Source organism: Prionailurus viverrinus, chromosome B2 (genome assembly GCF_022837055.1).
Source record: "Prionailurus viverrinus isolate Anna chromosome B2, UM_Priviv_1.0, whole genome shotgun sequence".
NCBI classification, from domain to species: domain Eukaryota; kingdom Metazoa; phylum Chordata; class Mammalia; order Carnivora; family Felidae; genus Prionailurus; species Prionailurus viverrinus.
Genome location: NC_062565.1, coordinates 38,747,377 through 38,818,243, shown reverse-complemented (window position 1 = coordinate 38,818,243; position 70,867 = coordinate 38,747,377). Strand labels below are relative to the sequence as shown.

General features: G+C 51.1%; 1 protein-coding gene and 1 non-coding gene across 2 annotated transcripts; one reads left to right on the top strand and one right to left on the bottom strand.

The window, feature by feature from the left end:
* Nucleotides 1–20,722: 20,722 nt before the first annotated feature.
* LRFN2 (leucine rich repeat and fibronectin type III domain containing 2) lies at nucleotides 20,723–60,947 on the top strand. The gene is made up of 2 exons (XM_047859468.1): nucleotides 20,723–22,122; nucleotides 59,969–60,947. The coding sequence occupies exons 1-2, from the start codon at nucleotides 20,723–20,725 to the stop codon at nucleotides 60,945–60,947; spliced, it is 2,379 nt and encodes a 792-aa protein (XP_047715424.1).
* LOC125166910 (U6 spliceosomal RNA) lies at nucleotides 46,162–46,265 on the bottom strand. Its single transcript, XR_007152611.1, has one exon. It is a non-coding gene; the product is annotated as a U6 spliceosomal RNA (small nuclear RNA).
* Nucleotides 60,948–70,867: the final 9,920 nt, after the last annotated feature.

Here is a 70,867-nt window from a genome sequence, read left to right as displayed (position 1 = left end):
GCCCTGAAAAATGGAGAAGACAGAGACACCTGCCGAGACAAAGTGGAAGACATTAGGAAGCAGGAAAAAGTGGGATGTGCATGAAGAGAAGTTCATTACAAAGGGCACAGGTTTGTGTCTGTACCCGAAATATCCCTATTTACAGAAAAAAGACCATGTTTACAATTTAACCACAATTGACAAGGGAGTGACATCACACACAGCCTCCTGGAGTCTCTTGCTCTATTTCATCTCGCCCTGGGCAGGGAGACCCAGGGAACCTGTCACCCCCTATAATGGCAGCTCCTCGGGTCCAAGACTTTACTCCTATGACAGCCCCATCACAGACTTTGTCCACTTGGTTAAGAATGCAGTGGCCAAGGAGCAGAGACAATTTCCTTGGATTGCTGGGGAAAATGAGGATAGTTAGATGGTGGGGCCCACAGATCGCTAGACCCTTCAGAGTCCCCCGACCTGCCTACCTAGGAGAGGGGCCTGGCTTTCCTTCTACCCGGGCTCACAAACGAGAAAGATTGATTTTGTTGTTGTGGGTCCTGTGGGTTCTTGGAGAGCAGGTGGGAAATGAAGTAAAACATTTGCTGCAGCTTCTTTTTATCCAGTGTATTAGTTAGGATATAGGTAAAATTGCTATAACAGAGTCCCCAAAGAGAGTGGCTTAAAGAACAGGGAAGTGTATTATACTTTCACACAATGTGCTAGCTGGTTCAGGCTGGCGGGGCAGCTGTGATTGACAAAGTCATTCAGACCCGGGTTCCTTCTGTCTTGTGGCTCATTCTCCCCATGGGTGTGGTACTCACCTGCATAGTGATAGCTGTGTAGAGGGCACGTTTGCTTTCTAATACATGAGAATCAGAATGAGGAGCATGATCCCTTTTTAAAGCCCTTTAAAGACAGGGATGTAGAAGTTGCACTTGTCATTTCTGCACCCTTTTCTTTGGAGAATGCAAGGTCGCATTGTCACACCTAACCCTATGAAGGGCTGGGAAATACAGTCTCTGGCCGGTACCTTGTGCCGAGTAAAAGCCTTGCGGGAAAGATGGGGTCTGTCAGCATAAAGAAGCAGGGTGCTTAGTGTTTCTGTTCAATCTGGCTGTTGGGCAAATAGAAGAAGTTGGGAGTTATTTCACATGGCTCTGGACCATCACCTACCAGTGGAGCCAGGACTTGCAACCCAATATGTAGCTTGCTGTGGACCTCTCTGAGCTGAGCTCTAAAGAGAACATGGGTTGCTGAGCCCTTTGGGCTTCTGCCACTCCTAAACAGTACCTCGTTTCATGAGAATGTCCACTGTCCAACCCCCACCCCCTTGCCCTCTCATGCCCAAGAGTCATCCCTGCTTGCATGGAAAAACAGCATCAGGTGACAATGAAGCCTCCATTCTGGGAAAGTGCCAGCCCATTTTCTGATCTAACCTGACACGTGTTCATGTTTGTAAAACAGTTGTCTGTAGTTTCATCCATTCCTCACATGTACCCTAGGATGAAAGCTGGACGGATTTTCCCCCACATGTGATTAAAGAGAAGACAGGCTCAGAGCAGTTAAGGGATTTATTAGTTAGTCCAAGATAGTTACGCTTTAATAACAAGCAGCCCCAGTCTCCGTACCTCAGCACAACAAAGGTTTACCTCTCATCCTCACAAAATCCATGGGGGGCCTGAGTGACTCTTCAGAACGACCATCCTCCATGTGGACCATAAAGATCCAGGCCTCTAATGGTTCTGTCTTCCTATAGCCTCACCATCTAAAACACACAGTCTCCTTGGGACTCATGGCCAGGGAAGAGAGACACCGGATAATCGTGTCTGACAGTGACACACTTTGTCTGCTTATATTCCAGAGTTCACCTGATAGGGAGTGGTGTTATCGTCTTGACTACTGATACCATTGGCTATTATGGCTTTGACAGCTGTGGCTAATTATATATCCTTGCTAGCTTGAGGTGTCAGCAGGATCATGGGAGCAAATAAATGGCATGGTTGACCCAGGATGTGGTCTCCCTTGGACCTGTGATGTTGACCAGCTATGACTCTGCCCTTGAGAATAGCTGCTACCATAAATGGTAAATAGGCTGTCCTGTACTGTCTGACATGTACTGACATTACATAGGAGTTCTGGTCTGTGCCCTGCCTTCTGTTTCCAGAAGACTTCCACTGAAGACTTCCCAGAAGACTGGACCCTTTGGAAGTCTTCTCAGAGTTTTTATCAATGTGTTCAGCCTTTTTCCTGTGCTTCTGTTTCTCCTTATGTAGGAGGGAAAATAATGATGATCTCTATGGTGATTTGAGGTGTCCATAATATTGTTTTCACTGGGAGAGGTACCCTTGGAAATGACAAAATGAAAGAGTGATTGTCCTTGGAAGGCTGTCTACTGGCAGCCTGTGGAGTTACTAATTTTTAGTATGGAAAGAATCAGTGATATGTCTCATCATCTGTCTGCAGCCAGAGCAGCCCAGGCCCAAGGGCGCATCCCAAAAACGCCTTCCTCTTGCACTTTGGGTTCTCCTACCAGGGGCCTCTTGCCTCCCCTGGTCACTTAAGAGCTGCACATGTGACTGGGGAGTGGAAAGGAGCCTGTATGTTTTGAACAAGGTGACGTTCATGAAAGCATGCTGCTTGGCACTCTGGCTCCTTCTCATAATTGTCAGGAAACCAGGATCAACATTGCACCACTGAATTCTGGTAATGAAATGTCTGGTCTCCCCAACACAGGCCTCGTGGCCGGTCCAGAGAGATGCTCATTAAGTGAAAAGGCTGATAATTCAATCACTGCAGGGCCAGACGTAAGCAGAGGATGCTTCTTTCTTGGGGAAGAACATGACTTGCTCTTCCCCTGAGTTTTCTACCACCTACTGACTCCCCCAACCCCAAGCTGAGGCTGGTTTAGCCTCTTAGGTAAGTCACATAATGTAGGTCTCAGGAATTAGAACTTGTGCAGGAAGAGCATATCTGGAAATCTCCAACCTCCCTTCATGAAGCAGATACAGTCAGACAAGTAATGGTCTGAGATTCAGTGAGGCCTTATTTCTCACCAGCTTCTAGAATGGGGGTTCAACTTTGGGGGAAGTCGCCTTCACCTTAGAGAATCTGATGAAAGCTGTGGATGCTCTTCCCAGAAAAATGCATGGTCACACAAAATTCAGCACACACTTTGAATAAGTTCACAGGTCCCAGAAACCCTTCCTGTGCTAGATTATGTCACATGTATCTGGTTCCCTCGGGGGCACTTCCCTCTTGTTTAGAGGGAGCAATGATAGTAAAGCTAAGAGTAATGTGGGTGGACATGCCTTGATGCTATCTTTGAGGTGCATAGGACCTTCAACTCACATCTATGCACGTCTAAGTGTTGTGCATCCTTCAGGCCTCATAGCAAAGCCTCTGAAATTCTTCCCTGGTTATCTTTCCTCGTCCATTTTCTGAGAACCGAAAGAACACAGCACCCCTAACGATGATGACCATTTTCTTCTTACATTAGATCTTTATACACCTTCTGTACTCTCTAAAGACCATTCTCAGGAGTTGGGGACCAGCCATATTTGTTTCATTGCTGGGTGTCCCTTAGCACCTACTGCAGTATTTTATACAGAGTGAGTGCTCAGTAAATACTCTCTGGATGAATGGATGGATGATGAATGAGTGTCCTCACTTGGGGATTGCCCAGTCTGCCTGCAGTGGGATGCAGCTGGACATTGACAAACACCACCCACTGGGCCTTCCTTGCAGGCTTCTGACACAGTTGCATATCCCAAGCACACATATTCGGGGACACAGACGAGTCTGTCCCCATGAGGAAATGCCCCTCCCTCTCTTGCAATATGCTCAGGGGCCTTTGACATTTAACTCCAGTGCAATTTGTTTCTTTTCACCCGAGTTGAAAATACCAACAAATGTCACCCGCCTTCGCTCCTCTCTCCTGACATGTGACTTTGATGGGCCAGGAGCTTGCAACACTAATGAGCATCTTGGGTGTCCAGGAACTAGCAGGGGGATGCAGGGCTCTTGGTAGGTAAGAGGCTGGTGTGGAGATGGTTCCCGCCTGAGAAGGGTGAGCACAGAGTTAAGGATGGGGGCATTGATGTGCACAGAGGTGGGTGGTGGGACAAGGAGGTAGAAGAGGACAGTCCTTCCTTCTCCCAGCACCATTGAAGGGAAAGATGACTTAAAAAGAAAACCTGCAGGGAGTCCAGGGCTATGTGGTGGCACCATGGTACCCAGGTTCCTTCTATTTTCTTATTTTGTATTCTCAACAAAATAATCCAACTGCTGGATCAAGATAGGTACTCAGGTCTGTCTGTACATCTACTTTCCAGTTGTTAGGAAAGAGAGAAGTGTAAAGAAGGGTATGCCTTTTCTTTAAGGAAACCTCTACAATACCGCCTACTGGTTTATTTACAGCCCATTGGCTAGAACTTGATCATGTGACCACACCTAGGTACAAGGGAGGCTGGGAAATGTAGTCTTTATTTTGCATGGCCTCTAAGGCAAATAAGACTTGGGGCTTCTTACTGGGGAAGGAGAGAATGGATATTAGAGGACACCCAGGAGTCTCTGTACTGTCACTCCTTGGAGGAAGAGCACAGCACTGGGCATCAAGGAAGACCTGGTTGATTTGATTGCCCTCCCAACTGTCCAACTGGACTTTCCCATTACCTCTCTGGAGGGGAGCACTTGCTTGCTGAGCTCACTAAACCCCAGCGGTTGTGGAGAGACAAGAACCTCACTGCCTGAGCCAAGCCCTGATCCTGTTTCTTCCATTGATAGCAGAAAATTGTGAGCCCCTACCCCAAATCAGTAAGCCCCCTGAATCCCGAGGCCATGTGATTATTGTGAATAAGAGAAGGCATTCACACACCAGTGTGAAGGACACTGCCCAGGGGCACCCAGCCCCCTGGTGTCTCACCTGCTTATGCTCTAACCCCGGGAGCACCCTGACCTTAGACATGTCAGGGTGGGGCCTCCTCACCCTGAAACTCTGGGGTGAGCTCCCCATTCCCTGTCCGTGGAATGCTCGACAATAAAGTGACTCTGAGTGATGTTTGACTAGAGCCTTCAGTATGTTTCATTGGTTGACTCTCCTGGAGAACATAGGTGGTCAGTTCTAAAGTCCCAAGACCGATGACGCCCACAAAGCTCTCTGAGGGCCCAGAGGGACCACTGAACACCTCTCCGAGCCTCATGTGCCTCATCTGTAAAATAAGGGTATTTACCATGCTCCCTACAAGGTGTGAGTGGAAGGGTGAGAGGTTAAAGCATAAAATGGTTAGCAGGTAGTTAACAGTGGACAAATGTTCACCATGAGATGGTGATGATTCCATCTACATTTGAAGAGCCAGAATTACTGAAGCCAACTGCAAGGTGTTTAGCCTGCGATATTCACAGAAGAATAGAGGTTTGGGGGCAAGCTTTTAAAATGTTCTTGAAACCTAGTTCCCCCACTTAGTGGAGGTAGAAGACAGGACCACACACTGATAGCTGTGCCTATGGTGAGGCAAAAGGCAGCCAAGTTTGGAGGAAGAAGAGAGACTGGGGTGAGGCTCACTCCTGAGTCGTGCCCCACATCATTACAACACAGCACCTTTAAAGCTAATGAGTGCCCATCTTTACACAGGAGAAGCTGAGCCACAGGGTGGGAATGTGCTTAGCCTGAAGTTAATGAGAAGTTCAGTGGGGGGGGGGGGGGTTGGATTTGCCCCTTGCAAAGAGGAAGTATAAATAGAGTGTTCCTGAAGAAGTACTCTCATGGTGAAGAAATAGAAGACTTTGTTACCAAGGACCCCCAGTCTGAGGGGAGACAGCTCTGTCTTCAAGGAGCATCAGGGGAGACACAGCCCTGTTGCAGGGACCCCAGTCTGAGGGGGAGACACAGCTCTGCCCTCAGGGAACCCAGTCTGAGGGGGAAACACAGCCTTGCCCTCAGGGAGCCCCAGTCTGAGGGGGAGACACAGCCCTGCCCTCAGCAAACCCCAGTCTGAGGGGGGAGACAGAGCCTTGTCCTCAGGGAGCCCAGTCTGAGGGAGGAGACACAGCCCTGCCCTCAGGGAGCCCAGTCTGACGGGAAGACACAGCCCTGCCCTCAGGGAACCCCAGTCTGAGGGGGAGACAGCCCTGCCCTCAGGGAGCCCCAGTCTGAGGGGGGAGACAGCCCTGCCCTCAGGGAGTCCCAGTCTGAGGGGCAGACACAGCCCTGCCTCAAGGACCCCAGTCTGAGTGGAGACACAGCTCTGCCCTCAGGGAGCCATAGTCTGAAGGAGGAGACACAGCCCTGCCCTCAGGGAGCCCCAGTCTGAGGGGGAGACATAGCCCTGTCCTCAGGGAGCCCCAGTCTGAGGGGGGAGACACAGCCCTGCCCTCAGCAAACCCCAGTCTGAGGGGGGAGACAGAGCCTTGTCCTCAGGGAGCCCCAGTCTGAGGAGGGAGACACAGCTCTGCTTTTCTGTGAGTTTGAGTTTGGGGAGGTAGGCAGGGCCGATTTTGCTTCTATCATCTGTCAGCTGCCCCTACACCTCTCCCTCTTCCCTCATGGCTGGGTCTATCTGGCCTTTAATAGATTGCAGTCTCCTAGAGAACAGAGAGGAACTATTTATTCAGACTCTGTATGGAGCCCAGCACAGCAGGTGCTCAATAAATATTTATAGGTGCTAATGATTTTGCCCACTAAATACACATAACCTAAGTGACAGAAGTGTAATGAGCGTAGCACACAGCAGCTGTGCCAGCGGCCATTGGTAGTAAGAAGCAGGGTAGAGAAGGAGTTTACTAACAAACTGGAAGCGATCAGAGAGAGGGAGTGGAAGGTCCTCCTTTTCTGTGGCCGGCACAGCGAGTGAGCAGAAAATACTCCCAGTACAAAAAAAATAAATAAAATTAAAAAAAAAAAAATCTCAGCCTCTTCTCTGGGCCTAGAGGCATCCTATGCCCAAACTACCCCCAAGCCTGACCCTGGAATGGGAGCAGCCAGTTTGGAGGAAGATTTCAAGCGTTGCTTCCTGACCCCAGCTTTACTTGCATTAACTTCTACCCACGTGACCTACAACAACAGAATTTCTTCCACTAGTGGCAGAGATCCCTGGGTGTGCAGAATTCTAGAATATGTTTTACGTTTTAGCTTTCTATTTCAGTGGCAATCCCAAATCCATTCTTTACCAAAGACGCTTTTGAGAACAGCCAGTTGTGACTTAAAGACAGTCACAGAATAAGAATCATAATGGGTGACCCGGTTTTGCGATTTCACTATGTGCTCAGCTCCGCTTAAGTGTGTTTTACACGGAGTGACCTAGCTAATCTTCACAACTCTGTGAAATTATCCAGTTTCACAGACAAGGAAACCAAGACCCTGAGAGGTCAAGCCAGTTGCCCATGATCACATGCTAGTAAGAGTCAGGATTCAAGTGCATGAGGTGGCTTGACTGGAGAGTCTGTATGCTTACTTAGTCACCTTGCTTCTAGGTCAAGCTTTTTAAGACAGCACTTCTCAAACCGGGACCTCCAAAAGGATCTTCCCTTAAAAAAAATTTCTGTAATTACTCAGCTGTGTTAGACTACCACAACACCTTGAATCTGTGTTCTTCTAGAATGTTCTCATTAAGACAACCATCCCTAGCTGCTGAAATCCTACCACCTATCATGTAAGGCCACAATCAGTGCTACCTTCTTCCAGAAGTGTCCCATTGCCCTAGTTAGGAGAAATGTCTTCTGAAGAATTCCCATTGCATTTTGCCATCCTTCTATCTTGAGATCGGTGTTGTCCATGGTGGGGTAGGGTTTATCTGGGTTGGGAGTCCAGCTCTACCTCTTGCCTTTGTCTTAATTCATTGAGCAAGCTTTGTCAGCTTCCTGAACCTCAGCTTCTCCATCTGTAAAATGGGCAAGTAGTATTACACTGTCAAATGGTTTAAAGGAGAAAACATGTAGAAGGAACCAGACTCACCAGACACTCTGTAAACACTGCCCCCCCAACCCTGCTGGGTTACAGTTATCTAAGTAGTTATTTTTAAGCTCCTGCTGAGAAGAAGGGGAATGTCCTGTCCAGTTCTGTCCACTCCCATGTCCTGCATGCCCACTTCCCAGCAGGTACTCAGCAGAAGCCTGATTAAATGACGGAGTCCCTGCTGCTGAGTCAATCAGGTCCCCTGTCTGGGGGAGTCGGGGTGGGGTAGAGCGTCATAGGAGGGAAGAATTGGCTGCAGTGTTCCAGATCTCCACTCCAGATAGTCTCCAGGGAAGAGGACAAAGGAGAGAAGAAGGAGAGGACAAAGAAGACTGGCAGAGACAGAGGGAAATGGGGAAGGATGGAAGGTCATGGAGAGAAAGGGGGACAGGAGGAAAAAGGAGATAAAGGGAAGGGAGAGATGAGTCTGTAAACTGAAAAAGAAAAAAGGAAAAAGAGAAACTTTGTGGGGCTTTCAGACTTGAAGACAGAGAGGAGACTTTCTTTTCCCACGCTTGAGGGGCTGGGGTGATCGTGTGGCCCGAGTCTTCATTGCCCCCACCCGAAATCTCATCCAATGGGCTAGAAATGGACTTGAATAGATGACCCCTTCAACACACACACACACACACACACACACACAGAACCAAATTGCCCAGATGAGGAAACTGAGGCACAAGGAGAGAAGGGGCTTGCTGAGGGTCCTGGGCAGGGCCAGGATGGGGACTCGGGGCTCGGAAACCCTGCACCACGCTCTTCCTGCTCCGCTAGTCCTTACGTGGGAGTCAGGACGCTCACATTCCAACACGAAGAAAGACAATATTAGGAATGCAGAGAGCAAATCCCAGGGTAATGGAGCCTGGTGTTTGCAATAAAAATTTAAATGTGCCGTCCTGGTGGCGACAGTGACTTTTATCTGATCAGCCTGTCAGCGCTTAAGAAGGCCGGCACTGTAAATGGCAAAACCAAATTGAATTCATATTTACTGCCCTTGAATCTGTGGGGTTTATTGCTTCCAATGGATTAATCTCTCTCTTCTCTCTCTCCTCTTCCTCCTTTTCCCGCCCCCCTCCTGCTTCCTCCTTGTTTTTCTTCCACTTCCAAATGGCCTTATTATCCGCCAACTCATTGGGAAAGTTGACAGGAGAGAAGGGCACTCTTTCTGAGTGTAGATAATTTTCTATCTGCGCCTCCAAGTGCACTCTCCACAGCCCTGCCCTGCGGCCGGGGAGGCTGACCTGTGTGGCAGGTTCACGCAGGCCCCCTTGTTCTCTGGCTTCCTGAGTTTGGCTGCTGGAAGGTACCAGCAGGTGGTGAGAGGGCAGCATGGGAGAGAGGCCCTTCCTTCCTGGGCCCGCTCTGTCCCAGGCTGCAGTTTGTCAGTGAATGTGTCCTCTACACAAGCCCCACAACTCCTGTTGCCCGACTCTTCTCCCATGGCTATAACACATTCCTAAAACTGTCCCCTGCCTTTACCCCTTCAGGCCTGGGGGACAAAAGGGTAAAATCCTCTCTGTTGCCAGTGTCTGGGTGCTACACCACCCTTCCAAGTCTCCCCTAACCCTGCCCACACCCCTGTACATCGTCCCTTCACTAAACTCCCTTCAGGCAGCCCTTAGACTCTGTCGGCCGTTTCCTCCAAGGACTCTGAGGGATAATGTGTCCCTGCTCCTTGTCCCCAGAACTGGGAGGACACAGGAGAGCATCGTAACGAAGGGACAGGCAGGAGGACCTTGTTCCATTCCCTTATCACAAAGTGGGAGGAAGCCTTTTTTCTCTTAATGGCTTTTTCTTAGGCCTTCTGTCTGCTAGGGAAATTGTGGGGGTTATAAGACAGCAAAAGTAGCCCCGACTAAGAAGTCCTCTTGCTTTTGTGTGTCACTTTATAAGTCGAGGTTGGTCATCAGCTGAGGATTCTGTTCCAAGTGCAAGGAAAGACCAGACAGACCTTGGAGGTGAACATGGGATTCTCTAGACCCATGTTCCTCCTTGCGGGAAGCAGGCCTGTCCCCGCCACCACAAACAGGCAAGATGAAACAGGCAAAAAAAAAAAAAAGAAAAACCCTCCCATCAAGAAGCCAATTTGATTGTCTAAATTCTTTCTGTTTTAATAATCAGAGGTGTTATTAGAAGCCCGAGATTAAATATGCCATGCTTGATGTCCTGGTGAATGCATAATAACAGGGCAGGGTAATAACCACAGGCCTTTGTAATGAGACCTTCTCAGAGTAGCCTGTGAACTTGAATGATACTCTGCCCGGGGCTGCCCGGCTGAACCCCAGCTGCCTACCCACCAGGCAGGGCTGCTTCTTGGAGGTCTGGCCTTCACCTGAGCCCCCAAGACTGGGGTGAGGAGAAGGGCAATAGAGGGAACAGAAGGATAATGCTAAGGCTAGCTTCAAGTCCCAGAGTCAGAACTGTGAGCAGATGCTTGGGATAGAGACACTAAACATAGCCCTGCCCTCAGGAAACCCAGTCTGAGGGGGAGACACAGCCTTGTCCTCAGGGAGCCCAGTCTGAGGGGGGGAGACACAGCCCTGCCCTCAGGGAGCCCCAGTCTGAGGGGGGAGACACAGCCCTGTTCTCAGGGAGCCCCAGTCTGATGGGGAGACATAGCCCTGTCCTCAGGGAGCCCCAGTCTGAGGAGGGAGACACAGCCCTGCCCTCAGGGAACCCCAGTCTGTGGGAGAGATACAGTCCAGACTCAGGGAGCTCCAGTCTGAGGGGGGGAAACACAGCCCTTCCCTCAGGAAACCCAGTCTGAGGAGGGAGATATTACCTTGCCCTCAGGGAGCCCCAGTCTGAGGGGGGAGACACAGCCCTGGCCTATGGAAGCACCAGTTCTGAGGGCAAAACATAGCCCTGCCCTCAGGGAGCCCAGTCTGAGGGGGGAGACACAGCCTTGCCCTCAGGGAGTCCAGTCTGAGGGGGGGAGACACAGCCCTGCCCTCAGGGAGTCCAGTCTGAGGGGGGAGACACAGCCCTGACTCAGCAAACCCCAGTCTGAGGAGGAGACACAGCCCTGCCCTCAGGGAGTCCCAGTCTGAGGACAGAGATATTGCCTTGCCCTCAGGGAGCCCCAGTCTGAGGAGGGGAGACACAGCCCTGCCCTCAGGGAGCACCAGTCTGTGGGAGAGATACAGTCCTGACTCAGGGAGCTCCAGTCTGAGGGGGGAGACACAGCCCTGCTCTCAGGGAGCCCTGACCTCAGGAGCCCCCGTCTGAGGAAGGAGACACAGCCTTTCCCTCAGGAAACCCAGTCTGAGGAGGGAGATATTACCTTGCCCTCAGGGATCCCCAGTCTGATGGGGGAGACACAGCCCTGACTTCAGGAGCTCCAGTCTGAGGGGAAGACACAGCCCTGCCCTCAGGGAGCCCAGTCTGAGAGGGGAGACACAGCCCTGCCCTCAGGGAGCCCCAGTCTGAGGGAGAGATACAGTCCTGACTCAGGGATCCCCAGTCTGAGGGGGGAGACACAGCCCTGACTTCAGGAGCTCCAGTCTGAGGGGGAGACACAGCCCTGCCCTCAGGGAGCCCAGTCTGAGGGAGAGGAGATACAGTCCTGACTCAGGGATCCCCAGTCTGAGGGGGGAGACACAGCCCTGACTTCAGGAGCTCCAGTCTGAGGGGGAGACACAGCCCTGCCCTCAGGGAGCCTCAGTCTGAGGAGGGCGATTTAACTTCTACCGCTAGTGACCTTCAAGTCTGATATCCTCATCAGATATCGACCCTAAATTATGTTCTCCAGCTGGAGTGAACTTTAATGCTATCCAGTCATTGCCTACCCTATAGCCTGGATGGCTTGAAGAAGAAAAGCCAATTTTAATTTTAGCCTGAGCCAAACATAATGAGGAGAGTAAATCATGGTGTGAACCTTCCCTAGCCAAATGGAAATGAGTTTTGGATTATCTGCCGTTTTGAATTATCCACCCCACTGCTCCTTTCATTAGCCCAGTCCCAGAGAGGACCACACACGGAGGTTGCTCCCGGAGTGTGGGGACCAGGGAAAGGTCAGGGCTCTTGGGGGCAGGGTGCTGTGAACCCAGGGGTGCTCTGTGATTTACAGCAGGGAAGGATTAAAGGGTTAAGATGGCAGGGACTGGGTCCTTGGACATGAATTTGTGGCGGGGAGGCTTTGAGCAAGGGAGAGAGGACCAGACAGGCCCTGGTGCCCGGAAAGGCATCCCTGTGGATCCATACCCTCCATATTCTCCCTCTGAGGTACAAAAGGGGTGGTCCACCCAGCTTCCCAGAGCAGGACCCTTGCGTGAGTCTTCAGGTGACAGAATCCAAAAAAGCGTTTGGAATGGGGGCACGGGGTATTTTAGAGAAAACATCTCGAAAGTCAGGACTGAATCAAAAGCAAAAATCTCTCTGTGTGAGACCAGAGCTCCCACACACTCACCTGAGGGCCGGAATAGAGGCTGACAAGCAAGAACAGGGAGGGAGGTCGAGGCCTAAACTGATGCCGGGAGCCGCCAGCCCTGTGGGCTGTCTGTGTCCCCTCGGCAGGGACGGATCACCGGCAGCCACAGAGAGGAGCACATTTGCAGTGGACGACACGGCAGCAAAACAGCATTTGTTTCCATCAAAGCCGGACAAACAAGCTTGCTCCCTCTCCCTGCCTCGCATGCCATCGGCTCACAGGCAGCCTGATTCACATCCAGGCCCCCGTTCCTAAAAGCAGGCCCTCCTTCACCCACACAGCCCTCCATTCAGGCAAACACACCCGTTCCCTCACTCACTCGCTCACCTCCATTCATGCAGCACCCCCTCACTCACACACGAGGCGCCTGCAGGCGCCTGATCAGTCAGACATGCCAGTTCCCGCACACACACACCCCTCCGTTCGCGTTCCAACCCCGGCATCCACACGCCACACGCGTCCACACATGGGCCTCCGTCATCCACGCTCCTTCACACAGTGGCTCGCACGGGTCTTGAGACCAGAGGGCTGGCCGTGAACACGCTGGGTAGAAGACAGGTGCCCTTCAACCGTTACCGCCAGTCCTTTGTGTGGGAGCTAAGATCTTCCTTCACCAAGTTGCTAGTTTTCCGTGTGTGTGTGTGTGTGTGTGTGTGTGTCTCATTGACGAGAATGTGTGTGATTTTCGTATCATTTTTTATTTCCATGTAGCTGACATTTCCACAGCGGCCCAAGCTCAGCTGGTACCTTATATATGAGAGTAATCACTAAGGAGTTTGCCTCGAGCTGGGTTCCCCAGAAGTGGACCCAAAACAAGGATTTGAATGTAAGTGCCTTATTTGGCTGGTGGCGTCAGGACACCCAGGAAAAGGAGTAGGAGGTGAGAGGGGGAAGGGAAGACAGCCAGTATCGGGTGAGAAGAGCAGGTGGCAGCAAAGGGCATCTGGGGCTCACCCGGGACCACTAGGGGACAGAAGAACGTGCCTCAGCATCATCCCACCCCAGGAGGGGAGGAGCCGAGGTATGTATCCTCCACCCCTCTCATGGGGAAGCATTGGTTGGAAGCTCCCCTCTGGGGGGCATTGCTTCTCCAGCATCAACAAATCAAAATGGACGGGGTGGCAAAGGTGCCCCGGGGTTCAGCTGGTCATGCTAGAGCACTCATTCATTCAGTCCACCACTCATTCATTCTCTCATCAAGCATGTCCCACATGCCTGCTCTGGGCCAGGTACTGAGCTTGCTCCTGAGGATTCAGAGCTGAACAAAATATGGTCCCTGCCAAGAAGGGGTTCCCAGGTGAACGGAGTATGAGACAGAGAAACACGTAATTACATTGCAACACAATAAAAGCTATCATGGATGCATTAACACGGAGGCATAATGCTGTCATTGAGAACAGAGAGGAAGCGGTTCTGAGCTTAATAACTTACTTATGCTAACAACTGCTTATCTTGCACAATAGAAGTTTAAACAGAGCCTAAATGGGCTCATTCTGCCCTTTTGATGTTTGAGACATTATTTCCCTCTTCCATTCCCGTTGCCTGTGCTATCACAGACCGCATTTTAAAAATAGTTTGTGCAGAACTTTGGGGGTTCCGGATGTGGCCTCTGCCTCCATAGGTTTGCTTGGGGACACCGCGGCAAAGGATTTTGCCCATCCTGCGTGAGTGTCTTTCTGTAGCCAAGAAACTAGGACCTTCGGAGGGGCTCCCCTGGGATTTGGCTTTCTCTCTCTCTCTCTCTCTCTCTCTCCTCTCTCTTTCTCTCTCCTCTCTCTTTCTCTCCCCTTCCCCCCTTCACACTAGAAGCTGTGACTCCAACATCAAAACGGGCGGTGCTGCCTGAGGTCAAAGATGCTGCCTCTCCTTTCAGACTGGGCACTCTGAGGTCTCAGCTCTCTCCAGCACATACTCCTTAAGCTTGCTCCCTCCTCTCTTTCTCAGGATTCTAGAAGGATCTCTCTACAGGGCAGCATCAGAGAGGGGGTTTGGGAAATCAGCTCTCTAATGCTAACTCATTTTTCTTCTCCCTAGAAGAAGCCCCGGTCTGTTTTCCTGAGGGCCTGGGAGGTAGAGTTGCTGGAGATGGGGCTGACAGGGCTTGAAAGCCTCACACTGGAGCCAAACACGGGGCTGGGGGCAGGGCCACCACCTGTCAACTCCTAGGCCAAAAAAAAAAAAAAAAAAAGCGGCCCCATCAGCTCTTGTCTGGAAGTCAGGTTTCCTTTCCCCATCCCCTTGCTCCAAAGCAAGTCCCTCCAGGGCTCGCCTGGAGTGGTATGATTTATGGGGAGCAGCAGGTGCCCCAGGAGGGGGAGTCTGGGAAGAAGGTGCAAGCAGCGGCCTCTCCTGACAGATCCGAACCCCTCCCACTTTTATTAATTCACACTTTCCTGGCTGGGAGCACCCTGGAGGGGCCATTTCTTTTTACCTGAAGCCGAGGCAGGCATCTTACTTGATTTACAGGCTCCAGGGGCGGGTGGCTCCTTGGCTGGTTGCTAAGGTATCTTTTAAATGGAAATCAGGGTGGAGAGATATCACATATATCGTGCCAGCCATCTGCTAAATGTTGCCTCTTCTGTCTGGAACAGCTCGAGGTGGTTCTGACAGGGAGGCAGGGCCCAGGGGCCGGAGGGAGTGGGGAGGAAAGTCTGTGGTCTCACCATCAAGGGAAGGAACAGGAACTTTCCGTTTCTGCCGCCATGTCCATTAGTTTTCTGATTTCAGCCCTCATCTTTCTTTTTCCCTTTTGTTTTAAATATAAAATCCCATCTGGAGATTCTGATTACAAACCATCAGCCTAGTTCCACACGCTATATTTATTGCCAGTATATTTAAGCGTGTGCATGCATGTGTGTATGTGTGTGTGCGCATGTGCGTCCTGTGTGTGTGTGTGTGTGTGTGTGTGTGTGTGTGTGAGACCCACTGACGTGAAGCCTGACAGGTGGGTCTTTCTGAGCCAGTTAGGGCTCTGCCTCTGGGAACACCATCCCTAAGCAGGAAACACAAGAGCCCCAATTTAGTCAAACAGCTGGGCCGTCACAGGTTACTAAGCGATCCCATAGTGGCAGCAGCAGGATTCTCTATGTACACCAGGCACATGGAAGCCTCTGGAGGGACCTGCTCCACTCCAAGGACAGCCTAGAGCCTGACAGTCCTCAGTTCAAACCATGGCTTTGCTCAGGGTAGCTGGGAGAGTTTGGGCCGGCCCAAACCTCTTTGAACCTCAAGTCCCAGTGGTTAAAACGGGGATAGCAATACTTGAGGCCACAAGGTACGGGAGGGTGGGTTGTCTCCTGCACAAGGTTATCCAGCAAAGGGGCCCTACAAATGCCCTGCAAAGACACCTGTTCCTACTTGCACAGGAATACCTTAGGGACCAGGGGCAACACTCACCTTGCAGAGTTGCTGGGAAAACCACCCGAAGAAACCCAGGCAGGGAGGAGACATTGTTCCTGCCCAGAGTTGTGCAGATTCTTGCAGGCACTGCCGGTCCTGGGTAGAGTGTTTCTCCTCCTCTCCTGGGTCCTCTGTCTGCGTCTCCAGGCAGCCCCTGCCCCGCCCCTCCCTCTCTTCCCCTCCTCTCCCCTCCCCAGGCCCAGGCTCATAGACATTCTGAGCAGAGGAGCTCTTGCTCCTCTGCAGATAGATTCCTCTGCATGAAGGCTGATGCTGACATTTGATACCAGCATCCATGTCACTGCTTGGCTTCTGATCCCCGTGCACCTCTCTCAGCTTTGCTCACAAATAATCCCATAGCCCCTCCTGACTGCTTTCATCTGCTCGCTCCTTTGTTCCTGAAACCAAATCTCTACTCCTAATCTCTCCCTCTCTTAGCTCCCCTCTGCCACCTGCCCCATCCAGACACGCTTAGAGGGACCTAGTGGCTCCTTCCAGCTCAAATCCCTGCTCAAGAGAGGGAGCCCCCACTCTGGGGGTGCGCTAATTACACGCATCCACACGCTCCCCTTGCCTCCCTCCCGACTTGGGGTTTAAGCTGCTTTTTGTTGGGCTATGGGAGTATTATAAGTGATGGTTCTCGGAATACAATTTTAATTAAGATTCAATAGTCACCTTCTCTGTCAGTAAGCTTCCATGCTGATTACTTAAAATATATTTACCCAGCTCTATTATGTCACAGATTTGAATTCATTAGGCACTTGTTAATCCTTAACAAACTTTTAAAAAATAAGGTTTGGTTAACATAATTTACAAAGACAAAACTGTCTGAAACAATGGGTCCTGTGCAGGGTGCACATCCCAAAGTGCCCGGGGCTTCCCTGCTTGGGGCCACTGCCACCCTCTATCAGAGGGCAGGTGACAGGACCAAGGATGGGCAGGCCCAGAGGATGCCGTAGGATGGGGTGGTCTGTCCACATTGCACTGATGCAGCCCAGACAGCAAGCCTTCTAGGGCACAGGGCAGGGTCAGAGAGGGTAAAGGAAGGATCCAGAGGGGCAAATCAAAGAGATCTAGCACAGGCCACCAACAGGCTTGGCCCTGGACTCATAGGAACCTGACAGACATTACCACTTCTATGTACGCCGTGTTGTGTAAATGTTGGAAGTGCTGCTTAGCCTCAGGTCACTTCAGCGTTTACTGACAAGAGCTTATAAAGAGGAAGCCTTTCTCTTGGGACCATAGGCTTGCAGCACACTACCCCCCTCTCTACACATGTACACATGCATGCCTCCAACTTAACCAAGGAGGGACATCCTTGGGTGTGGCTGTCCCTGGATCCCCAGTGGGTATAAGGGGTACTGTTCACCTCTACTTGAGCAGACACAACAGCCAGAGACATATGGACTCCCTGACTCCATGACCATGGTGAGTCATGCTGGGCAGCGCAGCTGTTGGTTGCCAGAAGTTGTTTCTGAAGTTTCTGCCGTGACCGCACCTCTCCGTAAAGATAGTCTTCTCAGCTGACTAACCAAATGAACCCTAAACAGTGTTAATACAGACCTCGGAACCTCAGTGACAGTGCCAGAAACTGGCTTTGCTCAGTACTGTACTTCATTCATTCATTTAATTGATATTTACGGGGCACTTACGATGAGTTGGGTGTGTGCAAGGCACTGGAGGACAAGATAGGTAAAGTCCCTGTCTTTTGGAGTTTACGGTCTATGAAGGCAGATAGCTGAGTAATTAAGGAATTATAATGAAAAGTGCAGTGAGCATGTATGTAGGACAAGCATAGAATAAGGAGCACATAGCAGAAGGGTTTAATTTGGTTGAGGTTGTGGAGAGGCTTCCTGGAGTAGGTGGTGTTGAAGCTGAGACCCGGAGGTAGAATAGGAACTTGGCCAGGCAGGAGTGGAGTTAGGGAGAGAGGCCAGGAAGAAACCAGAGCATGTTGGAAGTCCTGGAGGAAGATCAAGCATGGCATTTATAAGTGAGAGACGTTGAGCCTAGCTGGGAAAAGAAGAGCGATGGAACAGAGGGTGGTAAGAGATAAACTAGGGTAGTGGCCAGAACCAGCCCTTGCAAAGATTTGTTCTTGTGCTAAAAATATAAGAAGAGGGTCAGCGCAGATGGAGAAGATTCCTGTTTGTTTTATCAGGCTCCAGCTAAGTATGAACCTAGAAAGCCCAAGCTCATTTGAGCACAGGGAAGGTGGCAGGTGGAAATCTTTCACATGCAGACACCTCTGGGCTGGATGTCTCTGGCGAGACCTGGTTCAGGGTCGGATGATAACCCCTCAGGTCTGTAAAGCAGGGACTGGCAGGGTGGATGGCTGCTCATGGAAACCCAGAGCAGAACTGTGTGGAATTAGGCGTGTTGGCAAAGGCTTGATGAGGGTGATTGTAATGAAGAAGATGAAGAGGGGGAAAAAATCCTCTACAACAGATATTGGCAAACATTTTCTGTAAAGGGCAAGACAATACATATTCTAGGCTTTGCTGGCCACATTATATCTGCTGCAACTACTCACCTTTGCCATTGTAGTGTGTGCCCACACGCACGCACGCACACACACGAACACACACACGCACACAAGACATAGCCATAGATAATATGTAAATGAATTGAACATGACCATGTTCTAATAAAACTTTATTTCCATAAACAGGTGGCAGGCTGGATTCGGCCCTTGGCTATAGTTAGCCAACACCTGCTCCAACAACACTGTCCAATATGGTAGCCAATAGCTACATATGGCTAGTGAGCACTTAAAATGTGCTCTAAGTATTAAATACACACCCAATTTTAAAGACTTAGTGCAAATAAAAGAATGTTAAATATCTTGTTAATAATTGTATGTATTGATTACATGTGAAATAATATTTTGAATATAGTGGTTTAAATAAAATATATTATCAAAATTTATTTCATCTTTTTCTTTTTTACTCTGTATATGTCCGCTAGAACATTTAAATTACATTTATGGCTAGTAAATTACATTTCTATTGGACAGCGCTGAGCAGAAACAACACTCTCCAGATGGAATATAGATTAAGTCTTTGGCCCTTGAAGGGTCTTAGGTGGGAGATTTACCCTGAAATAGACACAATAATGAAATTCACATCTTCACAATAAAGTAATATCTAATTGGAGTAGGTTTTTAAATTTACCATACAGCCTTTCAAATCAGCTGGCTGTTTTTTCTGTGTCTGGGCTTCTCAAACTGGGAGCTATGGAGCCCTACTTCCTCAAGATATTAATGATCGTTGCTCTCCAAAAAGAGTATCTTTAGCTAAAAAAGGCAAAGCAATGTAGAATTAAACATTAATCTATTTTCTTTACTGCAGCAGAATTTCTCAACCTTTCTGCACTTGCTAATGCATATAGAGCTTTTGCGAGAGCAAGAGAGAGCAGGCAATGTGTCCCCAACTCGGTGGCCTTAGAACGCCTTTCTTGCAGAACCCTAGCCTGCACTGCTAGAAGGCAGTTTGAGAGCGCTGGTCTGCATGAGGCTACACAACCCATGTGCAGGGATTTTCAAAAGTCCAACTCCATTGATGTTTTCAGCACTACATAAATGGAGCCACAGCTAGTACAACATGGAAGAGTGAGAAAACTCTAAGATTTGGAAGCACAAAGACCTGAGTCAAAGGCCATTTCTTCCTTCCCTAGATATCCATTCATGCAGAAGCACAGACTATGTGCCAGGCACTACTTTCGGCCTTTGAGTATGTAGTGGTGAATAAAAACAAGCCCCTACATCTTGGGGCTCTGTTGCCAGTGCAGAAGACAAGCATTAAACAAGACAAGTAGGTAAAATAAATAGACAGGAGGTTAGATCGTGATCAGTTTCAAGGAGAAAATACAAAGTAAGAAAAAGGGATGTGCACGTCAAGGTGGGGCGTCGGGAAGGAAGGTGACTTTTGAGTGAACACCTGAAGGAGGCTATTCAGCGGTGGACAAGTTCTCATCTATATACACAGATAAGCCCTTCCTTATGACAGATGTTTCCAAAGCCCAAATGAGATGATGTACCTGAAGGTCTGGCCAGAGGACCCAGCACAGAAGAAGTTCATGCCTTTGCTTCCTGTCTCACCCCTCTTCTGCATTTCCCAAAGATTCATCTACTGTGTGGACTCTCCATGGTGAAACTTACCTATAACCAGTTCCCCAAAAACCCCAATAACCAGTTCTCCAGGGGTCAGCTCTCTCCCTGTCCATGTCCTTGTTCCTAAGGAATGCTAAGTCTACACCAATTAAGAAAGTAACACTGTGGGGTGCCTGGGTGGCTCAGTCGGTTAAGCGTCCGACTTCAGCTCAGGTTGTGATCTCACACTCCGTGAGTTCGAGCCCCATGTCGGGCTCTGCTGTCAGTCCAGAGCCTGGAGCCTGCTGCAGATTCTGTGTCTCCCTCTCTCTCTGCCGCTCCCCACTCACACTCTCTCTCTATCAAAAAAATGAATAAACAACAACAACAAAAAGAAAGTAAAACTGCTTCAAGATACATCCATAACACACTTTTCAAATCTGATGATTATTACTTGAACCACTGGTATGGATTTTTCCCTCCATTCATTCCACACATTTATAGCGCGCCTACTGTGTTCCAGACACTGTGCTAGACGTGTGGGATACAGCAATTCACAAAACAGATCAAAGTAATCTATCCCTGTGGAGCTGACATTCTCGTGGGGGAGATAAGAAATATTCCATAAATATAATTAGTAAGTAAATTAAATAGTCTGTTAGAAGGTGATGATAACTAAGGGCGCGGGGGGAGTGGAACTGTATGAAAGGGATTGGTTGGGAGAAGAGGTTAGACCTCGCACGAGCACAGGCCATTCTCTGCTGCCCCCCTAAGGCAGGGGTTGGGGTGACCAGTGAAGCTCTGGTGGGGCATTAGGAAGTGGCCTCTTGACCCTGACCTTGTGTCCCTCCCTTCTAGGCACCACGGCCTGAGTGACCAGACCATGGAGACCCTGCTTGGTGGCCTGCTGGCGTTTGGCATGGCGTTTGCCGTGGTCGACGCCTGCCCCAAGTACTGTGTCTGCCAGAACCTGTCTGAGTCACTGGGGACCCTCTGCCCTTCCAAGGGGTTGCTCTTCGTGCCCCCTGACATTGACCGGCGGACGGTGGAGCTGCGTCTGGGTGGCAACTTCATCATCCACATCGGCCGCCAGGACTTCGCCAACATGACGGGGCTGGTGGACCTGACCCTGTCCAGGAACACCATCAGCCACATCCAGCCCTTCTCCTTCCTGGACCTCGAGAGCCTCCGCTCCCTGCACCTGGACAGCAACCGGCTGCCCAGCCTCGGGGAGGACACCCTGCGGGGCCTGGTCAACCTGCAGCACCTCATTGTCAACAACAACCAGCTGGGCGGCATCGCCGACGAGGCCTTCGAGGACTTCCTGCTGACACTGGAGGACCTGGACCTCTCCTACAACAACCTGCACGGCCTGCCTTGGGGCTCCGTGCGGCGCATGGTCAACCTGCACCAGCTGAGCCTGGACCACAACCTGCTGGACCACATTGCCGAGGGGACATTCGCCGACCTGCAGAAACTGGCTCGCCTCGACCTCACCTCCAACCGGCTGCAAAAGTTGCCCCCGGACCCCATCTTCGCCCGCTCCCAAGCCTCCGCCCTGACTGCCACGCCTTTTGCTCCACCCTTGTCCTTTAGTTTTGGGGGGAACCCGCTGCACTGCAACTGTGAGCTGCTCTGGCTGCGGCGGCTCCAGCGGGACGACGACCTGGAGACCTGCGGCTCCCCCGGCGGCCTCAAGGGCCGCTACTTCTGGCACGTGCGAGAGGAGGAGTTTGTGTGCGAGCCGCCTCTCATCACCCAGCACACGCACAGGCTGCTGGTTCTGGAGGGCCAGGCGGCCACGCTCAAGTGCAAGGCCATCGGGGACCCCGGCCCCCTCATCCACTGGGTGGCCCCTGACGACCGCCTGGTGGGGAACTCCTCAAGGACCGCCGTGTACGACAACGGCACCCTGGACATCCTCATCACCACGTCCCAGGACAGCGGCGCCTTCACCTGCATCGCCGCCAACGCCGCCGGGGAGGCCACGGCCATGGTGGAGGTGTCCATCGTCCAGCTGCCGCATGTCAGCAATAGCACCAGCCGCACGGCGCCCCCCAAGTCCCGCCTCTCGGACATCACTGGCTCCAGCAAGACCAGCCGGGGAGGGGGAGGCAGTGGGGGCGGGGAGCCTCCCAAAAGCCCCCCGGAGCGGGCTGTGCTGGTGTCTGATGTGACTACCACCTCGGCCCTGGTCAAGTGGTCGGTCAGCAAGTCGGCGCCCCGCGTGAAGATGTACCAGCTGCAGTACAACTGCTCCGACGATGAGGTACTGATTTACAGGTGAGCCGGGGGCTGTGGCAAAGGCAGGGAGGTGTCTGGCAGGAGAGGGAGGAGGAGGTGACGGGGAGGGTGTTGAACTGTTCCCACCTACACCCCTTCTCCCCAGAGGTGCCTGTGGGATTCTTGCGGCAAACTGTGTCCTCTGTGCAGGTAAGAGGACATAGAAAGAACTTCAACTACCTGCCCGGGGGCAGCCCCAAGAGACACGTGTCAGAAGGACCAGGCCTCCGAGGGCGTGTCTGTGATAGGTGGGCATGTGGCTCTGAGCCTCTGGACTTTCTGGGTTTTGAGCCCCAGGTGGGGGACACACAAGAACAATGAGGGGAGCTCTTGGCCAAAGGATCTAACTCCTCCAGGGAGGAATGAATCTGGCCTTCATCTGGACTCGCATGTATCGTGCTTAAGGCTTTGAGGCCAGAAAGAGTAGAACTCGGATCATGGCCCCACCACTTGCTACCCATTTAATTCTCCTGGGCTGCCTCAGTTTTCCCTACCTGTAAAATGGGGAGAAGCCATACCTGACTTAGGTTGGACATTTGAATGCAGGTGATCGAATCCAATTCAAACCGGCTGAAAAAAGAAAAAGGGGAAATGGAGACATAGTGTGTTGGCTCAGGTACTATAAATGTCAGGAAGCTGCTTCGGGCTCAGCTAGATCAAAGGACCCACCAACGTCCTGTATTCTCAGAGTTTCTTACATTCCCTAAGTTCCATTTTCTTCTGGTTTGGCTCACCCCCACGCAGTCTCTTTCCTCTGAGCTTCCCTCTGTCCCTTTCCCAGCTGGTCCCACAGAAGCCCTGGATGAGCTCTGATTGGCAAGAGCAGGTCACGGGAGCCCCCTGGATATTAGAGGTGGGGCCATCTTGCCCACCTGTGCTGACATCTCTGGGCATGATCTCCTTTAACTGGATATGGAGACAATGAAGTTGACCTTGTAACTTTACGGTGAGGATCAAGGGGTCATTTCCTGGGCCTGGTAGAAAGGGAGGTTAAGACTAAAAAACTGCAGTTGAATTGCCCCTCAGTCATTCAGAGGGAGGGAGAGAGGAGCTCACAGAGGGACAGATCGAGGCCAGAGGGTCCAGGCTCTGACCTCGGATGAGTCCCCATCTCAGCCAGCCTTGGTTTGCGAACTGAGAAGCATATGGCCTAGTATCTTACTGCTCAAGGAATGCCTGGTTTCTCCTGAAACCCTGTGTATTTTATTGCGTGCCTTTAAAATGATTATTCTGAGAAGGGATCCCATAGGCTTCGTAGACACCCGAGGGTCCATGGTGCAGGAGAGGTCAAGAGCATTGAGATTTCTTCTGGCCTCTGTCTCAGTTGCTGAGTCTCTGGATCAGGATGCCTGAGAGAGAAGAGCTCACAAGGAAGGCATTCATTCACCAAATGGAGTCCCGGAGACTGAAGGGGGGTGCGTCATGGAAACTGATAGAAACCAGGGTATTTCCCTGACTGGCCTATGCTTGGCTTGTCTGGACAGCAGCTCCTCCCCTCAGGATGTGCAGAAGGCAGCATTAGACCCTATTAAATATATACATGTGAGCACATATAAAGAGATCGATAGATAGATCATTAAGCCTAATAATACACATATGTAATTTTCTAATGATAAAAGTAATAGTCTGTAGTAAATTTGAAAAATACAATGACAAAGAGAAATGAGAATTACCTGTAATCCCACCACCTGAAGTTAACCCGTTTTCTTTCTCTACATTTTATCTCAATTCGAAATGATATTTATGGCCAGTCTAGTTTGTACTTCTTAATTCTTTGCACCCAACATTATACTTGCTTAGTTCCCATGGTAGTAAAAATATTTTCCATTTGCCTCTACCACAATTTCTTTAACTCATCTTCTATTGTTGAACATTTGGGTTTCTCATTTTCAGCATGGAAAGCAGTGCAGCGATGGCTCTTTGTTCACAAATAGATTTGTGCAGGTTCAGTGCTGTGCTTGGCATATTTTTCTAGAGGTTGAATGACTGGTTTCATGAGTAAATTATAATCTTTACACATTCTGTGTAAATATTTATCGACCCCTCCCTATGGAAGGGGACAGTGCCCATTTCGACCACACCTTCGCCAATGATTGAATATATAATTACTTTCATCTTGGCCATTTTATAAGTAAGAAATGGAACTTGTTTTAATTTGCATCTCTTTGATAACTTGTGAGGTTGACCTTTGGAAAATAAGTATATTTCTTCACTTGTGAATTTATTACATGGTCTTGACTTTGGTGAGAAGTGTCAAGGTGAAAGGCGACCAGCTCTGAGGCTTGCACCGGCATAGGGTTGCACAGGCAGCACGCCCCTATCATACCCCTCTCCGGGGGACCCAGAAAGCCAGGCAGGGACACAGGAGGGGTTGGGCCTCTGCTTCTGAAGTCACTCAAGATGGGAGTTCAAACTGCTTGCATTTGGTGATTGAGAACCTGGAGACACTAGGTTCTTAAAAATAAATAAAATGAGGGGCGCCTGGGTGGCGCAGTCGGTTAAGCATCCGACTTCAGCCAGGTCACGATCTCGCGGTCTGTGAGTTCGAGCCCCGCGTCAGGCTCTGGGCTGATGGCTCAGAGCCTGGAGCCTGCTTCCGATTCTGTGTCTCCCTCTCTCTCTGCCCCTCCCCTGTTCATGCTCTGTCTCTCTCTGTTCCAAAAATAAATAAACGTTGAAAAAAAATTTAAAAAAAAAAAAAAATAAAAAAATAAATAAAATGAATCTTTCAGAAACCTTGGAAGGGCGCCTGGGTGGTCCAGTGGGTTGAGCGTCCGACTTTGGCTCAGGTCATGATCTCTCAGTTTGTGAGTTCGAGCCCTGCATCAGGCTCTCTGCTGTCAGTGCAAAGCCCGCTTTATATCTACTGTCTCCCTCTTTCTGTCCCTCTCTCTCTCTCTCTAAAAAATAAGTAAACATTAAAAAAAAAAAAAAAAAAAGAAAACGGAATAAAAACAACAACAAAAAAAACTGCTGACTTCCTCTGAGCTCAGTCATGGGGACCAGGGGAGACAGAGCTCAGAAAGATTTCCAGATAGTGCGGGCACATAGTAGGTGTTCAGGGTACACGTGTCACTATCATTATTAGTAAAAGTAATAATAATGGTGAGAGGAAGACCATTATCTTGTCTGTGGCGCTTGGGGGAGGAAAGGAAAGCAAGGGCTGAATACACACTTCAGTCTTTAACAAGACAGATTTCTAAAATTGGAAACAAAAAGTTCAGAGTGAGTCTGTAGTCAGTTGATAGGAGCGGCCCTCGCTGGTCACCTTGGCTGTCTGCTCACTCTGTGTCTGACACGTGGCTTTCCAGGCCGTGTCACATTCAGGGCTCCCAGGCATACCGCGAGACGTGGAAAGGGCCGAGAGAATTAGGAAACTCTCCCAGGCTCGGGCAGCCAGAAAGAAGCAGGACTGATTTGAACTGAGGCCGCTCCTGGAGTCACTGCCAGACTCGGCCCTGTGTTCATGCCGCCCAGCATCCTAACAGCAACTCTGAGAAAGAAGGAGACTCCAGGAAGGAAACCGAAGTTTTAGAAAATGAACTGTCCCCATAAGAAAGAAAAGACACCGGTGGCTGCACGGTGGCTTCTGACGTGCACCAGAAAGTGTACAAGAGAAGGGAAGAAAGGCCTGTATCCAAAGATGAGGAGGAGAAGGTGCTGTGTGGAGAGAGCTAAAGACAGTCGAATGGGGGCTTTTTAACCCCTGTTCTAGCAAGAAGGAAAAATGACAGCAGTCTGCAGGTTGGGAAGGAGGTTGCAGGGAGACTAGACCAGAAGCTGCGGGCCAGCCTGGCCTTTTCGGATTTGCCCCCACTCTCCCCAGCAAGGAGACCAGCAGCACAAATAGCACAAATCTGCGCTACGAGCTTACTTGTGCCGCGCGCCGTGTTCTAAGGGCTTTATGCACACCGATTCATTTAGTCTTTACTATCCCCGGGAGGTGAGGGCTACGATTATGCCACTTTGCATGTAAGAAACTTGCCCAAGGTGTGACACAGGGGTAAGTAGCAGAGACAGAATTGGGATCCCAGTCACCCGGGTAGGAAAAGCCCTATACCTTGCAGAAGGAAACAAAGAACGTGAGTGCTGGTCCCCAGGCCCTGAGGGTCACATTCAAGACTAAAGGAACGCTAGATGAGGTTCTTGAGCTGTGGGAGTGGTCCAGAGGCAGCATGGACAGAAAGAGAAGTGCCTTCAGATGGGGAAAGGGCGGATATTCCGCTTTTCCAAGAATAGACCGCGTAAATCATAGGATGCTAGGCTGGGCATGGAGTCCCTGCCAAGTTCTAGAAAGGATTTCACAACAGATGGCGGCAAGCCCTGAGAAAAGAATGCTGATTGCCAGGCCCCAGCGTGGATTCACATGGGGAAAATCCTGCCTAATTACTGATCTGTCTTCAGGAGACACTGTGGACCCGCAGCTCTCAGACCCACGTGCCTCCAAGCCATTTACGAGGCTACACTCCTCGGTTGACACCCTCCTTGTACAGCGATTCTCCGCTAGACCCTACCCCCATGTGGCCCCACAGGGAAGAAGAGTCGAATCTCTGGGGTGCTGAGTGCCCTTGGAAAGCATCCCAGGAGTTTCCATTGGCTATGACTCACAACCGTAAACAGAGCTCCTCACAATTTTATAGGACACTTGACAAAATCTCACACTGTGTTTGGGACAAAATGGAGACACGCGTGCATGGTGAAATGGGCTTGAGACTGTTCAAGTAACCAGACTGATAAATTAATGTGAACTTGCAACAAAGCCTCTACCGTGTGCCTCAATTTCTGCCCCCATTTCTGTTCCTCTTGATACATTTCCCTCTTGTCATGGATAACAATGCGGAAAACGTGTCTTCCCTTTGGTTCAAGGATTCTATTGAACAAGCACAAGGTGAAGAAAATCTGGCTCAACTGGAATTCTGTGCAGCATGGGCTCTGGAGTTTTAGTTGATCTCAAGGACACTATAGCCCCAAAGTGATGGAGCCACTAAGACTCCTATGGTTTTGATTGTGTTAACAGAGATAAAAGGCTCAGCTAGGGAGAGATTACAATTCTAACCACGGAATCATTCGAGCTGGTCAGAGCAGCGATGTAGAGTGTTTAGCACAGGGTGGCGCAGTCTTAAGAATCATTTTACCAATTGCAATGTGTCCAGAGATCAGTTGATGAGAGTGGGATTCTAGAAGCTCGTGTGAGATGGACGAACGTTACCTTGGAGAGGAGAGGACGAAGAAAAGAAGTCGTAACTCCCTGAGCTTATTCAAAGAACTCAGGAGTAAAAGATTGGAAAACACACGCACAAACGCACACGCATGCATATGCACTTGCAAAAGTAAGCATCAGCCCATTACAAGAAAAAAGCCCGACGGCAGCAGCTTGATGTACTTTCTCACTGCTGTCCATCTGGCTGCGAAATTTAGTGTTGTATCCTTCTTCCTCTCCAGCATGTGTTTTCACGTGTACTCATCTCTGTACCCCAGCTCCTAGTAAGTCCTGGCCCACCCACAGCTACTGAATCAACCTTCAGTGAACTGAACAGAATGGAAATGAGCATTAGAGCCGCCCAACAGCAGAATAAGTAAGAGCTGCCACAAAACAGCAAGCTGCCCATGCCAGAAAGGTTCAAGCAGAACCTTGCTGACTTCATGCTGGGGACACTGGGTGGGCAGCCCGATGTTAGGTGAGTATGGAAACATTTGACTTAAATGACCCCAGCTCTGGTAGTCTACGACTCTTTTTAAGATCTTTTTAATCCCATGATTGAGGCAGTATGGTTATCACTCTTGCTAAATACACCGGCTTTTACCAGTTGGGGCCACTATGGCATCTTACCTCCCAGGGTTGGGGTGTCCTGTCTCATAGGGGTGTGAGCCCCAGAGCCTGAAGTCACAGACAGGCTTTTTGGCAGAGACTCAGATTGTCCAACAAGAACTGGACACAAGTCATTGATGGGTCGCCACCGACCCACACCAAGGGCCCATGGAAGCCCTGGGATGCTGTGAGCAGTGTCTGAAAACATCAGGTTCTATTTCGCATATCAGGAAGGGGGAGCAGCCATGGGTAACTCAAACCCAAAACATGGGTAACTCAGGATTTGAATTTGACTATGAAATAGGGTCTTGCTCTTTTATCAGATAATTAGCTCCCTAGTTATCTAATGCTTCCCACTGACCTCCCAAGGCATTTGTCTTCCCTGCGTACACACGGCTGAGTCCCATAGTGCCCTGGCATGTTCCCTGTGTGACTGGGGAGGGCCGACTCTCCCATCTCTATGCCCCAGGGCCTGCCCTTTCAAGAAGTATTCAACATTAATGAGGGCAGTGTCAGAGCCAGGAGGGGTCACAAGGGCAAGAGGCAGGGTGGCAGGAGAGGAGTCAGAAAGAGGGAAGCCTCCCTTCCTGTTGGAGAAGGCAGCAGCCCATCCAGCTTAGCCTCATCCCTGATGTGACATGGAAAGTTAAGTGCCCTGCGTGCCATTATCAGCCCAAGTGACATTCACAAACACTTGTCTCCAAGAGTCATCGAGAACATCTGTCACCAGGTGTGATGTTGCAACTGTCCCCAGGAGGGCCAGGGGAACAGCAAGCATGCTTCTAAAACACAGTGTGGAATTAGCCAGCCTTGCCTCCCTGCTGTTTATTATGCCATGGTCATCAACATGTAGGGCAAGTGGAGGATGATGAGAAGAGAGACCCCAAAGGTGGGGCAAGACAGCAGCCATTTCATGCCCCACCCCCGTTCCATCTGCAGGCCCCCCTTTCCATGCCGTCTTCTTCCATGAATGTCAGACATGACACCACCACCCCTATCCTGGGGAGACTGTACCACCCTACTAAGTTTTGCAGTGCTGGGGCTGGGGGCATCTTCTACTGTTGTTCTGCCTTCCATCGAGGCAAAGGATAAGAGGGCCAATTCCATCAGGTCCCACCCCATCAGGATCTTATCAATCGACACTTGAATGGAGGTCCGTTCCCTCCCCATGATAATACAGCCATGTCCACCATGGGATGGAGGGAAATTTACTAATGAAGCCGAGACCTTGTGGATGGGGGAGAAACTGGTAGGAGAAACAAGTGTTCCCTACACAGAGGGGGAGCCCGGGTCTATAAAACCCTCCCCCTGGATGAAGAGAGGTTCTTTGACTCAGCTGATTCCCCAGACACCCAGCTTCTACTGAAAGTTTTGACTGAGCTCCCACAGGTGAAAGAAGAAAAAGATGTAAAGGAAGAAACAGGGGTGCATGGGTCGGGGGAAGTTCCCTAGCAGCTTGCTGGTCAGGACCACAATCAAAACCAGCCTGCCTTGGATTTTATAGTTTTCTAAGTTTCGTTCACACTGTTAAGTTACTGAAAGCTGACATCCACAAGGGAGGGATGGACAGGACAGATGCTCATTTTATAGGTGGTGAAACTGATTGTCAAACGAATTGAGTAGATTTCCCAAGGTTGCAAAAAATTAGACTAGAAGTGTGGTCTCCTTTCTAGTCCCAGGTACCATGGGACTAGTTACCATGCTGTGGGGCACATCTCACTAAGAGCACATGAGTTTTTGTTAAGACTTGGGCTGAGGAGTGGCACCTGTAACTTCTCTTTCTGGGAAGGATGGATAACTCAATGGGAGTCTGCTGGGATTGTCTCTTTCAGCTTTAGTTGTTCCACCGTTCTTTTTTTTTTAATGTTTATCTTTGTTTTTGAGAGAGAGAGAGAGAGAGAGAGAGAGAGAGAGAGCATGAGCAGAGGAGAGACAGAGAGTGAGGGAGACACAGAATTCGAAACAGGCTCCAGGCTCTGAGCTGTCAGCACAGAGCCTGACGTGGGGCTCAAACTCATGAACCGTGAGATCATGACTTGAGCCAAAGTCGAACATTTAAATGACTGAGCCACCCAGGCGCCCCCATTTCCCCCCACATTTCTAAGACCTAGTAGGGTTGAGGGAAAATGACAGGAGTGCCAGTAAGAACCTTGGGTCCCATTCAGAAATAGCCACCTGGGACCAGCTAACAGAAAATAGGGCAAGATGAGATAAGGGCAGGTGAGCCATTGTGGAGTAACTTAGTTGCTAGAGGCATCCCAGAGAAAAACAAGTCTGGAGTCAGAAGTCTGGAGTGGCAATTAGGATGAAAAACTAAACTTAATATGACTTAAACTCACTAGGGTTTATATATCTCTCATGTAAAAGAAGTCCAGTGGAAGAGAGTTTAGGTCTGGTCTTATGGGCAGCATGGCCACCAGTAGCGCAGCTCCTTCTAGCTTTCTGCTCTGCCATCCTCAGCACATGGTTTGTGTCCTTAAGGATCACCTCGTGGTGCAAAAATGGCTGCTGAAGCTCTAGCTGTCACATCTCCCTTTTTAAAAATTTTATTTTATTTTTATTTTAGAGAGAGATAGAGCATGTGAGAAGGGGAGAGGGGCAGAGGGAGAGAGAGAGAGAGAGAGAGAGAGAGAGAGAGAGAGAGAATCCCAAGCAGGCTCCATGCTCTGTGTGGAGCCCGACCTGGGGCTTGATCCCACAACCCTGAGATCGTGACCTGAGCTGAAATCAAGAGTCAGTCAACTGACTGAACCACCACCTAGACGCCTCCACACCTCCTGTCTACACACGGCAGGAAAGATGAAAACCAGAGAGCAAGAGGGCAAAGGGGAGGAAATTCACAGAAGCCCCAGCCAATAACTTGACCACACCTATCTGCAAAGGAGGCTGGGAAATGTAGTGTTTTAACGTTAGGCACAATGTACTCCCATTACTATAGAGAAGATAGGGAGGCAGCTAGAATTTCCAGAAATTCAGTTTGCACCCCAACTCCACCATTTACTAGTCCTGGAACCAGGAGCAAATTGTTTCATTGCCCTCTGTCTCTATTTTCTCACCTGTACTTGGGAACAGAGATTCCCCTCTGCATATTTCCTGGGATTGTGGTGCAGACTGAATGAGATCGTGTATTTGAAAACACATCTTTCATTTTGTACTGTGCAGTGCTGGACACATATAAGTATGTATTGTTATTAGAAACCTTCCCACTTTCCCTTCTTGCCCCTCTTCTTGGCCCTTTTCTCCAGGCTGTCTCTTGTGGCTCCAGTCTTCAAAACCTTATTCTAAGAGAGCTGTAAAATTGAAAAATGATCTAATAGGGTTTTAAGAGATAAAGGTATAAGATGTAAACCCTCTCACGAATTTTTGCAGTTCAATTGGGAATTCTGAAAGACCCAAAGGAATGAATCTCTAATGGTGGAATTTCAAAACCCACAGCAGACTTGTGCATAGGGAAGACATTTTTCAGGGGTGCCTTCCAAGAGTATTTCAAATCATATCGCTACCTTCTCATCCTTTCTTTCTTGTGCTGCACAAGAAGATGACACCACCGAGATTCAAAAAGCTTCAGGGCATCTGCTCAGAGGTGACTACTTTTTCTACTTGTCATTCCCTCTTCATTCTCAAAAAGCTTTGGCTGGAGACATCTCCGAAGATAGAAATAATTAGCAGGAGTAAAGGGATTATCCAGACTGCCTTGCTTCTGAAATATGGTTTTCCCCCCACTGGTAAGGAAGAACCAGAGAACCAGATCCTTGTTAATTTTATATACCTTTGGTTACTCAGTGGGTGGAAGAGGGGATATCATTTATTTTACACCAGCAAAAAAAACAAAGAAGGTTCACAGAGGGAGGGGCTGTGTCCAGAGGAGTGTCTGGTGCTGGGGGTCAGTGCTGGTGGTGATGGCCATCAGAATGCCTCCAAACCCTCATCTGACAAGACTCTGCCCAGGTGGGTTCACAGAAGCCAGTTCCTTTAGAAAGAACCAGGGGTGGGGAAGGGGTGAAACCCAGGCGTCCTGACCCCAAGCCCCGGGTTCCCACCTCCCCAGTGTTCCTTGACCTTGGCTGCACGCTGGAATCTTTTGGGGAGTTGTAATCTCTCTCCAAAAGATTCTGAGTCAGCTTGGGGTGGCGCCCAAGCATCAGTGTTTTTAAAGCTCCCCTGGTGACTCTGACGTGCAATCAGCATCATGCCACATGCCAGGGAAATCAGGTGTGTGGGCAGCACCGGTGGGCAGAGCCACAGTGCATCCCACGGCTGGGGGTTGGTCTCTGAACTTCCGGTGAGGGGAGAAGCCAGAAGACCTGGTCATCTCACTTCTCGGAGACTTTGCTTCATCCTTAACATTGAAATAAAAATCCCCGAGAATGGGGTTATCTCCCAAGAGGTAAAGTGTGAGAAACAATGGAAACTCAAGCACCTTGCACGCTCTAGTTGCTGGAGTAACTGTTCTTGGTCTCTCAGTGGAGCCTGAGTGACAAATACAAGGATGGGATCAGGGGCCCCAAACATGGGTTCTCGTTATCTCCCCTCCCTTTCCTTCTCTGAGCCTCCGGCTTCCCATCTGCAGAATGGGAATAATACTAACCATCCTGCGTACCTCACTACGTGGTAGCGAAATGGAAGGAGATGTCAAGACATGAACAAAGAGCATCTTCATAAAGCGCCAAGTGCTTCTAGTGGCGGAGATCGGACTACGATGGATTAATCAAACTCAAACTTGGAGAGTTTTTGTGTAACAGAATCCCAGAAGGAGGTAGTTCAAGGCTGCTATGGGAGCCCCCTGGCCTTCAAGGACTGAGGCTTCTTCTGTAGGTCAATGGCATAATCCTTAACATGTGGCTCATGTCTCCTGTGCTCAGGGCCTCCCCGCCTGCCCAGCCCACAGGTAGAGCAGGCACCACCTCCGAGAGATGTCCCAGGAGGACTGAGCCCCAATTGCCTACAGTGGTAACCTGCTTAGTGGAAGCCCCTGTATGGACTTTCTTCCCCATTTCCTTACTCACCACAGTGTCCTGGGCCCACCTCCCAGATAAACTACTCGCGTTCAAATCCTTATCTCCGGGTCTGCCTCTGGGAAACCAAAACTTAAGCACCGCCTCCTGGATGGGCCAGCCCCTGTAAAGAGGGTAAAGAGCCCCCCAGAAGTCCCACCCAGTGACTCTGCTGAAGGCTGAGAAAGGTAGTCCTTTGTGAGGCACGTCGCCTCCCCAAACAAAATCAGGCCTCTGCCGGGAAGCTCGGAGAGGGGACAGGATGATGGGGAGGCTACAGCCGCTGCAAAGCTTTGGTGGTGAAAAGCTTTGGTGTCATTAACACCTCTTGGCACCTGTCCACTCAATCCCAGAACCCAGTAGCCAACATGTAGCTGAGGCCAGCCTGGGAAAGAAGATGATCCTGGCTGTTTTTCTGCCTCTTTGTGAGTGCTCTTTTTTCATCTCTGGAGACAGTGAGACAGAGAGAAACAAAGAGGGATGTCTTAGTTCTTGCCAATTAGGCCTATGGTCTGGCATGTGTGTGTGCGATGGGAGTGGGGCACCCTGTGGGTGACAGGAGGGCTCGGGACATGAAGTCAAATTAATGCCCATCATCCTCAAAGTCGCCAAGGTGGTGGGGGCAGGGGGCGAGTGGGCAGAGGCACATGAACCACAGACTGCGGTGTGCCAGCCCAGGGTGAAGGCAGGGCCACGGAGACTTTGCAACATGGACGAACGAGCTCATTTACTATTCACGAGGGAGAGCTACTTCTAGCTGGGGTGGGCTCCCAAGATGGGCTCCGACTCGTTCTCTGGCTGCGGGGCTGATGCTGTGGGTGGAAGTGCTGATCCAGATGTGGGAACTAACTTGCACTGCCTCGTAAAGGAGATAAGTGTTGGGAAATTGAACATCACAGGGAACTATTAAACACTTAACCTTGTAACATGGTAATTAGTTAGCGATGGTACCGAGTTAAGAGGCCTTTCAGTGTAGTAATTAGCCGCCTAAAAGGTTAAGATATAAACGAATGGCTTCGTGAACTTTATCCACTTGAGCTTTTTCATGAGCTAACCGAAGTGAATTCACTTGCCTGGGTCGGGAGGGTGTGTTCCCGGAGGGGGGCGGGGAGCTTCCGGGAACAGGTGGAGTGGAGTGTTGGGTGTATCCTAGAAAATAAGTGGAATTCGAGGCAAGAGGGTAAGGCAAGCTATTTTAGGTGGAACTAGTAAAGACAGATGCAGAGGCAAGACCTGGTCAAGGACCTACAAGGGTTGCTGGTGTATTAGTCAGCTGCTGCCACAGTAATGCTGCATGACAAAGAACCTCCAAATCTAGGCTGCTTACAGCCATTAACATTCATTTTCTTACTCCTGTGTCTGCAGGTTTGTTGGAGTTTGGCTGGTCTTGGCCAGCCTGGGCTGGGCTGGGCTGGGCTGCGCTGGGCTGTGGTTTAGATCCTCCCTACATACCTCATTCTGGAGCCCAGCTAGGGGTGGGAGCGGTTCAGAGTATGTTCTTCATTCTTTTCACGATGAGAGCAGAAATGCAGGAGGGCAAGCCCAACAGAAGAGCCACACGCCAAGCCGCTGGTGACACCACATGTACTAAATCCCATTGGCCGAAGCGAGTTACCTGGCCAAGCCCAAAGTCAAGGGGCAAGGCTTGTACTTCACCCACCATCAGGCCATGGCTAGACAGGGATGAAACAGGACTGACAACTCAATCCAGCACACATGGCCTGCCTCATGGAAGAGCCGTCTCTGGGCAGGTTCTCAAACCTGAGCGTGCATCTGAGTCACCCGGCACATTTGTAGGCACCCAGATGCACGACCCGACTGGGTTTCTGACTCAGCTGGTCTGGAACAGAGTCTGACAATCTGCTGTTGTAATACATTCTCCCAGGGTTGCCAATACTGTCGGCCTGGGGACCACACTTCAAGAAGATCCAGTCTAGAAAAATAATAGGAGGTTTGTTTACAGAGGATCAGAGAGGTCAGCCTGTGGGTGGCCTTGAATGCCACACAAAATAGCTCTATGTACTGAACCCTTACTACCTTCCAGTTACTGTCCTAAAAACATTCTGTGTGTTCTCTTCGTTGGTACATTAACCCTGTGAGGTGTGGTATTGCCATCTGACAGATGAGGACTCTGAAACATGGTGGGTGATGTGACTGATAAGTCCCCACAGCTTGGGGCGGGGTGGGGGGGGGGTGGAGATAGAACTTATGACCAGTGTTCTGTCCTGTCCTGAATGTCAGCCTTTCACCTGTTGACAGTGGGGAGCCAGATCAAGTTCTAAGAGAAGGAATGACCTGCGGTCGAGAAAAGTCTGGATTTGGAACTGGGTGGTCTAGGCACAAACCACACTTTGATGGTCGATAGCTAGATTTTCATTTATTCAATCAACAAAAATTTATTGAGTTTTGGGGTAGACTCTTTCAAGACCCTAGGGCTAGAACAAGATAGGCAAAGTCCTTACATTCTTATGAGAGAGGGGGACAAAACATTTTATATGTGCACTAGGAAGACAAATAATTAGTATGAGGGGACACAGACTGAAGGGCTACTGTTGTATATGGGTGGCCAGGGATGGCCCCTGTAAGGAGTGACATTGGAAGAGAGACCTCAATGGGAGGAGAAAAACAGTCCAGCAAGGGAAATAGCATGGGCAAAGGCCCTGGGGTAGGAACAACTGGCCTTGTTGGAGGAGCAGCAAGGATTCTAGTGCATCTGGAGGAAGAGTGACAGTAAATGAGATTAGAGGACTGGACAGGGCTGGGTCTTGGAGGGCCTCACAGACTGTGGTTAGGCCTTGGATTTTATGCTGAAAGAGATGGGAGCCACTGGGGTATTGAACGTGGGAGAGTGATGTGATTAAGAAAGAAGATCCAGGCTGCTAGGTGAAGAACAGACCTCAGGTGGTTAGGGGTGGAAGCAGGGAGACCAGTTACAAGATGGTTGCCGAGGTCTTTGCTATGTCTTGAGACCTTCTTGCTCCTTAAGGTTCACATCCAGAAAATGGGAGGAGCATCCCTTCTGTCTTTTGCCCTCAGGCTCTGTATGAGAGCGGAAGGAGATCAGGGTGTGGGCAAGGGAGTGAGTAAGGAAGACTCGGGCAGGGAAATCAGGTAGTGATTTTTCTGGCGGAATCCGTGGGCCTGCCTCTGCCTGGCTGGGGGACCAGCACAAGCCTGGAGTGGAGAGGGGTCCCGTCTCCCCCTGCAGAGCAGACATCTCACGCATCACTGTCCCAGCTCTGGGCTCAGCGTCCCATCCCCCACCCTCTCCTCCCCCAACCCTCTCACTCTGATAGGGAGTAATTATTTATGTTCTTGTTTAATTAGCTCATTAGGCATGTGCTGCAGTATTTCTGATAATAAATCTCCTCCTCTAGTGGCTCTTAAGTGCATTTTCACTGGTGCCTGGCCACGGCAACGGACGCTGCAGTTGCAGATGTGAGGGGAGCTGCTGGTTGGGGCTGGGTGACCCGCGTTCTGTCCCCTGGAGTGTGTGTGGACAGGTGGGGAGGCTGCCGAGGCCCTGGGCATGGAGACAGGATCTTGGAAGCTAAGGCGGTGGCAGCAGCCGGCACTGAACGCCAGAGAGATATTTTTACCACCCGTCAAAATGCCACCGTGTGTGAGCCAGTGCCAAGGGCTGCCTCCCAAGGCTGCTTTGCTCTCCTCCCCCAGCCTTTGATTGTCGCTCAAAGGAAGGTCTGAGTGAAACAGAGAGACTTTGAAAATTCCCGGGTTGGGTAGGCTGGTGCCCAGCAGTTCTTTCCCTCTGGCAGGGGCTGGAAGGAAGCTTCTGTCCTACAGCAAAAGTGAGTGGGTGGGAGTTGCCTTCCTAAGGCACAAGTGCCAGGATTTAGACCCAAACCCCACTCTCCCCCATTCTGTCTAGAGTCCCCTCCTTCACAGAAGATCAGAGGGCCTGAAATTCTACCATTAGAGATGCATTTCTTTGTACTTAGCACAGGCAAAAGCCTGGGTGATGCTGACATGGCTTCCTCCGGGACTGGTCAACAAAGGATACGGGCATGATGGAGGGCACAGTGGAGGTCCCAGCAGGAGGAGGAAGCAGGGGGTCAGGGTGGGGTCGTAAGGCAACCTCAGAGCCCAGTTCCGCTGCGTGGACATATTGCCCAGGACTCAAAAATGCCCAGAGAGAGGGAAGGGAAGCCAAGGTCTTGTGATGGGTCCAGCTATTTATCTGTCACAATTCTCTTGGACTCTGTTCTTCTATCTTTAAATGAGCTTTGTTCTTGTTACCCTGACAGATTGAAAAAGGTTCGGAGTTAGAAAGGGATAGTTCAAGGTCATCCAGACCAGGCCTCGCCTTTCTTCGTGAATCCTCATGATGCCCACCCCTTCTCCCACCCATCACCCCCGCCTCCCACCACACCCTTAGGATGTTACCTGGCCCCATAGGGGAAGAACTTCCACATAAGAGAAACTATCCCCTCCTTTTTTTCCCCAGGAGCCCGACTACTGTTGGGAGCTCTAGCTAAAAATGTTCCTGTGACAGGCCCCCCAAATTCATCTGCCTCCACCTCCTGCCCTTACCTTCTGCCTTCACCCACATCAGGAATAATATGAATTCTTGTTTCAAAATATGTCCATGTGATGTTTGCAGATAATTCTCAGGGCTTGCCTGCCTAATGCCATTTTTTTTTTCAGATTCAACATCTTTTTTTTCCTGCCTTCTTCCGTTCTTGCGTTTCACCCTTAGACATTGAAGAAGTGTTTAGTTTATGCTTCTAATGTCAGGTCTGGGCCACTCACAGGACCCCCCTGCCCTCCTGAAATTCACATTTCCGAGGGAGGCAGACATTAAAGCACTTGGTACTTGAGGAGTAACTGATTCAGTTATTACAGTTGGGATAAGTGCTGTGCAAGCACATGTGAGAGAGTGTCCTGGGAAGGTCAGGGAAGTCTTCCTGGAGGAGGTGATTCAGAAGATCAAATAGGAGCGCGGTCAATGAAGAGACACAGGAGGCGATTTAGGTCAAGGGCCGCCATGCTTGTCCCTGGAACAGGAAGGGACCTGGGGTGTATTCTGTACTGCGTCTCCTGCTCCCCTGCCTTGGAAGCGTGCCAGGTTGTGCCCTCCCTCTGCGTGTGTGGGGTCCAGTGGGCAGTGTGCTGGATGTGGCCTGGCCAGAGCAAAGTAGGCTGAGGCAGCCCCTCCTGGGTTGGGGGTACCCCTCATCTGAAGGCGGCCTCGGCCCTTTCTGCTCCTATGGTCCAAGTCCCACCCAGACTGGAGGCCCCTAACCTAGCTGCCCGTCTCACGTTGTTCTGAGACCACCACAGCCCCTCCTCCGTACGAAGCTCTTTCCAAGACAGAATGACCCAGGGCTGTGTGGCAGCTTTGTGGGCACAACCAAGCATCCTGGGGTCCCAGGGCCTCTAGCTCAAACCTTCCTGATTCCTGATCTTCCATAAAATATATGTATTTTTTAATTTACTTGTCTCATTTTATGCGCTTTTGTGTGGCAACTCATCTTATATGTTGGTTGGAAGTAAGTGGATTATAAATCACAAAACCAATGGATGGAAATTAGGTCAAAAGTGCCAAGTAAGTACAAGTGGTTTTTTTTTCCTCCAGTAATGATGATGACAATAAGAGCCAATCTTTCTTTTTTTAAATTTTTGAGAGAGAGAGAGAGAGAGAGAGAGAGAGAGAGCATGAGTATGGGAGGGGCAGAGAGAGGGAGACACAGAATCCGAAGCAGGCTCCAGGCTCCGAGCTGTCAGCACAGAGCTCAATGTGGGGCTTGAACTCATGGACTTTGAGATCATGATCTGAGCTGAAGTCAGATAGATGCTTAACCGACTGAGCCACCCAGGGGCCCCAAGAGCCAACCTTTCTGAGAAAGTACTATGTGCTAGTTATGATTCTAGTGGCTACCATGTATTAGCTTATTTAATGTTTCCAATACATCGATGACCAAGGTACTGTTATTATCTTATTTGTTTGTTTGTTTTTTCTTTTACAGATGAGAAAACTCAGGTGCCGAGAGGTTAAGTAGCTTTCCTGAGGTGTTCTGCCTGGGATTTGAACCCAGGCAGGCTGGCTCCAGGGTCTGGACCTCAATGCCTTAAAAATCTGCAGCTAGCTTGTGAGCGCTTGCTGTATGCTCCCCACTGTGCCAGGCATGTACGTCATGACCCGAGAGGCAGCCCTTACTAATATGCTCACTTCACAGGGTAGGAATCTCCAGGGTCAGAGAGGGTAGGCAAGCTGTGTGAGGTCTCCCATCTTGGAAGTGGCAGAGCCAGAATCCAAACCCAGGCCTGCCATCCTCCAGAGAGTTCCTGACCACTCTTCTTCCTCCCCAGACATGACTTAGGGTGGAGAGGGGTGACATGGATGTCTTGGAGTTATAGGTAGTATGTTCAAAATTAGGGCATCTTGCTGGCTCAGTGGGTAGAGCATGTGACTCTTGGTCTCAGGGTCATGAGTTCAAGCCCCATGCTGGGGCTTTAAAGCTTGCTTTAAAGCTTGCTTTCTTCTTTCTTCCTTTCTTTCCTTCTTCTTTCTTTCTTCTTTCTTTCTTTCTTTCTTTCTTTCTTATTTCTTTCTTTCTTTCTTTCTTTCTTTCTTTCCTTCTTCTTTCTTTCTTCTTTCTTTCTTTCTTTCTATCTTTCTTTCTTTCTTTCTTTCTTTCCTTCTTCTTTCTTTCTTCTTTCTTTCTTTCTTTCCAGCTTACCATAAATAAATAAATAAATAAATAGAAAAACAGAGACCAGTGACCGCATTTCCCTTCTAGATCGCCCCCTTCCCAGCCACCTACTCTATTAACAAACCCAGAACCATCAGCCCGCTCTCCCTCAGAACCACCACGAGGAGAAAGGGGAAGTGTGAGCCAGGCCAACACATCCCAGCCACCCAAACATGGGAAAGCAAGCGGGTGCCTTAGGGAGGGGTCTCAGCTGGGCAGGTGGCAGAACTTCCAGGCAGTACTGGTGACGTCTCACAAACAAAACCATAGCTTCTGTGAAAGCAGAAGGAGGCCCGTGCTGCAGAAAGGGCCTGGAGGATTCCGTGTGAGGCCTGAGAGCTGAGGCGTGTGTGCCTTCCGCCTCTTCTCCACACTGCAGAAAGTGATGGCCGGGCCCTGGGGCATTTTAATTTATGGCTTGCCATTTGAACCATGGCCGATCGGCCTCCCCATGGCTGCCTCCTCCCAGGACTGAAATGAAACGCGGGTCACGGGTTCAACCCTAGTGATGGGGTGTACTCAGGAGAGAGGGAGGAGATTTATGGCTTGGTCTCTACCCTTAATGAGCCATCATCCCCCAGAGCCACGGTGGCCACTGCCTTCCCGGCCGGGTGAAGCCCAGAACCAGTGCCAAGGGGCAGGCAGGGGTGCGGGGCTGGAGGATGGTGCCATGAATCTCTGACAGCCACGGGGCTCCCTGGCTCACGGACATCCGGTGGAGGGAGCAGCCAGTGGATCACAGTTGGGCTATTGACCTTGAGTCTTAAGCAAAGTGAAGAATAAAAGGTCATATTTATTCCGTCAGAGCCACAGGAGCCATAAAATATCCGAATGTGAATCAAGACAGCGATAAATCACTCATCGTTCTTGGGAATTTGGCTGATCTGTCTTCTGGCCTCGTCACCCACTGGGCAAGCTGGGGAGAAGTGTGTTCAGAAACGGGGGACTCCAGGGATCCCAAACAGTGCTCTCTCTGGAATGCAGAAGTGCCAAGAATCACTGAGACTCATGGGTTCCTAGAATGTAAGATGTCCCTCACTGCAAATACGACCTTCTTAAGAGGTCTTCCTGACCACCTCCCCACAGAGACAGAGTGTGAGTGGGGGAGTGACACAGAGGGGGAGACACAGAATCCGAAGCACGCTCCAGGTGCTACACTGTCAGCACGGAGTCTGACGCAGGGCTTGAACTCACGAACTGTGAGATCATGACCTGAGCCGATGCTGGACGCTTAACTGAATGAGCCTCCCAGGCGTCCTTTACTTTCTTTTAACCCAATAGGCTTTTCCTTTTTGCCGTAGCATGGTCCACTTTATAACATATTCATTTGCCAATTATGCTTATTATTTATTTTCTGCCCTCACGCTGCCCAGAATGTCAACTCCTCGAGGCAGGGACTTGTATCCCCAGTGCTGTATCCCCATTGCCTCCAGCAGCGCTGGCATATAACAGGTGCTCCGCAGACATTTCTTGGATGAATGGACCAGCCTGAAAAGACTGATCTAACCATAACCCTTCTCTGTGCCCAGGAAGACCAGAGTCCCATCCGGGAACACAGGACTTGCCCCGGGTCATACAGCCGTTAGGGGTTGCAGGACTAGAAAAAGAATCTAGGCATCCAACTCCTGGACCAGAGATGGGGTTCCGCGTGGTCTGAACTGCACTCACACCCATAAGAGGACGTGCTTGCCCGCCACATTCTGCTAACTACCTATAAGATCGGGAGCTGGCAGTCCAGGGTGGGCAGGCTGGGGCTTCCTTGCTTCCTGTCTTGATTTTTTAAAAAAGCAGGAAGTGGGGGGGGGGGGCGGGGGAGGGCTCAGTCAGTTGAGCATCTGATTCCCGCTCAGGTCATGATCTCGCGGTTGGTTAGTTTGAGCCCTGAATGGGGCTCTGTGCTGACAGTGTAGAGCCTGCTTGGGATTCTCTCTCTTTCTCTCTCTCTGCCCCTCCCCCACTTGTGCATGCATGTGCTCTCTCTCTCTCTCTCTCTCTCTCAGATAAATAAATAAACTCAAAAAAAGGTGATGAATATACTGATAACTGACTTCCTAACCCAGAGGGGGTCCGATAATATGGGTTCCATGGGTGTGGGAGGTCAGGGAACTCTTACAAGGTGGCTGGGCGTACAGCAAGAGGTGTTTAGGGAGTACCTTCGCCTGGTGGCCGCCACCGTGCGGGCTCCTTCACCTGGATCGCTCGTTGCATTCTGACTCCGCGCCGTGAAGGAGTATAATAATAATAGCCAACATGCACTGAACTATGCGCCAAGTCCTGTTCTCAGTGCTTTTAGGTATTCATTCATTTAATCTGCCCGACAGCCCTATGAAGTGGAGAGCTTTCTATTATCGTCCCTACGTTACAAATGAGAAACCGGAGGCAAATATGCCAGGATATAAATGCTTCCATTCTGGGTGCTTGGGAGGCATCAGTGAACAAAACAACACAAGATCCTTGTCCTCCTGGGGGAAGCGGGCAACCAACACAAGTACACAAGTTCATTATATAGGTAGGGGGAGGCAACGCGTGCTGTGCAGGCAGAGCAGAGCAGGGTAAGGGGCTGGCGGCAGTGACCGAGTTGCAGTCTTAGGGCAGCCGGAGCAGGCCTCCCTGGCAGAGGCTTGAAGGAGGTGAGCCAAGTGGAGGTCTGCAGGAAGTGAGTTCCAGGCAGAGGGAACAACCTGGGCCAGACCCCGAGGCCAGAGCACCTCTGAGGAGCAGTGAGGGGCCTGGGTGGCTGCAGTGGGGGAGTGAGGGGCAGAGTCCAGGAGATGGGGCAGGAAGGGAGCGGGGTCAGATGACAGGAACCTTACAGGCCCCCTCAAGGACACCGTCTCAAATGCTCTGACTCATTCAAAGGGCCGCCTCACTTCAAAGCTCACAGGTGGGGCGCCTGCGTGGTTCAGTTAGTTAAGACTCTGACTTCGACTCAGGTCACGATCTCACAGCTCATGAGTTCGAGCCCCACATCGGGCTCTGTGCTGACAGCTCAGAGCCTGGAGCCTGCTTCGCATTCTGTGTCTCCCTCTCTCTCTTCCCCTCTCCTCTCTCTCTTTCTCATAAATAAATAAATAAATAAATGCTCACATGTGCTCACAGGCTCAAGCCAGCACCCTCCTCTCCTCTCTGTTCACACACTGAGGGTGCTTCCACACTGGCCAGTGGACACACACTCACACACACACTGGCCAACAGACACACACTTACACGGCTACCCCTCCCCCCAGAGCTCCCCGGAGCTTCATTTTCCATCCTACCTGTATGTGTGGAAGAAGGACGGGAGGGGTCCTCATCAGCCTTGCCCCATCAGCAGCCCAGCCTGGCCTCTCCACAGCTGGACCAGGTGAGGGAGGAAGGCAAGCCAGTTCCTGGGCCTTCAGACCCATACACCCCAACAAACAGTGCTGGAGAGACTCCCAGAAAATTACAGATGAAAGTCTGTGATGTACTCACACCCGATTGACTCACGTGATTACTCCCATATGAGATCGCAGACCCACATGGCCATCCTGCAGGGACACCAAAGTGCATTTAGTGGCTCTGTTCTGTGCTCATTGTTGGCACAGGAGCTGCTGTCCCAGGCCCGGGGAGGGGTGGGGACGGAGAAGGTAATAATACTGCTGCTTTTAGGGGCACCTGGGTGGCTCAGTTGGTTGGGCATCCGACTCTTGATTTTGGCTCAGGTCACGATCTCACGATGGGTGGGATTGAGGCCTGCCTCAGGCTCTGCACTGATTGTGCAGAGCCTGCTTGGAATTCTCTCTCTCCCTCTCTCTGCCCCTCCTCCACTCGCTCGTGCTCTCTCTCTCTCTCTTTCTCAAAATAAATAAACTTAAAAAAATAAATACTGCTGCTTTTAGGTAATCCCAGTTAGAACCAGGACGGGGCACCTCTAGACAGGCTGGCGTCACCTGAGAGCTTCTGGCTAATGAATAAATTCCACAGTAAGGTTCATCTTCTCAGCGCCGAGACCCTGGCCCCCAAGATGACCTACCGGTGCCCCCAGACAGTTCACCTTCTGCCACTACAAGAGCTCCTGCCTGGAGATGGGTTAGGTGGTGTTAGTGTTCTCTATGAAAAAGATGTTGCTGCTGCAAAGATGAGTAGACAGACAGACAGGGAGAGATGATAGACATGATAAAGTAGGTAAGTGTTCACTATATTTATACATGATGTAGTGAGTACATATTGCATGCCAGTGTTTTGCACATACTATTTCTAATCCTTATGTGGCTCTGCAAATTAGATTTGCAAACTGCCTTTATGAGCAAGAAGCCTGAAGTTCTGGGAAGTGAAGTAACAGGGGTAAAGATTAGGCGGCCGGTACGTCGGGAGTCAGAAGTCAAGCTCACGGCCCGGGGTCGCTCCTGTGCCAAATCCTCTGTGCGCTCATGGTTGGGAATGCGGTGCCCAAGCTCCCGCCCCTCTTTGCTGGCCGTACCCCACCCGCCCTCCTCCTGCTCCGCCTGGCTCCGGTCACCCTCTTCTGGTGATATTCTTGTAGAGTTCTAGAATGCCAGAATTGGACATTGAAGCACAGAGAAGAAAAGTGCCTTTCCCAAGGCCCCACAGCAAGTCCATGGCAAAGCCAGGGTTAGAGCCTTGTCCACGCAGTCTGGACCTGAGGCTATTTGATGGCGGGGGACAGCTCTGTTCCCCCACCCCGCCTCCCACTCGGCTGCGCAGAGTAGCCTCCGCACTGCATCAAGATCTGACTCCAGAGGTCATTCTCTCCCTACCCCTGTTTAATTCCTTCCCGGCCAGCCTGCTTGTGAGAGGCAGAGGTGTCCGGGGGAGGATCAGCAGAAACACAGCCGGGAGAAGTGCTGAGCGGGCTCCCTCCGCCCACCGGCTGGAAAGGACATCTCTCTGCAGGACGAGGCCGCAGCAGAATGATGCCTGGCCAGCCAGGTGTCTGGCACGCCACTTGGTCGTGGGGTCCGGCTTCCAGGCACGCAGCTCAGAGCAGCCCTTAAGGAAGCACCAGAGAGTCTCCAGATCACTGATTCGTGCACCGGTGCTGAGTGTCCCTGTTATAAAAAACACCACCTCATATCCGTGACCACCTTACCACTTAACATGCTGCGTCCGAGGAGACACGTCTTCCTAGGTTTTCCCAACAGTCCAGTTGCAGTAGTATCGTTCCCATGTGACAGACAAGAAAGCGGAGATTCTCAGGAGCGAGACCTCCTTGTCCCCGATGGCTCAGCTAGCCGACGGCGAGGCCAGAAATGGAACCTGATCTTCAGACGGCAAATCCGAGCATTTTTATTACACACACGTGTTCCAAGCACTGTACCCGGTACTGAGCAAATATTGTATTTAATTTTCACAAAGATACCGTACGATCGCTATTATTAACCGATTTTGCAAGCAAGAAAACCGAGTGGGGTTCAGAGATGTGCTGTGAAGAGGCGTACGTACATTGCATGGTCAGTGAGCTTTCTTCCACATAGCACAGATTCGACCTCGGGATTGATACAGTTCCCTTCCTCGGGGAGCTTCTCATTTGACACAGAGAGGGGATTATTACTGGGGGAAAGGCAGGACCCCAAAACTCACCCATGAAATAACTGAGGGTTTCACATCATCTTGATTTCTTCTATCAAGGGTCAGCGCTGACTTCAGCACTGTCATCGAAACAAAACCTCGTGTTTACTGTTCAGGCATCCTGCCCAGCACCGAACACGCTTTACCTCATTTAACCCTGACAATATTCCTACCAAGCAGGTACTCACATTCCTATTTAACCCAGGCAGAGGGGGTCACACAGTCTGCCTAGAGTCACACAGCGAATCAGTGGCAGAGCGGGACTTGAACCCACGCCCAACTGACCCCACAGCAGATACTGTGGACCACTGTGTGTTTCCTTCCGCAACCCCTTTCACACATCTGGTTGAGGCCAGGTTCTGTTCTGGAACTTCCCTGTTCTTCCACCATTAGGACGGATACAGAAGTGCCAACAGATGGCCCCAGGCCCCTCTCCCCAAAATGCCGCCCACCATCCCTGATCTGTCAGGGCAACCAAGCCCGTGGACACTGGAGCCAAGACAGCCCTGCAGACGGTGACTGTCCCCCTGAGTGTGTGTCAGCCATACTGATATGGCAACTATATTTCCAACAACCTCTCTCCCTCCTACCCTCCTGGCAGAATTTGCTTTGTGATGGCATTTTGCGGGGGGAAGGGGGGGCACTGATTTTATTGTGCCAAAATATGCGTAACGTGAAATTGACTATTTTAGCCATTTTCAGTGTGCAGTTCGGTGGCACGAAATGCATCCACACTTGTGCTGCCGCCGCCCATCCCCCAACTTTCCGTATTCCGGACCGTAACTCCGAGTCCATCAAACACCAGCTCCCCTTTCCCTTCCCCCCAGCCACCCTTCTACTTCTTGTCTCCCCCCATTCTCAGAACTTCGTATAAGTGGAATTGTGCCATTTTGGTCCTTTTGTATCTGGCTTATTGCCCTGAGCGGAATGTCCTCAAGGTTCACTTACGGTGTAGCGTGGGGCAGAATTTCAGAAAGGTATGGAATGCGTCATGAATTTTTGCATCATCCTTGTGCAAGGGCTTCACTAATCTGTGTATCATTCCAACTTTAGTATACATGCAGCTGAACCAAGTACTGTGATAACATTTTTTAAATGTTTATTTATTTTTGAGAGAGGGAGAGAGCGTGAGCAGGGGAAGGGCAGAGACAGAGAGGGAGACACAGAATCTGAAGCAGACTCCAGGTTCTGAGCTGTCAGCACAGAGCCCAACGCAGGGCTTGAACCCACAAACCAGGAGATCATGACCTGAGCTGAAGTCAGACGCTTAACCAACTGAGCCAGCCACCCAGGTGCCCCGCTGTGATAACATTTTTAAGAAGGCTGGTGCCACAGGTGACTTTGCCGCTGGGTGGTGCCACCGTGAAATTATGGATCTGCCAATGCGGGGAACTGATCAGGGACATCACTGGGTGGCAATGACCTGGGTCTGCCAGTTAGCTTTTCCAGTGCATTTTGGACGCAGCTGGTGGGGAATCTTCGGTTTGAACACTCCTGTGTTTACAGTGAGGTGTAATTGGTCTGACACCTTCTGCGTTTTTTCTGTAAGTGATGAATTGTTAGTGAGCAAGCTTTCTCAGCTCCTCAAGGAGATGAAAGGCAACTATCATCGTCATCTTCACGGGGGTAACCAGCCGCCCTGGGAGGGGGCGGCCATGCTTATCTCCACTGCATTTCATTTTTCATACCCACACAGGAGGTTGTCCTGCTATCCTCATTTCACACATGAGCAAAGAGGTTCGGAAGGAGAAAGTGATCCGGAGTCCCACGGTCGGGGGCAGAACCGGCCCTCAAAGAGAGATTTCTGTCTGATTCCGAAACCCACGCTTTTTCCTCTGAGACATGCCAACCCAGTCCTTGGGGGCTGGGAGCGAAGGACAAGTAAATACAGGGAGAAGTTCCCCATCCACAGAGACCTGGATCAAGAGAGACGGAGAGAAATTAAAGACCCAGAGAGAGAGGCCTGACACGGGCGGGAGAGCTTGCTGGGTCAGCTGCGGTGGTACAAACAAGTCTGCAATGGTAGAAACGCTGCTTCCAGGGAACAGAATGGAACAACATGGCTTAATAGCAGCCTGGGGGAAATCACAGAGCGTTTCCATTGACCGTGCGGAGCCACGGATGGGATGCAGCTTCCAGAAACTCTGATGCAATCTTGAGTGGGAATGGGAAGAGGCTCAAGAGAAGTAGGATGTCCCATTGGGGGAAGGTGGGGTCTGACTCCGTTCTCTGTGCTCAGACCGCCCCCAGAGAGAAGGGCCAAACCCACCCTGGCATGCTACTGAAGGGGAGCAGCTGGGTTGTACGTGGAACCCGGGGCCCTGAGGAAATTGGAAGGAATGGGAATGTTAATTCTGCAGAGGCAAAAAGCTCAGCGTGGGATGGGAGAGCAAAGCCCAGTTTGAGGAGCACTGATGTGTCCACACAAAATAAATAAATAACGCCTTGTTCTGGGTGTTCCCAGGGGGGGTGGCTTGGGGCCCATAGGAAGAAGGCCCAACGTGGGCCAGGACTCTCCTCCACTCAGGGTTGTGAGAAGCTGGAGGGGCTGCCTGGCCTGCCCCTGCGGAGTGGCGAGCACAGTGCTGATAGCCAGAACAGTCTGTTGCAGAGGGACCCATGCCCCTCTCCAGCAGCGCTCCTGAGGTCTGTGTGTGGAGATGGCAGGGGAGGCTGGAAAGACCAAGCTGGGCCAGCGGCCACCATCAGGTCTCAGATGGCTGCCTCTGAGCTGGGCTGCATGCTGCCTAGCTGGCCGGAACTTGATCTCTCCGTCCCCACTGAGACCAGATGACTCCTCAGGTACCAACTAGCATATGCTGAGTGCTCGCTATGGACCCGGCACTGGTCAGAGCACAGGTGCTGACTCTTTAGTCCTCATAGCAACCCTGTTGAACTGTAAACCTCCCTCTTTACGGAGAGGTTGAGTGGCTTGCCCAAGGTCACACAGTCGGTAAGTGATGGTGCTTGGCTTTGAACCCTGATGACCCAGTATCAGCACGTTAACCCCTCCAAGAGGAAGAGCTCCATGGAGCGGGGCCAGCCTCCCCCAGTGACACTGTAGTCTCAGCCAAACCCGGGGCCTGGCGATTTCCCATACCCTGACAGGCAGCCAGATCTGCCACACTTCCTGAGTCAGAGAGCAAAGGAAGGGCCTCCCCCGGGTCAGACCCTCACCTGTCACCAGGTAAGCCCTTCCTCTGGGGAGGGGAGCAAAGAGGCAGCCTGCTGGAGCTTGGCTCACTTTGGCCTGATTTCCGGCCATCTCTGCAATCACTCAGCCAGGGTTTAACTAACACTTGTCACCACCTGTCTTCTGGAAAACACTCTTGGAGTCACGTGGTGGGTGGGGGCACATGTCCTGCAGTGAGTGTTGCAGGCACGATGCCTCCCTGCCAACCCAGCCAGGACCCAGGCACAGCCCAGGTCTTCAGCTTCCTAGCTTGTGTGAGGTTTGTTAGGCACAAATCCCCGAGGCCTGCATTTCCACCGTCAGAGATACGTTTCTTTTGGTTCAGCATCACCAACTCCTTTATGTAACAATCCCTCAAGAGGAGCTTACTCTGTGCCAGACACCGACCTAGGTTCTTTGTGAATCATGACTCGTTAAACCTTATAGCAACCCTATAAAGCAGAGCTTATAAATGCCCCATTTTACAGAAATGGGGTATTTTTAGGAAACTAAGGCACAGACAGTTTAAGAAATTGCCCACGGTAAGTTATTACAGCTGGGAAACGGCCGAGCCAGCATTTGAACCCAGCAGGCTGGCTCCAGGGTCTGCTCATCACCACTGCCCTCGGCTGCCTCTGAAGCTTCTCTTTCTTTCTAATGGTAGGTATTCCTGGGAGGGGTGACATCTATCGTCGGGATTGGATTTATCAGGGATTTTTCTTAATAGAGACTTATGCAACAGAACTGTAACTGTAACTGTAACCGGAAAGTGGAAAAACAGGAACAACGATGTAGAAACAGAGGACGGGGGGGGGGGGGCTCAAACTTCAGTTTGGCGAGGCAAAGAGAGCACTCTGGGAGCACACGAGCTTGAGCCCAGCCCAGGGAAACCCCAGAAGGATCCCAGTAAACCCTGAGGTCAAAGGAGTCAAGAAAAGCTGGAAAAACCAGAAAGAAGGGATGAAGCTTTCCAAAGTCACCGAGAGAGCTTGTGGGGAGAAAGAGAAACACAGGCATTCTATTGAAACCTTTAGGAGTGGCCTCTGAACCAGACAGCGTTCCCTGGGCTGGCCCCATCCATTTGGGGTACCAGGGCTCATGCAGGAAAGCACCTGTCTCCTGCTGGAGCACGTAACAAAGCTGTCCAGCATGCTCTGGAAGAGCAGCATCCTACTGCCCTGTCTGGTGTGGCAGCCTCTAGCCACATGTGACTAGCGTGACTGGGGACCTGAATTTTTTTGTCTGATTCCATTTTAACTAATTTGAAGTTACATTTAAATAGCCACATGTAGCTACTCTTTGGTGGTGCAAATATAGAACATGCATTTCCTTCACCTGCCCAACAAATGTTTTTAAGGGCTGACTTTGTGCCAAGTGTTGTTCTAAAGGCTGGGGAAATATCAGTGAACAAAAGAGGCAGAAAAAAAAAAAAAAACCCTGGTTTCCAGAAGGAGAGCTGAGATTCTACTGGAAGGAGAGAAAAGATAATTAAGAGAAAGCGTAGGAAGGGGCGCCTGGGTGACTCAGCTGGTTAGGTATATGACTCTTGATTTTGGCTCAGGTCATGATTTCATGGTTTGTGAGTTCGAGCCCCACGTTGGGCTCTGCACTGACAGTGTGGAGCCTGCTTGGGATTCTCTGTCTCTCTCTCTCTGTCTCTCTCTCTCTGCCCCTCCCCCACTGATGCGTGCTTTCTCTGTCTCTCAAAATAAATGAACATTAAAAAATAGTAAGCATAGTAAGTAAGCCAGTGACAACATCTTTCTCTCAGGCAATAAAAGTGGACTGGGGTAAAAATGGAGCAGAGTAAGGGGCATGGGGGACCCAAGATAGAGGTGAGGGAGAGCCTGTGGTGTTAAATGGGTGATCAGAGAAGGTAACATTGGAGCAGAATTGAAGGAGGTGAGGTAGTGGGCATATGGACACCTGGCGGAAGAGCACTGAGGCAAGGTCAATGGCCAGTGCAAAGGCCCTGAGGCAGGAGCACCTTTGGCAGGTTTGAGGAATAGCAGGGAGGCCAGGCCCTGGTGCAGAGTGATCAGGGTGAGTAGGAAGAGAGGAAATAAGAGAGGAGACGTGCAGATCACATGGGACCTGTGGGCCACGCCAGGACTTTGACACATGAGACAGGCCTCACTGGGGGCATTGAGCAGAAGAAGGACTTGATCTGACTGGCTTGTAACAAGATCCTCTGGCTGCTGTCTCAGAAGATGCAGGGGGAGGAGAGCCAGAGAGTTCACCCAGAGGCCAAATAAACAAGGGCTTTGATCCCCAACCCTGCCTGCTCTCCCAAGGGTGGTGGGAATGGGTAGCGGGGTGGGGGGGGGTGGGGAGCTTTGCCTCAGAACCTCAGTAATCTTGAATGTGGCTTCTTTACTTGCGGAGGGCCTCAGGGCACCCGGAGGGGGTGGGGGGCCTGTGTTCTCAGCAGTGGCAAAGGCAGAAAGGCAGAGACAGAGCCTGGTCCCTGGCCCCTGGCCCTTGTCAGAAGTTGGTAAGAGGCTTCTGATTCTTGGAGCCCTCACCCAGTCACGCCAGCTCCATGATAATCCCATTCTAAAGAGTGGCCATGTGCCTTCCCCTGCTATCACTCAGGGCCAGGCATTTAGGGAAGACCGGCGTCTGGCACGAGACACCAGAAGAAGGGTGGCTATCACTTGCATCGGTACTTCCAGTAAATTCTCTGTAACTATTCTCTGATCCCTAGACCAGAAACAACAAATCTGAGACACAGATCCTTCCTGCCCCATGCCACTCTGTCCCACAGAATTTGAACACAGCCTCAGAATCCTTCTCGAGCCCGGCATTCAGCCAACACTCGGGATTGGAACACAGCACTGAACGTATTTGCGAGCCTTCCAGAACCTCGTTCCTGGCTACTACTTTGATGACCCTATTTCCTGTCACTCTTCCCTCCCACCACTCTATTACAGCCATGCCAGCTTCCTCACTGTTCCCACCTCAGGGCCTTTGTACTGGCAGCTCCCTCTGTGAGGAAACTGCCCACAGATACCCACATGGCTCCCTCACAGTCCTCAGACCTCACAGGAGCATAAGGAAGCAGCCAGACAACCCTCATCCCTCCCTGAAATCCCACCTCCACCTCTAATTAGCTGTGCAACCTCGGGGCAATTCAGTTACCTTCTCTAAAATGGGAGCATATGGGGCGCCTGGGTGGCGCAGTCGGTTAAGCGTCCGACTTCAGCCAGGTCACGATCTCGCGGACCGCGAGTTCGAGCCCCGCGTCGGGCTCTGGGCTGATGGCTCAGAGCCTGGAGCCTGTTTCCGATTCTGTGTCTCCCTCTCTCTCTGCCCCTCCCCCGTTCATGCTCTGTCTCTCTCTGTCCCGAAAATAAATAAACGTTGAAAAAAAAAATTAAAAAAAAAATAAAATGGGAGCATAATTGTGAAAGGAACTTCTCAGGGCTATCATGAGCATTACTATCATGAAGTAATGTGAGAGCGCTGAGTTCAAGCCTTGGCTAGGTACACATGTTCCCTCTGTGAGACCTGGGGCAAGTCACTTCTCTGCACTTCAATTTATTTATCTGTACATGGAGGATAATAATAGTACACCTCCCTCCCAGAGTTGCCATTAGAATTAAATCAGTTAACGTATGTAGCATACTCAGAACAGTGTTTGACATACGGCGAGTGTTCAATAAATATAAGCTGTCGTGGTAGCAATACACGATTTTTTTTTTATTATTGCTGTCAGTTAGCCTGACTCTTAAGACTCACTTCCTGCCAAAGTCGGATTCTGCACGGTCCAGTTCAAGGTAATTCAGTATAGGGAGGCTCATGCTCCATGGTCTGACGACCTGGGCTTACAGCACTGGCTCAGCCATTTTCCAGCGGTGTGCACTTGAGCAGGTGACCCGTATGCCTGAGCCTCAGTCTCTTCGTCTGTAACATGGGGATAATTATTCCCACCGAGAGCACCCGTACACGGAATCAAAGAGACCGTGCCTGTCAAGTGCCCAGCACGTGGTAGGTACTCCGTAAGTTGTATGCAGGATAGAAGCGGCCCGGTCTCCTTTCCACCTTGTGGTTTGTGCAGGATGCAAACAGGCCCCTTTGGGGGCTTGCAGAAAGAAGGAGAGGCTGGGGAGCAGGGACGCTTGCCTCGGTTTAATGAGGCTCTTTCATGTGCCCCGAGATCTCGCAGCCGGCCAGAGAGGTTGGCAGGCTGGCACTTCTCTGAAGAGCCGGGTAATGAGGGTGCAGAGCTGGGGAAGTGGAGTAAGGCAGCTTGACGTGGCTTCTCCAAATTAGTGCTGGGGCTCAGCAGGCAGCCGTGGTGCATCACGGACGAGGGGACATGCACCTGCAAAGAAGTGGTGCTGGGGGAGCTGAGGGGCTGGGGGCTGGAGATAAAAAGAGGTGCATTTGCTGACAACTCCAAGAAAGCAGAGATTGTGTTTCTTGCGTCGATACCAGCACCAGTGTCTTCCTCTTCCACACATACACACTCAACCCTCTGGGCCGTCACCCATGTACGCGGGTAGCAAGCCCGCCAGGCCCTCCCTGTCCCATCTGCAGAGTCTGCACTAGTCAGGAGAGCCTAAGGCTGCTGCAAATGGCTGCAAACACAGAAAGCCTCAAACGCAATCAAAGTTGATGTCTCGCTCTCCTGAGAGTCCAGGGCGGTAAACCGGGTTAGTCGGGAGGCCTTCTTAACCTGGAGATGCGGGCAGCGGCTTCCACCACCCCTCGGGCCTTGCTGTCAGCCGCCTGGTCGGGTCGGGTCACCACACCCCGAGTCTGGCCGCAGAAAGGAAAGAGAGCGCGGGGCAGGCAGTCCCTCTCGTTTAAGGCCTGGTTCGGGGCAGGGAACACATCCTGTTTGCCAGATTGTACCACTTGGAATCCCCTAACTGCAAGGGAGACGGGGGGAATGTAGTCCGGAGCGAGCCCAGGGAGGAGGGAGTGGGTCTGGTAGTCAGCTTGCAGGCTTTGCGCTGAGGCCCAGGCAGAGACTCAGGGTGTCTCCCATTTGTTCCCGGATGCCCCCAGTGCCCTTAACGGGAGCAGTTAGGAAAGAGCAGGCCTGGTCTGCAAATGACTCTGGGAGAGGTCACACGGGAGTCACCTCAGAAGTGTCAGGGGACATGCAAGAGTGTGTGAAGGGGGTGAGGCCTGGGCCACAGAGGGGCAGAGCAGTGACTAACATTGCCTGGGACCAGAACCCCTTACGTACTATATATATGTGAACACCCACCCCCCCCACACACACACACTCAGCTCTCAGATGGTACTGAGACACACAGACGTGTTCCACACACTTTGTTTCATACACGCACACACGTGCCCGCACTGACACACCCATACAGATCCCTAAAGGTTGCCAGGAGGCCACGCGGTAAGCCTCAAGGCTATAGAAAAATGCCTCTCTGGAAAGACCTCCGCAGGACCAGCCGGTGTCTGAGAGTCACCATTAGCCAGCCGTCATATTTAAATAAGATTCGCTTGCGTTTGTCTAGACCTTAACATTTAACATAGCGCTCTTTCATTCACTCAATCGTAGGGTAAATATTTACTCAGCAGTGACTCTGGGCCAGATACCATGATTGACAGTGGGGATAGAAGTGAGTAAGACATAAGACGTGGCCCCTGGCCTCAAGGGAGCCAGGGAAGAGCTCTAAGGGAGGAATACAGGGAGGGTGCTGGGAGAGGAGGGCAGGGGCAGCTCTCGGTGGGGGGGTGGGGGGGGGTCAGACGTGACATCTGGGTCAGGCCTCAAGGGCCGTGGTCACCAGGTGGAGAAAGGCGATTTCCAGGAAGAGGGGCTTGCTAGAAGAAGGGGTCAAGGCAGCTTATGTGGGGAGTGGGGAGTCACTCAGAGAAAGTGGCAAAGTGCTTCCCGAAGCTGGAGTTTCCACGAGGTTAGGCCAAGATGTGCTGCCGCCGGCAGGAAGCCATGATGGTCTTTTCCCAAAGTGCAAGGGGAAAATGATAACAGGCAGAACATTCTCGTCATGGAAAGGTTACCTCCTGTGCCACATAGGATTCAGTCAGGATTTATTGAGAAGAATAAAGCACGCTTTAGATCTAAGAGGGAATTCAGTACAGGGGTTGGGCTACACAGGGGTTGGAATTGCTGGGGAGGGGTGTCAACAACAGGGCACAGTGAGGCACCCAGGGATTGGCTACAGCTACTACCACCCATCCACCCCCACCCAGTGGTGGGAAGCACTGGAGATGGAATGACCAGAACCTGAGATCCAAATCTATCTGGCATGAACCAGAACCCCTGGAGCTGGGATCACAGAGCAGGCTCAGGAACTGATGGGAAACCACCACCAGAGGCAGAAAAAGAGGAAGAAAGAGCTGGCATCTCCTGTTCCTCCCACCCTCCTTCCAGTGCCCCCATTGGCCAACTGCTCCTGGAAGTCCCGGGCCAAGGAGCCTGGGAACAGGCAAGGGAGCCTGGGAAATGTAGTTCCTTGCCACACAGAGTGGGGACAGGTGAAAGGAAGACAGACCTGACAGCAAATAGTGGGATAACTGGCATGCTCCTGTGATTCCCTCCTAAGCCTCCGGCATCAGCTGTAGACAACAGCTATAGATATGTCTGGCAGTATGAAGCTGAATGAACGAATGCCAAATGAATATTAATAGGGAAAAAGAAAAACAACCCAGGAGCAGCCACTTACTCCTGTTTTGTTTTTCCTGGGTAAGTGCTTGGGGTTGCAGCCTTAAATTGTGCTTTAGAACACGCAAGCTTAGTTACATTTAATGTGTTGGGGCAACTTAACTTAAAAGAGCAATTCATGTTTTCTGCTAACAGAGATGTCGCTGGTTTCCGTGATGGAGAGAAATCTATGAGGATTTCAGCATGTGTCTTGTGCAAGGAGGGCTGTGACCTGATGGCTGTGCCAGATGTAGTGCGTGGCCTCTCCAGATCCCCTCTTCTATACTGCTGTGTGCCCTGGAAGGCTGACCAGTGTGCAGCCACGAGCCCCAGCTTTTGGTTGGGGTCAGCCAAAGAGAGCAACAGCAGAAGGTGGGGAGGAGGGAGGAGAGGAGGATACTTATTTGGCCGGTCCCCGTGCTGTAAGGTTGCCCCTGGCTGCCTCTGTCCCTCAACCAAATTTTCTATTCCAGTGTGTCGGCCCCAGAGGACATCTGGCAATGTGTGGAGACATCTTTGGTCATCACAACTGGAGATGCTACTCATGTCCAGTCAGTAGAGGCCAGGGATGCTGCAATCATCCTACAGTGCCCGCAACAGCCCCGAGAACAAAGAATTTTTGGCCCAAAGTGTCATCAGTGCTGAGGCTGAGAATCCCTACTCAGGATCAGTCCCTCTCAAGCTAGTCATAGTGAGGGATTTGCGCTGTTTCCCAATCTGTTGGAGACCAATGCTTTTATAAGAATGTAATGGAAATAAGTTATCACAAAAAATGATCATGCACGGGGATGTCACGCCGATGCCAAATTGCTGGAAAACTTTCATAATGCTTACTCTGAATTTCTGTACTCTCTGTTCGTGGACCTGTGGGCCACACACAGAGTAGCCCTGCTCAGCCTGCATGGGTCTTTCTCCTTCCTGGATCTGGTGACCTCCCCTTGATATGCTCAGGGCTAGATTGAGTAACAGCTTGGCTGCTATCAACCCTGGGTTATGACATGTTCCCTTGCGGTCCCCCATCCCCAAATCTACCCCTTTGTAATGAGGTCCTTGTAACATATCCCTCTGTGTGCCTTCTGCCCCTAAAGAACCCCGCTGATTCCGAGGTGTTTTCCTAAAGACCGTGGGCAGAGTCAGAGGGTGTGTGAACGGAAGGACAAGAGTGTGATGGGCAGTCCGGTTTGGGAGTCCAGCTCGGGAACTTGGCCTGTCTCTTGTAGGTCATGGGCAGCCCTTGAAGAATGTTTCAGTGGGCAAGGGGCATCGCCAGAGTTGTTTCAGATGGAGCACTCTGGGGATGGCGGTGCTGAGCATGGACTTTAAGGGAGCACGGGTGGAGGCAGGGAGGCCGTTTGGAGGCTGCTGCATTCAGGCACACCAGAGACGGTAGGACCTAAGCAAAAGTGTGTGTGTGGAGAGGGAAGGCAGGGAGAAGTCCAGAAGGAGAACCTGCCACCACAGTGCCCGTGGGGCATGGACAGCAGTGAAGGGGGACCCAGGCTCTCCACCTCTCACCGGGAGGATCGGCAGTTGATTGTGTTGTGGGGCATGAGCAGGTAGACAGGGCCACCCGAGGCAGAGATGAGTTCAGTTCTGTCACTAGAGTTTGAATAGTGCCCATTTCACATGACTTTCTCGCGCAGTTCATCTCCCTGACTGCCTGGGGTGGGAAGCAGTCTTGCTTAGAAGTGTGGGCTCTGAGTCCCCGAGGATCCAGATCTGGCCTCATTTCCACCACTCCCCCGAGGGAGGGGAAGCGACAACTGCTTAACGTCCCCCTTCCCTAAATTGGGAATGATGATAATGACTCCCTCCGGGGGCTGTCAGGAGGGTTAAGTGAGATAATGTGCGCAGACTTCCAGGCACAAGGTTAGTGTTCGGCAATTACCGTTTTTTTTGGCAAAGGCGGACTTGACTGCCAAGGCTATTTGGAGCCAGCTGGCTCTGGCTCTCCTGTAAGTAGACACACACACACACACACACACACACACACACACACAGGAACCAGGAGCTGCTTCCCTGCTCTTAATCCTGGAAGGTGGTCCCTTTCCTCCCGCCTTGTTGCTGACAGGCCAGTTAAGGTGCAAAGCTTTTCCAGCCCAACCCCTCATCCCTGGTGCCAAGGATCTGCCTCGCCCTATCGCACCTCTGTCAACAACACAGCCCTTTGGGGCCTCATCACCTTCTGATCTTGCCTGATTTGGGAAGCAGGGACGGGGGGGGGGTGGTGGGGAGAGGCCAGGCAGGGTCCTGCCCAAAGTTGCCCTGAGGCCTCAGGAAAACAGGGCAGTGGCAGAATGGCTCAGTAGTCAGGAGTGGGGGCCCTGAGGCCCAACTGCCTGGTTCAGATCCCAGCACTGTCAGTTCCTAGCTGGGCGCCCTTGGGGAGGCAGCTTAACCTTTCTGTGCCTCTGGTTCTTGTCTGTCTAATGGAAATGACAATTGTTATTATGAGTATTAATCCCCTTAAAGATCTCAGAACAGTGCCTGGCACATAGTAAGCCAGCCCTCAGCGTTTTTCTTTATTATTAATCAGCAGTAGTGGTAGTCTGCTTTCCAGGAGGAGACAGCCAAACTCCGATAGGATTTCTGGGCTCATGGTCCATCCCCCGTGTCCTGGGATCGTTGCAAAGGTTGAATGCCATACTGAATGCGGAAACCCTGTCACACAACAGGTATTCAGTAAACGAGCTGGGCCATCCCCTCCTCGAATGGACGTGCTCTTACATCACTCATGTCCCAGCAAGGTGCTGGGTGGCGCGAATTTGGAGCCAAATGCTAGCTGTATATGTTTGCCTCTTACCTCAGCACCTCTTCCTCCCTGTCTGCAGAGTAAGGATCGCAGGAGTGGCCGCCTTGGAGAGTTGCTGTAGGACTAAGGGAGTTAATAGAAAATAGGGCCTGGCCTACAGTTGACACGTAGTGTTGGCTCTTACTGTCGTCTGTGTTCTGGGTGTATATAGCTCCAGCCTCTCCAACTTACATCATTAGCTTCGAAGGGAAGCGAAGTGGGGCCTGTGTGGCCCTGGTCACATAGGACTCCTTGGGCTCTGCCCAGTGGGTGGCCCAGTAGACCAGAGATCCTATTGGAGGAGGAGTGTGAGCCCCGGTGGTGTTCTGGGCGCTGCTCCAAGGAAGGGGTGGCTGACAGGCCACAGGCTGGGGCGGGCTTTTCAGTGAGATGAGGAAAAATGCCCCCATGTTTATCACATGGTAAGGAGCAAGCCCAGACTATGGGCCTAGAAACTAGTGTTAAAGGCCAGTGGCCCCTCCTAGCAGTCCTAGCTGTGTGACTTCAGGCCAGTCACTTCACCTCTCTGAGTCTTGGCCATTCCTCCTCTGTCATGACAGCACCAGTCCCTACCCTCACAGGGTTGCCGTGATGCCTAGGTGAAACAGATAGACCTAAGGGGCTGGCCTGTAGGCCTGGCAATTACGCAACTCCCCCTCCCCCCTCCCCCCCCCCCCCCCCTGCAGCCCCAGCCCCAGCCCCAGCCCCAGCCCCACCACCCTACCTCTTATAGCTATGGGCCAGGGGCGGGGCTGGGGACAAAGTTTCCTCCCCTGTGGCTTCCCCATCAGCAGAGCAGGCTGGGAGAATGAGGAGGGAGGCAACGGCCTCTGGGGCTGCCCACTGACGGGATGTCAATAAATGCCTGTCAGCTCTGATCCTGCGCGCCGAGTTCCCTGGTGGAAGTTTTCAGGCTCCTGTATTTCATATTTGAGATCTCAATTAAGCTGCCTGGCTCTGGTTTGAGGGGTTGACGGGTGCTGATGGAGCCCTTGAGTAGTAGGGTACTGGAGAACAGAGGGCCCTTTGGGAGGAGGGGCGGTGGGAAAGGCAGAGAGGGACGTGGCCCCTCCAGGCCGAGGTGAATCTCTCTGCAGGAGTGTTTATGGGGTGACACAGGCATGGTCTTCCGAGATGTCACAAGGCCTGATACCCAGACAGGGCCTTAGAGACCAGGGTGTACCTCCAGGCTGCCGGAGGGGCCAGGCAGGAGAGGCCCAGGAGAGTGGACGGGCCCCAGCATGGGACACTGCTGCCCCACCAGAGCCTCCCAGAGCCGAAGGACCAAACAGGCCTCCCCAAGCAGAGAATCTCTTTCCAGGTCTCTCTGGATGAGGCTGGCCCGCTATGCCCATGACGCAGGAATCATCCCTTCTCTCTGGGAAGCAGAATCGCCCTCCCATCTTCAACGTCGCGTGGTGCCCCTCACCTCTGTCAACACCCTCTCCCGCTTCCAGTTCTCTTCTGCTTAGACCCTTTCTATCCGGTTTGCAGCAGCAAGCATTCTCCCTGAACAGCGCAGGCCCAGGGAGGGGCTCCGGCAGTGTGGATGAATCTCCAGGACACAAAAAGGGGTGGAGTCCCCGGTGGGCTCCAGCAGGGCCAGGGTGGGCCTGGCGCCCACCACCTCCCAGAGTCTGAGGGAACCATGGAGTCAGGCTGGGGGAGGGGGCTCCCTTGGTTTAGTCTCTGCTTCTGCAGACTTTAACCTCTCTGCCTCTCCGTGTCTCTCCCTCTGCCCCTCCCGTGTTTCCTCTCCCATCTCTTTCCCCGAGGTGTCCCCCTTCTTCTCTGTACCTCCATCTCTTAACCACCCTCCACACCCCTGGCCTTTGTATTTCTACACCTGGTCTGCGTGTGCACCTCTCGCTGACCCCTCTACCCCCGAAACTCTGTCACTGCCTTTTTCACCGCGGCCCCCCCCGTCCCTCTCTGGCTCCTTATCTGCACCCCTCACCTCCCATCTCTCGGACTCCTTCACCACTTCCTGTCCACTTCCTGTCACCTGCCCTCCCTTCCTTTTCCTGTCTCTTCACCCGTCCCTCTCTCCTCTGCTCCACCTCATTCCCTCTGTGTCCCTGTGTCTGTCTCTCCCTCCCCCTGCCTCTCCTGTCCTCATCACTCTCTCTATTACCGCCTCTGCCGACCCTCACCGTCCTCCCCCTCTGCGTCCACCCACCCAGGATGATCCCAGCCTCCAACAAGGCCTTCGTGGTCAACAACCTGGTGTCAGGAACCGGCTACGACCTGTGCGTGCTGGCCATGTGGGACGACACGGCCACGACGCTCACAGCCACCAACATCGTGGGCTGCGCCCAGTTCTTCACCAAGGCTGACTACCCACAGTGCCAGTCGATGCACAGCCAGATCCTGGGTGGCACCATGATCCTGGTCATCGGCGGCATCATCGTGGCCACACTCCTGGTCTTCATCGTCATCCTCATGGTGCGCTACAAGGTCTGCAACCAGGAGGCCCCGGGCAAGCTGGCAGCTGCTGCGGTCAGCAACGTGCACTCGCAGACCAACGGGGCCCCGCCGCCCCCTCTGGCCAGCGCGCCCAGCGGGGCGCCGGTGCCGGGGCCACCCAAGGTGGTGGTGCGCAACGAGCTCGTGCACTTCAGTGCCAGCCTGGCCCGAGGCAGCGACTCCTCTTCCTCCAGCTCCCTGGGCAGCGGGGAGGCTGCAGGGTTGGGACGGGGTCCCTGGAGGCTCCCCCCGCCTGCTCCCCGCCCCAAGCCCAACCTTGACCGCCTGATGGGGGCCTTTGCCTCCCTGGACCTCAAGAGTCAGAGAAAGGAGGAGCTGCTGGACTCCAGGACTCCGGGCGGGAGAGGGTCTGGGACATCGGCCAGGGGCCACCACTCGGACCGAGAGCCGCTGCTGGGGCCGCCTGCGGCCCGGGCCAGGAGCCTGCTCCCCTTGCCCCTGGAGGGCAAGGCTAAGCGCAGCCACTCCTTCGACATGGGGGACTTTGCCGCTGCGGCTGCGGCAGCCGGAGGGGTCGCCCCTGGTGGCTACAGCCCCCCTCGGAGGGTCTCGAACATCTGGACAAAGCGCAGCCTCTCTGTCAACGGCATGCTCTTGCCCTTTGAGGAGAGTGACCTGGTGGGGGCCCGGGGAACATTTGGCAGCTCCGAGTGGGTGATGGAGAGCACGGTGTAGGCCCGTGGGGCGGGAGGTGGGGGGGGGGGGGGAGGCTCCTCCTCTCACCCTTGCAGGGTGGATAAAGGGGAAAGAATCTATACTGGCAAGTCTTTGTGGAGTTTCCATGGTGATGTTTACATCCAGGGACAGTCTCGTCTCCCTGTCAACGCCCCCACCACCACCCACACCCCCTTCCAGGCCTGTCCCCCCCCCCCACCCACCCAGCCGGGGTGTGCTCAGGGAAAGCGGACTCGATCGCTAAAATGTCGGACTGAGCCCTGAGTGTTTGGAAAGGCGGACTCCCTCCTTTCTAATCACGAATGTAGCGTGTAAGCAAGCGGCTTTGGATTGCTTATGGCTCCAGTGTTGTTTTTATTCCTCAACTTATTTTTCCCACTTCCCAGACTCCTCCTCTTCATTCACACAGATCACGGAGAATTTACTCTTCGTGCGAGAGCGGGTTCCCAGCAGCCCTGGTAGTGGGAGATTATCTACTGTCAGTTGACAAGAGAAGGGAGCAATTCTGGTCCCACACTTGTTTGGAAGGAAGACTAGGGCATCCCCTGCTCAGACTCCTCGTTATTCCCAACCACCTGAGCACTGGGGAGGGATGGGCCCCCACCGCCATACCTGACCCAGCTTCCTCTGCTAAACATGATGCCCCACAGCCATCACATCAGCTTAAGCCAGAAGGTTAACTTCCAGGACTTATGTGTGGGAAAGGGAGAAGGGCTTTATGAGGCCTAAGGGCATAAAGGATGTTAACCTTTGGAATTGCTTTAGGATTTTTACCTCTTTCAGGGGAAGCTGGGACAGAAAGTCCCCATGAGCCTGTGACAGGCCAAGAGGGTTTCTGAGGAAAGCAGAGTGGGATGGCCAAAGGAGCATTGGACTTGGAGTCCAGTGCTCTCCATTCGGGTTCTGGAGCCACCACCGGAGAACCAGCTGATCATACTGGGCAAGACCCTTTTTCTCTTTGGACCCCAGTCTCTTAATTCGCAAAATACCAGCTCTTGGGATTCCCTTTAAGTTCTAAGGACAAATGAACTCTTCCATGCCTCTAGATGTTATGGTTTCCAGATCAGCAGTACCAACAGCACAAGCTGGTAGAGCCTCGCTATGCTTCCCCCTGGACACAGAGGAAGTCTTCTAGAGGTTTTGGAGGGGGAGAATCTGAATCTTTTTAGGATGGTAGCGTTTTGAAGTTTGAAGAGGTGTTTGCAAACATCTCATCCTTAGCCCTCTCTCCCTTTCCCCCAGAGCATAAAGGACTTGCCCAAGGTCACACAGTGAGTTAGTGACCAAGCCAGGGCAGGTGCCAAGGCCACTTCCTGGGGTGGTGTTTGGGATTCATTATGCTGTCTACACCCTGGCTCGGGCATTTCTGTGTCCAGAGTCCATCCCTTGTCTGTCCCTGAGGAAGGTGGCTCAGGGTGGCACATGGGGGGACGCCTTTCCTGGATGACATCCTTGAGGATGATCCATCCGTGGAAATGACATATGGCAATGGGAAGGGTACATGGGCTCCTTTCCACAAGGGGCATTAACCTCCACACCCCAGACCATGTCAAGAGGGGGCAGAGGACATATGGCCACGGAGATACTGCATGAGAAGCATCTCGAGGGCTTTCTCCTACATCTCTGTCTCTCCTGCTCTCCATCTTTCAGGTCTCTCCTCATTGCCAACATACTACCTCTCCCTCGGTCTCCCCAACCCATCCTTTGCTCTTCTGAGTCTCTGCCATTGATCTTTAGCCTCTTTTGTTCTTCTCCCTTCTTCCACTTGCCAACCACACCACATACAACATCCAGGTGAGTCCCCTTCTGCTGAAGGGTTCTAATAGGCTCAGACCCGGAGCTGATCTGGCAGCCCCCAAACCCACCTGGAACACACAAGGAGCTGGTGGGGAACTGTCTATGCAGGATTGCCTTCTGGCTCCAGCCCAGGAGCCTCCAAATCCCTTGTCTTTGTCCTTCTCCACTGACTCAGATCCCTCCTGCCTCCTCTCTCCTCCCTTCTACTCTCCTGTCTTCATACTTGTCCTTCCTGTGACTCTCTGCCTTCCCTAGTCCCTTTCTGGTCCTGACAAAGTCATTAACAGCCCAGGCCAGTCTCTTCCCGAGACAAGTTAATTTTCCAGGCCAGTCCCGGGGCCAGAGCACATGTCTTCCCCCATCACGGTGGCAACCACAAAATTGGGTGACTAGAAAGGAAATCTCTCCTTCCCTCCCTCTTCCCCTGCCCGAGTTTTTCTTCTCTCCTTTTTCTCTCTGAACCTTTCTTCTTCAGTCTTTCTAAATGTAGCCATTGAGGAATTGAGCCCAAATACCACCTTTCTTTTTGCCTTTGGGTTCAGACACCCAGAGGGAAAATGGTGGACACCGGAAGAGGAGGAACCAACTGTCTACTCCTGTCAGTGACCCCAAGCTCTGTCGTGACATGATATGTACTTGCACTTCTGTTTGTCATGTTTCTGACTGGGGCTTTTGGAAAGCAACATCCCTGTGGTCAGAATATAAATGCCAACTTTCTTTGCTTAAAAAAAATGTACAGTAAAATGTACAGTCTAAAAAAACAAAACCAACCACACTTCTTGGGAGAGAGAAAAAAAAGAACATTCTCATATCTGTGAATGTCTGCTGTTCATTTCTCTGGAAACTGCGGTTTTCCGAAGGTGGCTTTGAAGTGACATTTTCTCTTGCACCTGTGTTTATTACTGCCTGGTGGGAGCCTGCTCCCTGCCAAGTTCGTGTATACGATGGGAGCCTTCTGAAATAAGAGAGAATGGGGTCGTCCTTCTGAAATAAAGAATGGTAGAGGGATCTGGAGTGAAGCTCCAGGCGAAGAAGGAATGGTCCGTCCGCAGCTATTCTGACTGTCCCACCTGGTACCTCTCTGTATCTCAAATACCAGCCCTGCCTCCTTTTTCCTGTACTGTGGCCACCACCACACTTAGCCACCAGGGGTGGACAGGTCCCTCCACCCATTTGGTTGAGCCCTGAATGACACTTTTTCAAAAGGGTCTTTTCCTGGGAAACTGGAACAAGGAACCAAAGCATAAACTCAAAGTATAAAAACGAATAAACTTCTGGAACACAGCTTCCCAACCCTAGCTTCATCTAATGGCTAGATTAGCACTGTCAGATAGGAATACGGTGTGATCCACAGTCATTTTAAATTTTCCAGTAGTTGCATTAAAGCAAGTATAAAGAAACCGGTGAAATTAATTGTCATAATATATTTTAGCTAATCCAATATTTCCCAAATATTATTATCTCAATGTGTAATCACTATAAAATTATAAATATGACATTTAAGTTTAGTTCCCCACCACCACCACCAAAGTTTTGGAAATCTAGTATGTTTTTTACACTCAGAACACATCTCAGTTCAGACTAGCCATGTGTAAAGTGCTTGAGGGCCACCTGTGACTAGTACTGGTCACCATATTGGACAGTCCAACTGGACATATAATGATCGACTTTCAAGCACAGCTTTGGGAAGGGGAAGGAAACTAACAGTTATTAAGCACCTACAGTTTCCAGGTACTGTGTTGGTACTTGACAGGCATTTCTTACTGAAGCTTCCCAAAGTAGGTATTATTATGCTGATTTTACAGATGAAGGGCCTGAGCCCCAGAGGGGTTAAATAACTTGCCCAAGGTCACACAGTAAGTCTGGCTGAAAAGCCTTCGCTCTTCCCATATCATCGCACTGCCTCACCTGTTCTCTCTTCCTCCCTTCAATCCGTTATAGATTATATTTTAGAATGATGGAAGTACTCAGATTTACCGCCTAATCTGGAAGCAATTGGTTTGGCCTCCATGTCTGGTAAAATTCTCAGAATGTTGACTCCAGGCAAAGGTCCCTTTGTTAAGTGGTTTCCTCTGAATTCGCACTGGCCTTTCTGGCCCTTCTTGGCCTGTAATGCATTCCCTCCCCTGGCCAGGAAGATCCCCCCAGGCTTCAGAAGGTCTTGCTCAGATCATCCTTGTGATCACCCCTTCTCCTGCCCTGGTGATGTCTAGGAGGTCCCTTGCTTAATAACCTTCTACCTCCAGTCTCACCTAGTCCCCTCTGCCCTGAAAGCCTGTTAACTTCATCCTCATAAGATAGAAAGCCTCACAACAGCTCACTCCAATGACCACACCCATCTTCCCACCTCTTCCTCTTCCTAAACTCTTAGTCCCTACCAGGAGAATGGCTTACCCACCCAGATCCTTCTTCCTGATTGAGAAAAGCTTCAGTTCTCTGATCTTTTGGAAAGAAGAGGTAGCCCAACCTAGTTCTTAAGCTTTCTGACCAGTAGTCCAACCCCCCTTTCCCCAAATTCTTTTTTTTTAATGTTTGTTTATTGGGGCTCCAGTGTGGCTCAGCCAGTTGAGTATCCAACTTTGGCTCAGGTCCTGATCCCACAGTTTGTGAGTTCGAGTCCTGTATCAGTCTCACTGCTGTCAGCAAAGAGCTCACTTCCAATCCCATGTCTCCCTCTTTCTGTCCCTCCCTTGTTCATGCTCTCTCTCTCTCTCTCAAAACTAAATAAAACATTAAAAAATAATAAAATAAAATAAAATGTTCATTTATTTTGAGAGTGAGAGAATGTGCCCATGCACCAGTAGGGGAGGGGCAGAGAAAGAGGGAGAGAGAGAATCCCAAGCAGGCTCCGAGATGTCAGCACAGAGCCCGATGTGGAGCTAGATCTCACCAACCGGGAGATCATGACCTGAGCAGAAATCAAGAGTCTGACACTTAACTGACTGAGCCACCCAGACACCCCTCCCCAAATTCTTGATAATGATGCATTCTTCAGTTTCCCCTCAAAGGAGATGCTTTCATTTTGCCATCATAACACTGTTAAAATTCCAAGAGAAATGACACACACTTTTTTTTTTTAAGAGATATAATTTCCAGCCAGGTAAAAGGAAGGTCATTGTCTCAGATTTTCCCCTTCCAACACCAGTAATAACTTCTCTCCCACAGTCTGTAGGTACCGAATTTTCCTAAGCAGGGCCTGAGTCCTTCTGTGTCTTCTATTCTCTGTTGTCTGTCTGTCTGCAGTGAGGGTCTGAGCCAGGCGGGGCTTCCTCTGTTCTCGCCGCCATTGTGATAGCTACAAATTGCTGCTGGTAAAATCGACACCCTTCTTCAAAAGACAAGACTTGGCAGACAGCGGGCGAAAACCCAACGCATGGTTTTAAATAGCACACCTCGATCCTCAAACCCAGCCGCTCCCTGCGATGCGGTTGGCAGCAGGAAGTTTGTTGTGACAAGGCTTCTCACGGGTAAATACCCGAGGTTGCTACCTTTGCGTAATAGAATCAGACCCATCCATGTTGCTCTCCCAACACCTAAAAGGAACACGGCTCCCTTCACAGCTTAAAAATACCTGGTTTTGCCTTAAACCCAAGATCTTAGTGATCTGATCTTCTGTGATCTATTTAAGTTTTCCCACCTCACAGCTGGTCAGTGTTTTACTACAAGACTCAGGGTTTCCCTTCCTTGCAGCCTCTGGCAGAGGGAATTGCTATGTTTCCCAACGGACCGCAGAGGGGAGCCCGCCTTTATGTCTCAAGCTACCCTGTGATGCCCATCATGGCCATTTAGCATCTTCTGACGGGCACAGCCATCTTGCCCCGTGGCCTCATTTTGGACACTTGGCATCTTTCTGCAGCTCACCAACTCTAGGCAAATGGGTGCAGATTTCAGGCTCCTGCCTGGCTATTTTCTTGTTCTTGTTGGGATCATTGAGCCTCTGGTTCCTTCAGCCAGCAGTCGAATGTGAGCGAGAGCCAGGATTCTGGGCCCGCATCTGGAGTCTCTGTGGGGCTGGGGCAAGAGAGATCTGATTCTCTAATCCCTTTCTTAGCTGCCGGTGCCTCCTGCAGGCACCCGCTTGGTTTCTTAGTGATGAGGGGGTGAAGCTGGAATTTCACCCATCTCCATGGGATCCCCAAACCCATCTGGTCCACAGCCAGTCAGCCCACTGACCAGCCTCCCACGGCCTCAGGCCGCTCCGTCCAGCTGCCCATTTGGTTAAGTGACGATGAGCACACCCCCTCTTCTTTTACCACCTCCTCTGTACCATGTGTTCATGGGTGCTCCCTGGCACACCCAGCAGCGAGTCTAGCATTTATACACGTTGCGGGAGTGAGATTTTTCCCCTGGACATCCCCTATGCTGTATTCAAGATAGCCCCTGTTCCTTGAACCGTTGTTACCTCTGCTAGCTGAACTTCCTGATGCTGTTCCCACGTTGGGAAGAAAAACCTCAGAGCCTCACACCTCCATCACCGACTGGGTACGTCCTGATACAAAGCAGGTGTCTCATTCACTGTCTGAGAAGGAATATTATGAAGAAGGAGTTGAGATCTCAGTTACACCCAGTAATCCCTGTTACATACTTTCCACCCATTCCTTTGGGGATCTCTGGAGGATTACAATTCTGCCCGTCTACCGAGGATGGGCCCGTTGCCTTACCTACCCAGACTAATTACGGGAAAGTTTTATCCCTTCATTAAGTTGACACAAGGTTAGCATTTTCCAAGTGGATATTGAACTGCAAAATTAAATTGCTAATAATAGCCGACATTATTGAGATTTTCCTATGTGCCATGCACTGTTCTAAGAGTTTTTTTTTTAATATAATCTCAATTTATCATCAAAACAACACAGTGAAGTAGGTATTATTATTAACATTTCTGTTGGAGAAGCTAAGGTAGAGAGGGGTTAAATATCTTGCCCAACATCACATAGTTAAGTGAGTGGCAGAGCTGGATAAACATTCAATAAATGGATTTGTACCGAAGTTACCTGCAGAGCTGCAGAGGTGAATAGAAACACAGTTTGCTGGGTTTCATCTCAAAGGCCCAAACCCTGGCATGTGAACCTTGAATTCAAGAAGACTGAACCCAGCAGAAAAAGTGAGAGAGGTGGAGAAATCAGTGCTGCATGCGTTCAACACGCATTTGCTGACCTGCTGTGTGCCCCACACTGTGCCTGGTTTTAAAAGAAAGCAAAATAAAAGTAAAGGACACTGTGCATGCCCTTGAGGGCCTTCTATGTTTCCCTGAGGGGCAGGGACATGAGCTAGTTTCTGGATCTCTGATTTTACAAGATGGGTCCGTTTTCATTTATTTTAAGATAATGTATAGCTTCGGGGAACCCACTATCCAGGAGGTGATGGATGGATGAATGGATGGACGGATTGGCCAGAACCACATGCCCAAGGCGGCACTTCTGGCTGGAAGCGTTAGCTAGATTTTAAGTTCCAAAGGAACTTGACATGGCGGGGGGTGGGGAGGGGGGGCGCGGGAGGGTGACTGGCTCTGTGCCAAACAGGTGCCCAGTCAGGACTGAAATCCTGTGTCTTATCAAGCAGGGGTGGAAGGAGGCAAGTGGCTCTCACGGGAGCTTTTAAACATGGATGGGGGGCAGGATGGAGAGAACAAAGAGAGGCAGTTGCAGAGAACTGGGTGTGGGGGTCCTGAGTAACCCAAGGCAAGTACAATTCCATTCTGTGGGAGTAGCTGGATTCAGAGCCATTTCTTTTTTTTTTTTTTTTTTTTTTTTTTTTTTTTTTTTTTTTTTCAACTTTTTATTTTTTATTTTTGGGACAGAGAGAGACAGAGCATGAACGGGGGAGGGGCAGAGAGAGAGGGAGACACAGAATCGGAAACAGGCTCCAGGCTCTGAGCCATCAGCCCAGAGCCCGACGCGGGGCTCGAACTCCCGGACCGCGAGATCGTGACCTGGCTGAAGTCGGACGCTTAACCGACTGCGCCACCCAGGCGCCCCCAGAGCCATTTCTTGGTTCTAGTTTCCTTTCTGGTAAAGTACCAATGGTAAGTATGGACTTTGGTAAGTACACCTCAGAAGTACTGTGTAGTTCTATAGATCACACTTGAGATTGGCTATTATCATAGCCATTATTATTAATGATATGCATCATTGAAAACATTAGTATAAATTACAGAGAATTAGTGATGATATTAGGTATCTCAGACTCAGAGAATCTCAGGGCTGCCAGAGCCATCAGACGCCATCCACTTGAGCCTCCCTCGATGGGTATTAGAATCTTCTGTTCGATATCCATGGAAACTGTTATTAATCTTATTACAAGCAAGACTGTGCATGATGAATTTCAGAATTCACCCCGGCAGGAAGTGGCTCCCTGTACTCCAATCAGATCAAGGCCCGATGGTTATGGCTCTGTGTTCCTGGTGGGCCTTGCGGAGCCATCATTCCTGCCTTCATAAGAAATCCAGAGGCCAGACAGAAAGCAGCTGTGGCCAGAATAGTGGTAGGAAACTGGGTAGAGAGCCAGGACCTTAGCTGGGAAAATCTCGGAGGGGGAAATGCTGTCCCCTTGACAAATCAGCCCTGGTCTCCATGACACTGAGAAAAGGCAGGAGGCAAGAAAGGGGCAGGAAACACATGGGAGCCTCTGCAGCCCCTAATGCTCCTTCATGTTCCAAGATCCTCAGTCCCAACAGCAGCAAGGAGGACCTGAAAAATCTCTGACCTCACCCCTGGGCTCCCTCACTTATCACTTCCCCAATCCCTGCTCACTCTTTATCCTTGTTCCAAGTCTGGCATAAAAGCCAAAATCTAACAATGGGACTCTGGAATGACATAAAGGCTACCACCAAGTCCTCCCAGCCGCCTTCTCCATTTCTCTGGGTTAACAGACATTTTCTCTTATAGGATGTAAATGCTCATGGGAAGACTCTGCCAGATGCCAGGTAAATCACCTAGGGACAGTACTTGAGTTAGGGGTGAGTTCTTCCCAATGGGATGGTAGGAGGACCTGAAGCAGCCCACTGACCAGCCCTTTCCACCTCTCCTTAACATACAGGTCCCCTCCAGCACAAACATGGTCCCCTCCAGCACAAACATTCTTCCTCCCCACTGGAAGGAATTTTAGATAAATACTCCACCTCATCCAGCAGTGGATGGCTCGGCAGGCCCCTTGGGTAGAGCTGACACTTCACAGTTACTTGAGGGAGAAGTGAGGTACAGCAGAACATGTGGCTGGGGATAGGGTGACCCCCACGCAAAGAGCCTGGCTTCCATGATGAAGGTAAATGGAGAGGACTGTGGGTCACTGCAGAGGGAGGATGTGGGGAGGGCCCCAACAGCCATCAAGTAAAGGAGTCTAATTCTTCCTTGATCCTCACATTTTTTGCAGGGTTCTGATGAGACTCTGCCTTCTGAGGAATCCTGCAAACAGGGTTAGGTTAGTTCAGCCTTAGCCAGTATCATTAGGGAAGCAGAGCTTGGGACTTTTCTGGGACTTTTCCTCTTGAGCTCTAGAGCCCTCCATCTCCCCTGAGGTATGGAAAATGGAGATTTGTGCCAGGTATGAGAAAACAAGATACTCTTGCCTGAGCCCCTCCACCTTTGGTTTGGGGTAGAAAACAAGATGGAGGGGGCTGAGACAAGAGTATCTGATTCCAGGGATGGTCAACTGGGCTTTCTTCCCTACATCCAGACTTGTTTGCAGAGTGGTGGGGGAGAAAGCCAAGTGGAGACATTTGAATACATACAGTCCACAGCAGGGCTAGAGAGGTTGTACAGCATCCCGCTGTTTCAAGTAAATTCTTTCAGATGGATTACCATGACTTCCATTCCTTTTTTTTAAGTTGATTTATTTATTTTGAGAGAGAGAGACAGGCAGAGACAGAATCCCAAGCAGACTCTGAACTACCAGCGTGGAGCCCTACTCAGGGCTCTAACTCACGAACCATGAGATCATGACCTGAGCCAAAATTAAGAGCTGGATGCTTAACCAACTGAGCCACCCAGACGCCCCATGCCTTCCATTCCTTACCCCCAAACTCAGATTTACACATCACTGCTTTCCCCAGTTTACAGCTTTTCCAACCTGAAGATGTAAGTTATTTATTTGGGATTTTTTTTTCCAAGTTCTTATAGAGCTTA

Excerpts from the sequence above, each read along its gene's own strand:
- LRFN2 (XM_047859468.1), top strand. The coding sequence starts at position 20,723 with ATGGAGACCCTGCTTGGTGGCCTGCTGGCGTTTGGCATGGCGTTTGCC. Across the intron at positions 22,123-59,968 it reads GATGAGGTACTGATTTACAG|GATGATCCCAGCCTCCAACA; the intron begins GTGAGCCGGGGG and ends CCACCCACCCAG.